The sequence below is a fragment of the Chiloscyllium punctatum genome, chromosome 8, assembly GCF_047496795.1.
Source record: "Chiloscyllium punctatum isolate Juve2018m chromosome 8, sChiPun1.3, whole genome shotgun sequence".
Lineage (NCBI taxonomy): Eukaryota > Metazoa > Chordata > Chondrichthyes > Orectolobiformes > Hemiscylliidae > Chiloscyllium > Chiloscyllium punctatum.
In genome coordinates, this window is record NC_092746.1 from 64,289,756 (window position 1) to 64,361,844 (window position 72,089).

At 40.1% G+C, this 72,089-nt stretch overlaps 1 protein-coding gene across 1 annotated transcript; it reads right to left on the reverse strand.

Annotated features, from left to right (window-relative positions):
• Nucleotides 1–3,340: 3,340 nt before the first annotated feature.
• On the reverse strand, nucleotides 3,341–33,419 carry LOC140480597 (retinol dehydrogenase 12). The gene is made up of 7 exons (XM_072575665.1): nucleotides 33,141–33,419; nucleotides 20,169–20,278; nucleotides 17,926–18,081; nucleotides 14,836–14,940; nucleotides 13,632–13,841; nucleotides 9,194–9,386; nucleotides 3,341–5,811 (listed from the first exon to the last, which is right to left on the reverse strand). The coding sequence occupies exons 1-7, from the start codon at nucleotides 33,152–33,154 to the stop codon at nucleotides 5,709–5,711; spliced, it is 891 nt and encodes a 296-aa protein (XP_072431766.1). The 5' UTR covers nucleotides 33,155–33,419; the 3' UTR covers nucleotides 3,341–5,708.
• Nucleotides 33,420–72,089: the final 38,670 nt, after the last annotated feature.

The following is a 72,089-nucleotide window of genomic DNA, read 5'->3' on the forward strand; positions in this document are numbered from 1 at the left end:
CTGTACAGAACAGAAGTCCTGAAGAAATGAAGGCTGGCCAGCTTTCCCTACCACTTTGACTTGGGAAAGGAGATGTGAGGGCATATTTCAATAAAGCCAGTGCTAATGAATGGACACCCACTGGCTATATATTTTGACCATAGGGGCAATATATTTAATTGGTCTGAAAATATTTGAATCAGCGGAATAAATTGAGGACATCCACGGACAAGAAAGAAAGGAAAACATCGGCATAACAATGCTATATCTGTACAAGATATTACAAACGAGTTTTCATAAATTTCTTTAAATTTTGGTAAAATAGCATAATGAAAAGGAGGATGTGTGGTTTGTTATCAGTCCAACTCAACATCATACCAATGTAGCTTGATTTCCCTAATGATTGCTGGACCAGGTCAAGTTGTATTAAAAATCATCAGTTCAACACTTGAACAGAAAGAATTCTTTTGTAGCTCAGGCCTCTGCCTCACCTCCAGTTAGATTAACAGAACCATATGTCCACCATAAGTAATATCCAAAAGCAGAAAAACTAATTAAATAAATCAGACTTGTGTAGAAAATTACATCACAAATCAATTTAAAGTTATTACTTGGGCACAAAATAATTCAGTCTTCTTATCCAACAAAACCAAAGACTCTGATTAAAAAACAATATTTGGTGTGATCCTTAATCCTGAACTATTCCTGAATCAAGAATAAACCCTTCAAAAGTTATTGCTATGCATCAATCTACACTTCCCACGAAGTGTGCAATCTTTGTGCAATCTGCAGCCTCATAGCTCGGCATATCCCCTACTCAGCCATTCAATCATCAAGCCAAGGCACCAACCCTGATTCAATAGAGAGCGCAGTATGGAATGCCAGGAGCAGAACGAAGCATACCAAAAGAAAAATGAGGTGTCAACCTGGTGAAGCTGTGAAATAGGGCCATTAGCATGTCAAAACAGCATAAGCAGCAAATGATATACAGAGCTAAGTGAGTCCACAATCAACAGATCAGATCTAAGCTCTGCAGTTCTACCACATCCAGTCATGAGTGGTGGAGGACATTTAAACAACTCAGTAGAGGAGGAAGCTCTATAAATCCTCAATGATAGGAGAGTCCAACAAATCAATGTAAAAGATAAGGCTAAAGAATTTTCAGCAATCTTCAGCCAGAAGTGCTGAGTGGATGATCCATCTTAGCCTCCTCCAATGGTCCCCAGTATCACTGACCATTGGATACTGGAATTGATTGACCCTGATTCAATCAATTCAATTTACTCTACTTGATTTCAAGAAATGGTTGGAGACACTAGATCCTGCAAATGCTATGTTTCCTGATGACCTTCTGACAAAAGTACTGAGGAATTGTGCTGCTGAGATTGCTTGCTCCCCTAGCCACGCTCTTCCAATACAGCTTCAACAATAGCATCTACCTCTACAATGCAGGAATTGCCCAAGTATGTGCTGTCCACAAAATGTGGGACAAATCCAACCTGGTCAATCAGTGTCTACTGTTGATCATTAGTAAGGTGACAGAACATGCCATCACTACAATCAAGTAGCAGCTGCTCAGCAATAACTTGCTCAATGACACCCAGTTTGGGTTCCACCAGGACCACTCAGCTCCTGACCTCATTGCAGTCTTAGTTCAAACATGGACAAAGGAGTTGAATTCCAGAGGTGAGGTGAGAGTGAAAGCCCTTGACATCAAGGCCACATTCAACCAATTGTGGCATCAAGGAGCCCTAGCAAAACTGGAATTAATGAGAATTGGAGTGGGGGGGGGAATTCTCCACTCATTGGAGTCATGGTTCAGTGGTTAGCACTGCTGCCTCATAGCACCAGTGACCCAAGTTTGATCCCACCCTCAGGCAACAGTCTGTGTGGAACTTCCACATTCTTCCCTTGTCTGCTTGGGGTTCCTCTAGGTTCTCCAGTTCCCTCCCACAGTCCAAGAAGATGCAGCCTCGATAGTTTGGCTGTGATAAGTTGCCCAAAGTGTCTTGGCATGTGTCAGTTAAGTGGATCAGCCATGGAAAAAAAAGGATTATAGGGATAGGGTAGGAAGTTGATTGTTGTGGGATGCTCTTCAGAGGGTCAGTGTGGACTCGATGGGCCAAATGGCCTGTTTTCACACTGTAAGGACCCTATGATTCTATACCTGACATGTAGGAAAGATGGTTGTTGGAGGTCAGTTATGTAATCTCCAGAACATCTCTGCAGGAGTTCCTCAGGGTAGAGTCCTAAGCGTAACCATCTTCAGCTGCTTCATCAATGACCTTTCTTCCATCATAAAGGTCAGAGTGGGATGTTCACCAATGATTGTACAATGTTCAGTGACTCCTCAGATACTGTTTAAATGTAGCAAGATATGAACAATATCCAGGCTTTGGCTCAAAGTGATAAGCATCATTTGCACCACAGAAATGCAAGGCAATGATCATCTTCAATAAGACACAATCTAACCACTGCCACTTGACATTTAATGGTGTTACCATCACTGAATCCCCCACGATCAATACAATTGACCAAACTCAAACTGGACTTGCTATATAAGCACAAGAGCAGGTCAGATGCTAGAAATCCTGCAGCAAGTAACTCATGATTCCCACAACCTATCCATCATTCATAAGACACAAGTCAGGGGTGTGATGGAATACGCCCCTCTCCCTTGGATGGCTTCAGCAGCACTCATGAAGCTTGACATCATCCAGGACTGGTGCCACATCCACAAGAATCCACTCTCTCCACTGCCAATGCTCAGTCACACAAGTGTGTACTACTCACAAGATGTACTGCAGAAATTCACCAAAGCTCTTTAGTCAGCACCTTCTAAACCCACGACCACTTCCACCCAGGCAGACAAGGGCAGAAGATACATAAGAACTCCTTCACGCAAGACCCCCTCCAAGTCATTCACCATCCTGACTTGGAAATATATCTCCGTTCCTTCACTGACACAGGGTCAAATTCCTGAAATTCCCTCCCTAATGGCATTGGAGGTCAACCTACAACCCATTGACGGCAATAGCTCAAGAAGGAAGCTCAGCACCACCTTCTCAAAAGCAAAAGGGGCATGCAATAAATGACCGGCAATGCCCACATTCAATGAGTGAATACAAAAAAATCTGTTCCATACCACACCCAATGTAAAAACATCATAAATTGTATGATGGCAAGAACTTCTCAAAAAAATGTTGAACAGTTTTTACAATGTTCTTACACTGGACTATGTAATTAGATGTCAGACTGTTGCTCTCAATTTTCAAGATTTCAAGTTCAGTAACTGAGTGAAGGTACAGATAATCACGTCAAGTCAAAAAACACAAAGAACTCAATGAAATTACATCAAAAGTTGAAAACAAATGTCCACTATTTATAATGTCAATTAGTATGTTACATTTCACAAGGCATTAATATTTTGTTTAAAACTACAAGATAGTTTAAACTTGTAAAACTTTGGGTCATTGCACTTAAAATAAATTTTCACTTCCTATGAAACACTGTAGTGTAAAAGAAAACATGATGAACAAAGTCAATCACAGCTACACGTCATCCTGAAAACCCAACATTTACTCAAAATTGGGTAATAACGATTCCTGATCCTAGGAAGTTGTCTATAGCCTGTTCTGATATAATGCGATGATTGTTCCTGTGCTATCCCACGTTATAAGAACATCATATAATAGCAGCACCATTTAAACCAATGGGACCAAAACCACCATGTAGCCAATACAGGGAAAGAAAGTTCACGTTTTACAAATAATGGTTTAAATTCTTCAATTTGCAATAAAGCAGAATGGACTGTATTGTTGGTCACTGTGATTATATCACTTCTTATTCTTCCTGCTTTTTCCCAGGCAGTTGGCTCTGGGGGTGGGGGGGGGGTGAGTCTCTTGTGAATATAAGGGCTGCTTGTTAGATTGTTTCTTTGTGCAGCAGCAGAAGTTGGAGCGGAAATAGAGAAGGTGATGCTGGGTTTAAGCAGCAGACTTTGATTCCAGTCAGACCCAATGATTTTTAATCTGTGACTGTCACAAGGGAGAGATTCCAGAGACATGGTGATTTTAAAAGAGCCTTGTCTAATCAGTATGCATTATACTGTTTTTGTAACACATTTCCACAGAGCCTTTTGTACAATTTTGCACCAAGGTTTTTTCAAAATAAAGCTTTGTTCTTGGAAATGGACAAGCTTGGGTACAACAAGACGGGCAGATATTATCAATCCTCAGTTGTCTGTTGAGTGCCTGAGAACGAGCCTCATGAACCATTGCCATCCTGTGCTAAAGGTACTTAGATGATGCCTTTGCTCCCCCCTAAGGAGTATCCTGATTGTTGGAGGTTGATACTGAATGCATAGAGATATTTATGTTGACAAACATAATTGGCATTTATATAAAATCCTATGTTTTAGAAGAATTTTGCAGATTATACCAGAAGTTTTGTCATTGAGAAGCATAAAGCTGATGATCAAGAGTTTTGTCAAAGAGGTCAGCTTGAAAGAAAACCTTAAGAGAAAGAGAATCAGAGAGTTTAAACGAGGGAATTGCAGAACTTATGGCCCAAGGTCTAAGTCACTAATATACCAGGAAGAAGAGGGTCCTTCCCAATGTGTGATGATCTCTGGTTTACACAGACTCTGATCCTGTGTGTTCTTATGTTATGTTAATTGCATAGCAACATTACTTGCTCCACAGCAATTTTCCTAGTTGAGAGATTTTTCTGACTTCTTTCCAGCTGCAGGGTCCAGAAGACCTTCAAACTGAAAACAGTGAGATTGTTTCAGGGGGCGAGTTTTTAATGAGAATCCATCCTTATACAGCTTCCCCCATTACACGTGCACTGTTATCAGTGAGAGATTCCGTGACTCTCGGGTTGGTGTTGTAACTTCACTGTGGATCTGAATCAGTGTCCATCCATTGTTCTGACTCACCTCTACCCTTCCTGATCACCTTTTGGCCACTGACTAAATTCTTCGGTTTCTAGTAATGTCTGTATTTTATGTCTTTTTAAATATTTCATTATTATGTCTGCCAAATGACTAAATGAGGTTTCCACCACTACCCAATGCTTGACCATGTGGCACAATCTTCATCTTGCCACTCCATCAGGAGTCATTTCTCCTGTCCACTTCTCTTCCAATTCAGAGCTTATGCTAACCATCAAATTCTTCACCATCCGTGTTTGCTGTGATTCATTTTGTACACCCTGGTCCATTAACTATTGTTATCGCTTCACGAATACTGGCTTGTTTGTGACCACAGCAGTCAAAATGGGCCTAAAGGCCTTTTGCTGTGCTATAGGCCTATGTTTAACCAAAATTCTCCAAGTTTCTTTCTTTAAGCAGTATAAAGCATGGAAAAAAGGCACAGGAGGAACAAGTATGAATTAACGCAAGTATTTTTCTACCAGATTAAATTTTATACAATATTTAAGACATAATGAAGTGAAATGCATAGTATTAAATACAATTGTAGTACATTCAAAAGTATAAAGCACAACCATTAAGACCAAATAAATGTAGTCCAAAGAATAGTGGAAATGCAAATCTAAATTATATAAAATATACATCATGAGAGAAAGGATGTTGAATCATTTCAAAGGGAAAACTGATATTGCAATTAATTATTCAGATTCAATTCATCGTCTGACAGGAACAACCCAGGAAAATGAATCTAAACATCATCCATATGACATGCTCTGATTGAAGATAAGGTGTCTTCTCACTGCCAATCAATTTCCAGCATCTGGCAGCTTACTTCCCACAATTTCTTGGCTTTTTCATCATCCTGGGCAGCTTGTGAGCAGTTTGCACGCTTACAATCCCTGGTTTGAAAAGGATTGAAAAAGAAGGTGTTTAAATTTTCTATTTAGTCATAACTGTGAAACCCCATTATCAACATATACCTCATATATCCATCCTAACAATCCCAATTTTCAAATGAAACAGATAACTTACTCCTAATTCTGTTAATCAATGGTGATGTTCAATTGATAAAAACACAAATTCTGATTGGGAACTAGGGAGAAAAAGCTCTTGCTTATTTCCTTACAGGATATTGTAATATTCAACTTGGCCTCTCATGTAAGGAACTTCACCATATAATAATGTGTACATGAGCATGTGTAGACCCTCAGAACAATAAAATACTTTAGGAGCAAGAGATAATGTGGGGAACTGTTGTACTGCAGCTGTAGGTTAGTGCAGAAAAAGGTACCAAGTTGCAGAACAAATAACTCAATTTGTTCTTTAAGTACACTTTCACACCCAGTTACAGTTAGTTGCATTTATCCAACTTGAAATGCTGGAGCCCTGCTCTCAACACCTATACTGACTTGCACACTTCAAAACAATATATATTGCTTCCACTGCTATGAAGTACAAGACAAGAACATAAATCAACTAATGGGGTTAAATACCTAATTCATTCCTGGTACTTGCATGCTGTAAATGTTATTTGTCACTTATAGTCCAGGTCTGAATGTTGTTCATATCTTGCTGCATGTTACACCAAAGAAACTGATTAGTGGGCCCTCTTGTGGCATGGTGGTAGTATCCCTGCCCAAGACAAGGGAGGCCCAGGTTCAAATCCCACCTGCTCCAGAGAGGTGCAACAACATTTCTGAACAGGTTGATTCGAAAAGTAGGTAAAATTAAAACAAAAATTAGTAGTCGTGAATGGTGCTATCCACCCTGTCTATACTTCATGATTTCCCCCTTTAACCATAGTCTTACTCATGAAAATAATCCTAATATATTCAACCTCCAATAGCTAGCGCCCTCCATACCAGACAACATCCTGGTGAACCTCCTCTGCACCCTCTCCAAAAGTATCCATATCCTTTTGGTAATGTGGCGACTAGAACTATACGCAGAATTCCAAATGTGGCTGAACCAAGTCCAATACAACTGTAACATGACCTGCTAACTCTTGGAGTCAATAACCCGTCCAATGAAGGAAAGCATCTCATATGCCTTCTTGACCACTTTATTGATCTGCATTGCCACCTTCAGGGAACAATGGATTTGAATACCCAGATCTCTCTCTGTCAATGTTCCCAGGGACTTTTCCATTTACTGTATAGTTCACTCCTGAAGTGGATCTTCCAAAATGCATCACCTCGCATTTGCAGGGTTTGCACTCCATCTGCCATTTCTCTTCCCAACTCTCCAACCTATCTATATTCTGCTGTATTCTCTGACAGTCCTCTTCACTTTCTGTTACTCCATCAATTTTGGTGTCATCTGCAAACTTACTAATCAGGCAACTGATACCTTCCTCCAAATCATATAGGGCCCTATCACAGATCCCTCTGGAACACCATTGTCATAGGTTTCCACTTTGAGGAACTCCCTTCCATACTACTCTGTCTCCTGTTGCCCAGCTAGTTCTCTATCCATCCAGCTAGAACACCCTGGACCCCCTGCAACTTCATCTTCTCAATCAGCCTCCAATGGGAGCCTTATCAAACACCTTACTAAAGTCCATGTATACGACATCTACAGCCCTTCCCCCATTGATCAACTTTGTCACCTCCTCAAAAGAATCTTATTAGGCTTGTAAGACAGGACCTTCCCAGCACAAAACAATGCTGCTCAATACTAATCAGCCCATTTTCTTCCAAACCGGAATAGATCCTATCCCTCAGTATCTTCTTCAACAGCTTCCCTACCAGTGACATCAGGCTCACCAGTCTAAGATTACCTGGAGTATCCCTGCTACCCTTCTTAAACAAGGGGACAACATTAGCAATTCTCCAGTCGTCCAGGATCTCACTGTGTTCAAGGATGCTGCAAAGATAGCTCTTAAAATCATAGCTATTTCCTCTCTTGCTTCCCTCAGTATTCTGAGTAGATTACCATCCAGACCTGGGGACTTTTCTACCTTAATGCCTTTTAGAATACCCAAAACTTTCTCCCTCCTTATGCCGATTTGACCTAGAGTACTCAAAGATCTATCCCCAACATCAACATCCGTTATGTCCCTCTCTTCAGAGAATACCAATGCAAAGTACTCTGACTCCATGCATAAGTTTTCTTTGTCCTTGAGTGGGCCAACCATTTCTGTAGTTACCCTCTTGCTCCTTATATGAAAAAAAGGCTTTGGGATTTTCCTTAACCATGTTTGCTAAAGATATCTCATGACTCTTTTTAAGCCCCCGTAAATCCTCATTTCAGATTGGTCCTATATTCCCAATATTCTTCCAAAACTTTGTCTGTCTTCAGTAGCCTGGACCTTATGTATGCATCCTTTTTCCTCTTAGCTAGTCTCATAATTTCACCTGTCATCCATGGCTCCCTAACCTTCCCATTTCGATCCCTCATTTTCACAGGAAAATCTCTTCTGAACTCAAATCAACCTCTCTTTAAAAGCCTCCCAAATATCAAATGTGGATTTACCTTCAAACAGCTGCTCCCAATTTACATTCTTCAGCTCCTGCCAAATTTTGCTATAATTGGCCTTCCCTCAATTTACTGCTCTCATCTTTGTCCATGAGTATTCTAAAACTTATGGAATTGTGATCAATATTCCCAAAGTAATCCCCTACTGAAACATTAACCACCTGGCAGGCTCATTTCCCAACACCAGATCCAGTCCATTGCCTTTCCGAGTTGGACTCTTTACATACTGCTCTAGGAAACCCTCCTGGATGCTCCTTACAAATTCTGCTCCATCTAGACTTCTAACACTAAGTGATTCCCAGTCAATGTTGGGAAAATTAAAATCTCCGGTTACCACCAACTTGCTGGTCGGACATCTTTCAATGATTTGTTTACATATTTGCACCTCTATCTCACGTTCGCTGTTCGGAAGCCTGTAGTACAGCCCCAACATTATTATCGCACCCTTCCTATTTCTCAACTTTGCCCATATTGCCTCACTGAGGGTCTTTTTGAATTTAGCATTGACAAAAGTGGATCCATTAGAAACTGGTGCAGGGATTCCAAGGCCCACCCACAACATTTAAAAAAGGTCCCCAGAGTTTTCACAACTTTGTAAAAATCTTGGCCTCTGCCCCACTTACCCAGCATCAGCCTTTTTAGCTGACCAATGCATCAAAATGTAAACCAACAGGAAATGTTTCTGTATGCATTCAGCAATGTCAGAACAACTTTCTTATGAAGTTCATACATAAATGAGTTAGAGGTATACTCCTTAAAAAAAGTGTTATTAGAATCACAGAATGTAATAGATATTGATTTTACGCGAAATACTGCCCAGTTTCTTCTTCCAGTTCTTCAGCCACAGCACAAAAGAGTGTCGTTTCTGCACCTTCTGATGGAGACTTGGTGAAAGGTCGTAGCATTGTCAGGCCAAACCGAACTGCAGGATTCAAATGCCTGCTTAGTTCGGTCCGCACCACTCCAGGATGTAAAGAAAATACCAAAACACCAGCACCTAGAAGAGAAAGTGAAATAAGTGGATTTCTTACAAGGGTGGAATCTCAGTTTCTGGAGATGGAAAGCTTGGAGGCTGGAAGGGCACTAAATTAGGCCAAGATAGCACACTCAAATCCTTCTGCCTTCTTGTTCCCGATGGCATTAACTTTAGCTGGGAAGGACCATGGTCAGCTTTTGGCTTTGCCAACAATGGAGACTGTCAAATAGTCCTTAACTGGCTACTTAAAAGCCTCACTGCATCAATACTGCATTAACCCTGCCACCAAATGCCTTTCAAAATAGACGCTTTTCCTCTCAAGAGTTTGGGGGGGGAACAATTAAAATTTTAGCTGCTTTGGATACATGATCCAAATAGCAGGGATAGGAGGAAAAATGGCATGAGTAGGGGTGGGGGTACGGGATGAGAGCAAAGGCCTCGTGGGCCGAACAGCTTCTAAAACAGTTGGAATAAATCCTGAACTGAAGCAGGGATACTAGCAAGGCCATCTCAGCCCCTGCCTTCCTCTACCTAGATCTACATCCAGTGTTGATAGGCTAACTCTATCCCCACCCCTCAGGACAAATACTGGATCCAATGAGTAAGCCCTTATAAGTAAGGTGGAGTGCCAGGTTTGGAACATTCCTAAACTGAAACTATCCTAACAGTTGGTAACCTCCTTATTCTTCCTACCAAGTGCAACATTACTTACATTATTGATTCATGCAATTTTCCTATTAAACACTGACGTACTTTTACCAGTTTAGGTAGCTGTTCTTAACAAATAAGTTTTGATATTCTGGTTTGTAGACAACATACTTGTTTTTGTTGCCTATTCAATTTCACATGTTTCACCTTAGTCCGGTGTCGACCAAAGAGTTCATTAAGATATTTTGAAAATTTAACATATTGAACCACTTGAAACATTAACTCTTTTGATCTCCAGAGATGCTTCCCAAAATTCTAAGATTTTCCATCATACTGCAATGGAAGGTTGTCAGAATTGGTCTTAACACACTGATTTTTGCTGCTCTCTGCAACTAGATAGCATCCTGGATATACATGGGCTCCAGAAGTTCAAGAAGTTAGCTCACTAGTGTTTTCTCAAAGAAAATTAGGAATGGACAATAAATACTGGCATAGCCAGTATGCCAACATCACATGAATGAACTTTTAAAAACAAAGTTTAAAAATAGCGTGTTGGAGTGATGTATTTGAATTTAAATAAGGGCAACTGTATTTGCTGTTCTCCAATCCTTTAACATCATTGTTCCGCGTAAAAAATTCAAACTTTAAATTTGTTGGAGAACTGAAGTGCAAATTTCTTCAGAGAGGCAGTGGGTGGATAGAACATAGCTTGACAGATTGAGAGTCAAGTACAACTGCTTGAGGAAAACAGGGTTGGTCACTGTTTTGATGTGGATAGCAAGGACGTAACCTATGGCCAGTGGAAAAGTAACTGGTTCTGAAGGAAAGCAAGTGAGCAGACAGTGAGTCTGAAGTTGTCATAGAGATGTACAGTACAGAAACAGACTCTTTGGTCATCACGTTAAGCCTGAGAAATTTGGAGTTCATTATGAATAAAATTTTGGTGAATTTGAAGGCACTAAATGGAGAAGGAATGCCAGTAATTACCAATATTAGGATAAAGGAAAAGCTGCTGTTGGTGCGTACGTACTCATGTGTGTGTGTGTGGAGGATGCACAGGCAGTGGCAGGAGCACACTATGCACTCAGAGTGGAGATTTTAAAATGTCAGAGAGTGGATCAGCATCACCACTATTGATCAAGCCCTAAAAGGGTACAATTACTAAACTGGATCTACGGCAGGACCAACCAGAAGGGAAGTCGACTTGTCCTTGTCCTTAGCAAGTCTGGCAGCATCCGAGGAGCAAGAAAATCTATGATTTAGGCAAAAGCCATTCATCAGGGATGCCATTTGAGCTTTTGCCCGAGACATCAATTTTTCTCGTCCTCGGATGCTGCCTGACCTGCTGTCCTTTTCCAGCATCTGTAGTCCTCACTTTCACCTTGTCCTTAGCAAACTAACCTGTCACAAATCTGCCCATCCATGACAAGATTGGTTGAGGTGAGCACCACATACAGTTCTTGTGGACACAAACTCTCATCATCACATTCAGAATATCTTCCACCATGTGGGAGAATACCTAAATTAGATTTTGACAAATCTAGTAATTTAAAACAGGATATCCATGAGAAGTTATGGGCCATCAGTTAAAGTGTATTCAATCATAATTTGTACATTCATTGCCCACGTATCTCCCACTCCACCATTACCATCAAGCCATAAGTCAACTCTGATACAAAGCATGGAGGAGTGTATGCCAGGAGCAGCATCGTGCATACCTGAAGCTAAGGTGTTAATCAAGTGGAATTACAGCATATGATCATTTGTGTACCAACTACAGAAGCAGCCTGCAATAGTCAGGGCTAAGTGATTGCACAACCAAAGGGTTCTGCAGTCCTGTCACATTCAGTCATGAATGATAGTGAACAATTAAACAACAGGAAGTGGAGTTCTTCGGTGTGGGGGATGGGCGGTCATTGAACTCAAAAAACTTTAATTCTGCATTCTCTCAGCAGATGCTACCAGACTGGTTACACTTGTCCAGTAATGTCTGCTTTTGTTTCATATTTCCAGCTTTTGCAATTCATTGTTTTATATTAGATGCATTTAGAAAAATCTGGCTAAGAGCTGCTAAAATATAAATCATGATCAAAATATCAAAATGCACTACATGGATGAGGAAAGAACATAAAAAGGGGGTGAAATGATGTTTAAATGGAACTCTGGCCTATCCCTATTGGAGGTGAGGGAGTTGTTTGGGCCAACACCAGGAAAGAAAACAAAAATGACCAAGAGGGAACATCAGAGAAAGGATTGTTGATTTTTCTCAACAATCATAAAGCTATTGTAGTAAAAGACTAAAAGCTTAACATTTAGAAGTTTGGGCATAGTCTTAAGCAGGTAGTCTTTGGCTGGAATAGAAGCAGATGGGTGTGTGATTAAGGGTGTAGAGCAGGGATCCAGAAACTGCGAGTCTAAGGGTGCTGCAAGTCCCAAGGTAGCCCTTTTCTTTCAAGTTTTTCCAAGATTTATCCACGATCTCAGTCCACCCTCCTTGATGCATTTCTGAGTACTACTGTCAACATGCAGACTCCACTCATGACTCTAACCTATTTAGAAACGCACAATGTAATAACTGATTCAGGTTCAGCCAACCCATAACTCAAACTACCTTTCTTAACATTATTCTCTCCCTTCTTTGTCCTGAATTATGTTCTTTAACTTGGGCACGATAGCATACTCTATACGTCAGGTTTTAAACAGCATCCTCATGATCCCAGACTACCAATTCCAGTAGAGATTATTAGAGCTACTCATATCATGCAAAACATGCCAATAAGGAGCATCTGGAGCTCAAACTTGGTGTTTCATAACTTTGCACACCAAATGAAGGTATTTAGGTTATCCTGACCCCCAGTTAAACATTGGTGCTCGGTGACTGACAAGCAGTATTCCAACATATCACACCACTCACTTCTTGTCAATGCCCGAGGAGTTCCTGTAACTCTATATTTTTAAATAAAAAGATTACTCTTCGTAATTGGCCCAAGAGAAAAGACAAAGTCAACACACTCTTCCCGAGCTGTGGGACAAGGGATAAGAATGTGCGTGAGTAGTTGAACCCACTCTTTTGCAGTGCAGAGTGATGGCAAAACAGCCATCCAGCCAACTGAGCGGATACACGAAGTGAAAAAAGAATGGAATATCAGATTTAAAATTGGAAAAGACAAACAAATTGGATTGGCAAGAGCTCAAATCAATTTACATAAGCTAATAGTACATGTTCTCATTTGCACACTGAATTGATGAGTTCCTCTAACCATAAATTCAATACTTGACACAATTATCAGCTCTTGATTTGAATTTGTTCTTTTTCTACTGCAGTATTCTTTAAATATGAAAAAACTGAATAATACTCAAGGGCAATTTATTGAAAAATACATGAAACAGAGCTTTTCTAAATGCAAAATAGTACAGGGAAAAAACAATTCAAATTACCAGAAAGTGAGAAATACTATTTTTCTCAAGTAGCCTTTTGAACTACTGGCAAGTAGTTGTAGACATCATTAAAAAAAGATCAATACAATTTTAAGAGACTCTTTTGTAACTAACCATGATGTTTTGAAAAAAAAAATCTATTTCCATTCACATATGTAATTTATTTCAGCTGGACTTTACCTTCAAGTTTTCGTGCCAGTTCCCTTGTAAACAGAATATTGGCGAGTTTGCTCTGTGCATAAGCTTTCATTGGACTGTAGTTCTTCTCGCTGTTTAAGTCGTCAAAGTTAATGCCTCCCATTGTGTGTGCGGTTGAGGAGACATTGATGATACGAGAAGGAGTGGACTGTTTTATTAAATCGATCAGTAAATAGGTTAACAAAAAGTGACCTGAAAAACATTAAAATTCATTAGTTTAAAAGACCATAGGAAGCTAATCTGCAAAATTCTCATAAGAGTTATTTATATTGCATCTTTAATATAATGAAACACCCCAAGAGACTTCAAAAGAGAATAATTGAAGACGTGACAGCAACCCATATATGATGAAAAATCTAGGTCAAAAGGATCATCTTTAAAAATGGAGAGAGAATAGAAAGGCAGATTGAGGATATTTCCAGTGTAGGACCATGACAGCTGTAGGCATGGCTACCAATGTTGGACTATTTAAATTGGGGGTGCACAAATGTAGGCGTTGAGGAATTGAGATAGCTCAGTGGGTCATGGTGCAGGGGTAAATTTCAGAAATAGTGACTTGTGAAGCCATGGAGTGATTTAAAAATAAGAATGAGAGTTTTAAAGTGGAGGTGTTATTCAACCAAAGGATCAATATTAGGTCAGCAAGTCCAGACATGATTAACTGGGGTCTTTCTGCAAGTACGGATGCCGACAAAGAAGTTTTGGACAAGAAGCCAAATATGCACCTGAATAGCCAAGATGTCACTAAGGCACAGATGAAGTTTTAAGCAACAGTGAGCTGAGGCAGGGCCAGATGTTATAACTTTGCATTGCTACTTGGAGCTTTCAGGGCCTTGTTTTGAAATCCCTCTCTATTTTGCTCTTCAGTCAAGTAATTCACCTAATTGCAATTGTAACAGATTTAAAACAAATGCCAAACCGCTAAACCTCTTTTCTACATTATTTAGGATTTACCACTATGAAGTGAAACCAAAATTTCATAAATCAGATTGTTTGAATAGGAAGCTTGTTTGGCAGAGAGGATTACACTACCTTTTAAAAAAAAAGCAAATCCGACTTAAAAAATAACTAAAATAAATGGAGGTAATTATATAAAGCAAGCAAAGTTTATAATAAAGACAACTGTTGCAAAAGAAGGGGACTTTAGAAGTTTTGCAGATTTTCTTAAAATTGCACTTAAACTCACCTAAATGATTGACCCCAAATTGTAGTTCAAATCCATCCACTGTTTTGGAATAAGGGCACATCATTACTCCAGCATTATTGATCAGAATGTTCAGGTGCTGGTATTCTGAGATAGGAAGAAGAACATCTAGTTAGAAGCCACTTTAATAGTTTTGTTACGACATGGGGTAAACCCCTCTGCTAATTTAAACCCAATACACACAAGCTCATCTTACACCATAATCTGTTGAACAAAAAACAAATTCAAATTCAGCCAATCTGTTTAAATTATGCTCCAAGATACCAAAATCCAATCAAAATTGAAATATAATATTTTGATGACATCAAAACCAATGAAACAATCTGATGGTTTGGGGTATAAAACCAGACATTTTGAACAGTTATGCAGATAACTGCCAAGCACCAAGAAGTATAGACTGATAGGTGAACAGCTCTCTGAAGGGTACCTGTTCATGAGAAAGACCGGTGAAGCAGATTACTGAAGAAGAGGTGACCCAGGAAAATACAGCAAAAAATTTACAAAGGAGAATTGACAACGCTGGCTGGTTTTGAAAGTAGAATTTTTTTGTAAATTTTAATTGGGGGCTTTTTTATTGGACGAGTATTGTAGAGTGGGAGGTAAAAGATAGGTTTAAGAGAAAGAAGTTGTAAATAGCTGTTGTTTTAATGTTCTCTGTTGGACTTAAAGAATAAAATTGTTAACTTTTTACTTTAAATAGTGACCTCTGAGATAACTCTTTGCCTCTCGAGCTCCACTCACTCTGGTTCAGTTCGATGATATCCTCGTTGAACATGGCCTCCACCTCCTTCTGGACCTGTCTGGCTTTGAAAGGATTAAGCTGATAGAGGTGTTGTTTTATCAGAACAGTATTCCCTATGTCTACTTCATGTACAATGGCATTTAGTCCTCCCCATCTGTCCTCATTCTGCAGTAACAAACCTTTCAACTGTGTTCTTTGATCCTGAGAGATAGTTCATTAACCTATCCCACTCCTCAAGGACCTCTTCAATTTTTAACATATATTGAAGCACATCAAAATCCACAACACCTGGGTTTGATTCCTCACTCTGCTGGGCAGTAACTAACACCTGTTTCTCAAGTTCTCTCTCTCTCGTATTATACGGTTTCAACATGTTCACGTGATATACACGATACTGCTTTTTTTTAAATCTGGCAACTTTACTAGATAGTTCAACTGACAACCTTTTTCTCAATTTGGTAGGGGCCACTAAACCTGAACACTTTGGTCCATTAACCCAAGGAAAGACAGATTGATACTGGAGGCAGTCCAAAGAAGATTAAGTGGGCAGATTCTAGGTATGGAGGGATTTCCCTATGAGGAGACACTAAGGCGATAATCCTATTTGATCAGTTATTATAACTCTAGGGGACATCTTACAGCACAGTGATAGTGTCGCTTACCTCAGACAGTAGCTCCAATCTTACACCAGGACCAGTTACGGAAGGTGCATTTACAATTGGCCACAGGTTAATTACCACATTGCAAATCCTTACAATATGCCTGCTGGCAAGTAGCAAGAGGGAGTTTATTTATAATCATTACAAAAGGCACTGCAATGCTTTTTCTAGAAGAATGAAATCAATCCAATAGAAGTCTTTGGCCCAGTCTTTGCAAACAAAGATGGAAGGCAGAAAGCACTTAACTTTCATTGAGAGGGTCTACCAATTGTTCAGTTGCTTGCAAAGTATAGACAAGCCAGAATCGGCATGTGGTGTTCCAAAATAAAAGGTCAATTCTAGTGAAATATGTCAAAACTTTACTATATACGATTACTAAACCTTTCTAGGAGTTTCAGCACCAAAATGGAAAGCTATCACAAACTAAAAAGTGATTTCCACCCCCACTTCCTGTCACACATTGCATAGATTTGTAAAACATAAACCTACTTGGTTAATATTGACAATTTTGAATCCAAAGCAAAACTCTGTCAAGGAGAGAAACCAAAGTATAAATGGTAAAATGGTAAAAATGGGCAGCATCTGTAAAGACAGTTAACCATTCTGAAGTTTTGACAATAGCTAATTGAGCTGAAACATTAAGTTTCTCTCCATAGATGCTGCTTGAGTTAGAGGTTTTGCCATTTCCTGCATTTTAAAAAAAAATTCATGGGATGTTGGCATCACCACCAGACCAGCATTTATTGCCCATCCCTAATTGCCAAAAGAGTAGTTAACAGTCATCCACATTTATGTAAGATACTAATCTGGTTAGTCCAGCATATTTTTCAACCAGTGGAACTCACAGAATTACCTCACTGTTGTCTTAATGAGGCCCAATCTATCACTGTAATAGGATGCACTGGCTGGTGAACCTCTCACTGGTGATTTCTATAGTCAGCCAGCAGGTGGAGCATGGACAAGACCGTCTACTCTCAGGTTGAACGTACACAGAGCCAGATCCAGAGTCATCTTGTAGGTTAAGGTGAAAAATTAGTTTACAGGTTTACTAACAAACCAGAGGAAGAGGCAATCAGACTAAACACCATCGGCTCCACCTTCCCTTTGATTGTTTACCCTCACTTTGCCCACCACTTACCCCACCCAAAGTGTGATTGCTTAAATCCAAAACCCCACTATGTGGAATCGAGTTGCCTGTATACCCATTATCGAAAAGTGTGGCACTGGAAATGCACAGTAGGTCAGGAAGCACCCAAGGAGCAGGATAGTTGATGTTTAAGGCATAAGCCCTTCTTTGGGAATCTCCTACTCCTCAGATGCTGCCGGACCTGCTGTGCTTTTCGGCTCTGATCTCCAGCATCCATAGTCCTCATTTTCTCCCATAATCACCCATTGACCAGGTCAGTGGGAAATTCAGCAACTTATTTAAAATGAGATCCTGCCATCAAGATCTGGAGGGCTTGTGTCCAATTATGGTCTGTACATACTTTTCCCACAAATACTGAGAAGTAAGATTACATGAGGGTAACATACCATCCAGAACATCAGAAACTATTAAGTTAATCCTAATTGGACAGGTTTGCAGCTTGCAACTTTTGGCTGGCGCTTTCACAAAATAGCACACTAAAATAAAATTAAAAAGTTATTACATTTTGAAATAAGAACACATACCTTCATTAATTTGTTTAGCAAATTCCTGAATAGATTTGGTGTCAGCTAAATCCAACTTCTTCACCACAATATAACTATTTCCAGTTTCCTCTGTTATTTCTTTAGCTGCAGCCTCACCTTTCTCGGTGTCTCGGCATGCCATGATAATCACGGCTCCTGTGTGTAAAAGTGACATGTAATAGAAAGGCAAAAAAGTGGAAAATGAACTACCAACGTGGAACTTCTACTCAGCACTACCACAGGTATCACATCCCAATTAAAATGTATTCTTGTTTGAACCAATGTTTTGTTAGGAAGTCAACAAAAAAAATATAACTCCCACCAGACCCTGCAAGCATGTAAACTTCAGCAGTATTCCCCTTCGTTATTGCTGTTAATGCTCTGTTTACTTTGAATCGTGCTCCAAAGCAGCTTCACGCCTGCTGAAAGCAACTCAAAGCAAATCAAATGGACCGTGTCACAGCATTCTAGCAACCACGACAATTCCCAAACCTCCATCTCCCAACACTGGCCCCAAGTCCTCACCTCCACTGGCCTTGCTCACCATCCTGCTCCTCCTCTGCCAATACTGATCACCATTGTCCAAACTTATGTCAAACCACAGCCAGCACTGTCTCAGTGCAGGGGCCTTAGTCAGTGTCAGAGTGTACAGCATAGGGAGGAGTACAGTGCCGGCTGAGGGGAAAGAAGGGACATCAGGTGACACAGCCATTGATAAACACGGAGGCTCAATTAACTGAAGACAAACCTCAAGGGATGTGTCTCCATTTTGTCACAATGAAGGGCTCGTGACTTTGCTAGAAGTGCCCTTCACCATAAGGCCTCCCGATTCACCTTGATGGATCGACACTTCAGCAGGATCAGGAAGGCTCTAAGGCCAGTTTTAAATGGGGTCAGTGACATGTTCACCTGCTCCGCTGCTGACCGGATGACCCAAGGCATTAAGTTAAAACAAATTCAGAAATCAAGAGATTACTGATGATTGACTGTTAAGGAAGGCACAAATAAACATGCTGCATAAGTCGTATTTAAAATAAAATGCATTCTTTAAATTTAATACTGATTTTCCTATTAGCACACCATATGAGGACCTCACAACCTTAGTTCAATGTACAGCACCGACAAAAGAAGAATGTTAAACTCAAAACATTATCTTTCCCTCTCGATAGACGATGCCAAACCTGCTGTGGTTCTCTAACAAAATACTGTGGATTTGAAATCAAACAAAGTGCTAATGTGGAAGGTTATGATTTGCCTGGGTATCAAATTTTTCACTGCTTGCAAACAATATTTTGGCTATATCAAAATTGTGCCCACCATCCCCTATTCTGTATAATAGGGGTACATCGGATAATCAAATTGCTGCACTATACAGGACAAAATAAGGAGAAGCCAGAAAGAAAAACAAATACACCAAATGAAAGCAGCTGTACTTGAGATAACAGGTTTAGAAATACAGTCATTAATTATTTATCCAGCATCATAATCAACTGTGGTGGTTGTTAAATGGTGTATTTCTTTTTTAATCATCTCACGTGGGAATGTGCGTTGATATTTTTATTCCCCAAACATTTGAGACAGCTTTGGAAATCCAAAATTTTCTTCTGATAAACACAGGTTAACAGAAGACACTGACCAGGTTTCTGTACTTAAAAAGAACCTCCTTAAAGAAGCATTAAATGTGTAATTCATTCACTAAATACATTACTGCATCAAATAGAGGATACTCTGTTCTAATATGAATGAGGAATTTTGTGGTTACTCATACAATATTCATAACCTCAACTGTCAGAATGACATAAGTGCTATGACATGGGCTACGGTAGAAATAAGTAAAACTTTTCAGTAGCTTACTATTTATATCAAGTAATGTTCAAATTTAGGTAAATGAATTTATTTTATATTCATTACTTTGTATCTGACTGAGTAATGCTAGTAAAGTTCGATCCAATCTTTCAAGATGGAAAATGGATGATTAGAAATCTACCTTCAGATACATTTTCAATTTCTAATTAGTGGGATCCTCCATGGTTCTTTTTTTTAAAAATAAACCCAAGTCTGGAATACTTCGCAAAACAAGTAAAATACCACATTGTTGTTATGTCACAATTAAAATCAAGAGTAAAGATTTTGAAAAGTAGCAGCTGGAAAATGTCGCATTTCGCCCGAGAAAACTCAATAAAACTGCTACCAATAAATTTCAAATCATTAAGCTGTAAACAAATTGTTAAATTACTTGTTACCTCTTCTTGCCAGGTCTCTTGCAGTCTCTTTGCCAATTCCAGTATTAGACCCAGTTATTAATATAGTCTGCCCATCCAGTCTCTTTGCTGACCATTTCTGCAATGGCTGACTGTTGAGAAATGAAAAATTCACATCAGAATATTAATCAGAGTTGATATTGATATTGATTTATTGTCACATGTACCAAGATACAGTGAAAAGCCTTTTTTGAGCAGTACAAGCAGACCATAGTAAGCAGGGAAGTACAGGTCAAAAGATTGAGGCATATAGGTTACATTGCATAGGCGTGTACAAGGAGAGATCAACATTAGCAAGATCAGCATTATTTGATGCTAGAGAGTCCATTCAGCAGTGCCAAGAAAAAGCTGTGCATGTGTTCAGGCTTCTGTATCTTCTGCCTGACGGAAAAAGGTTATAGGAGATCATTACTGGCATGCGATGGATCTTGAATAATGTTGGCAGCCTTTCCACAGCACTGAACCATGTAAGTGGAGACCATGGATATGGAAGGTTGGCTTCCGTGATAGTCTGGGCTTTACACACAAATTTCTGTTGTTTTGTATGATCCTGGGCAGAGCAGTTGCAGTACAAGGTACCCAAACAGTATACTTTCAATGGTGTATCTGTAAAGATTAGTGAAGGTCCCATGCCATATTTCATGAGCAACTTGAGGAAGAAGAGGTGTTGTTGTGCCTTCTTGACCATTGCATCTACATAGGAAGTCCAGAACAGGTTGTCTGTTATTGTCACTTCTTGACGCTCTCCACCCTCTCAGTCTCTGACATATGAGCTGAAGTCTCATTATCACAGATCTGGAATTGTAATGTATTTACTATTATCTCCCAAACTTCTGTAAAGTCCCTCAAATTCTGAGAATCTACACCACCACTGCTTTCGAGCCGACATGCCTATTCTCCATGGTTCTTAATAGTCCCTATCCCAACATAGGGATACCTCATCCCAGTCTATGTTCCTACCTACCAGGCCAAGTAGCTATGGAAAGACGTCAGCACCCATCCGAGATTTAATAACATCAAATTTTAAGTGATTATTACAAACTTGAATTTTTCAAGAAAATAAAGCTTCAATAAGAAATTATTACAATTAATGTTTTTTTAAAAATAACATAATGCCTTAAACCAGACATATTAGCTTAAGTGTTTAATCCTTTATAGAAAACCAATACTGGACTTGGTGCTATCAAACGGAAATGGCTGGCACCCAAATATGATAACAAAAGGTTGTGATATCAATCATGCAGCATTAATCTGGTAATAGCAACCTTCAGATTTATTTCTGCAGAGTGATTAGCACTGATTTTAATACTCCAGATATTTTTTTCCATTGATTTAACAGGATTGGAATTTTAACTGCCTTGTCATTTTTGATAATAATCCTTGTCAATTCCTTCTACTAGGTCCATTTGGCACTACTTCAGTTCCCTTTGACAGATCTGTTGATTTGACAGTTAATGAGTTTAAACTTGTTCCAGAAGATAACTACCTTTTCTAAAGGTATCCAAAGACCATAGCCCAAAAAAGAAGTACCCTGCCTGCTCCTACTGGGTTCAATCTCATGTTCTGGATACTCAGGTCACCAAAATTTGCAGGAGTGAAAGCAGCTACCAATTTCTACAGAAGGTACCTCAGTCAAACACACACGCATGAAACATGCCTCAATCCTATTCTCAACCCAGTTAAAAATGGGCATGAGATGGACTTGGCCACTTCCACCACGTTGGACATGATTCAGACCTTAGTTACCCACATTAAAATACCCCTTCCTTTTGTTCAGTGTCAATTTTCATCAAACACTCCCACGAAATGTCTCAAGTTATTTTCTGTGTTGATTAGAACACAAGTGATACATGAAATAGATTAGGTGGTCCCTCTGGTCTTGCTGTTCCATTCAACAAGACTTGGCTGATACCATTCTCTCAGTGCCTAGAAATATATTGATCTCGCATTTTGCGCATACTCGTCAGCTAAGCAACCACAGTATGGAATAGAGAATTCCAAGAAATTAAAAAGCACTGTAAAAGTAAAACTTTTGTCGTCAACCATGACACCACAATATTAGATTTTTAGTATCAAAAGTGAGATTAGTGTCTGATAATCAATGAATGAAATTGGATCACTTCCAGTTGCCAGCTCAATCAGTACACAGAGGAAAACAAAAACACTAGAAATTTTAAAACAACTGTTTTGATGGAGACTTTCCACCCAAAGTGTTAAGCTGCATTTTCAGATGCCTGAAGATCAGGTGTAATTTCCAGTTCCTCTCTTTTTAAATGAGTGCTGATTTAGAATCAGGTTTGATGCTCAACCCTACCTGGGCTGGAATGTGACACAGACAGTGGAAATGTTGTTGAAACTGTGTGCCAAATAATAGTGGGAGAAAGTGAGGACTGCACTTTTGTTCAGTGTCAAATAATAGTGCTCATTTCACATTAGAATTTAAAAATATCATTCTTAAAACCCACATTAGACATAGCATAGGAAAATTGAAGCCTCCTTCTACTCTTTGGAACTGTGTTTTCACTTCAGTAATCCATAAAAATTGCCTGATTCAAGACAACTAACCATTTTCGCACATTATCAACAAGCTATGAACAAGGATGCATAGTGATATTTGCCCCTTCTCCACTTCTGTCTCAAAGGCTGAGTGGGATGCAGATGGATATTAAAATCCACCCAACCTACTAATCAACAACTTATTTATGGTTCTAAAAAAGAATCACTAGACCCAAAAAGTTAACTCTGCTTTCTGTACATGTACGCTGCCAGATCTGCTGCCTTTCTCCAGCAATTTCTGTTTTTATTTCAGATTTCCAACATCTACAATTGTGTTCTATTTTGGCATTTGTTTCATGACTTCAACAAAACAAAAATGCCCCAAGATGCAGCACAGTGGTGTTAGAAAAAACAACAAAATAACAGGAGGGAAGGACTCCACACCAGATCAGACAACTCATGACAGTAAACAATTAACACACAAACCTGGTCGGAGAGTTTCCATAGTGACCATATCTAGTGACTCATTAGATTGTGAAGAGGTCATATGATCGCAAGCTAACTGGTCAAGCATTAGGTGTACAGTGTATTGGACAGTTGAGTAAGGACTAAATAGAAAGAGGAGAATTTGTGGTATCTCACTCCCTTGCTGTTCTGTAAGCACGTGCCCTGACCAGCCATACATAGCAAGCAATGCCTTCAATATAAACCACGCAGTTGCAAACTTCAGAGGAAAAGATAGAGACCATCCATCAAGACTTTAAATCTGTCTGCACAGAATCAAAGAAAACAAATCATACAACAGCCTGAAACCATGAAGAGGGACTATTTATGACTGACTTTCTTTTGCACACTCAAAACAATTTAACCTACCCTTTCTGCTTCTAACCTGTTTGTGTACATGCACAAAAGTCTCTAGGGTACATTTGTTGGTATTAGGAGACAATAAACATTATTTCACTTTCTTTTGAGACATACAAGATCAGTCTGTATGTGTTTCAGAGTCACAGTGCTTCATTAAATACCCATTAAATCTGACAAGCAATTCAAAAACAGACATCTCCTCCGGCCAATGGGGAGAGAGGGAAGCCACTCAGCCACTTCTGACCTGGCCTTAACAAACCATTTTCTGTGGAATTCACTACTCTATTCCATTGGTAACAAAGATCCAATTCAGATCCTTAATTGAGTTTGCCAAAGCAATATAATTCACTATATTTTCAGAAATGCTTGGAATGGATATATTAACATGCACTGGACAAAATCTTAAAGAAATTTGCCATTGGATAACCTTGCCTCTGACTCTACTTTCAAGAAAAATATAAACAGTCCTTCAACCACTTCATTGACCTGAGAGTTGAAGTATGGATCCTTCTTTCAGACTGGAAAGTATATAATGTCATCATTTGAATACTGACAATGGAATACATGGTTTGAAAGTTAGATGTTAATCTTTAATAGGTTTAGATACTTGTACAGCTCAAGAAGTACAGATCAGACTGGTGTGTGTTTGTTATCATTTGTATCATGATTTAAATTTTTTTGCACTGAAAAAAAAACACATTTTGCATGGTCAGAAAAAAGGACAAAAGTATTCCTAATATTGAATTGTAAAAAAAAAGTGGGAGGCTTTGTAGCTTTGTTAGAGTGATGTAACCTATGGGATTTATATGCGTAATTTTAATGTTTTTGTTATAAATTTGGATACCTAGTTTTGAACAGTGTAGAAAAGTGATCAAGAAGGATATAGTAAGTTAGGTCCTTAGGGTGAAGCGTTTGTGTTAGTTCCTGACTAGATAAAACCCACAGAGGTTTACTTAAAGAGGTATACTGAGAAGCTCAAGTTTATTACAGTTCCAGGAAGATGATATTTACAGTTCTAGGTTGAAATTACAACTGACTTAAGCCTTTTAAAAGGTGTCCAATAGAGTGTCAGTATTGTATAAGTAGTGCTTTGAAAACAGTACCGAGAGTAGTGCTTGGGTTCTGTAGAACAGCAGTTATGTTTCCTTTCAATTTATAAAAAAGGTATGCTTTGGGATTAATAGGATTATAATTTGACTGAGTTTAAGGTTTGAATTTATATCATAAATGGATAGCTTGTAATATTCTATTTTATCTTGATTATCTTTTTAATAAGCTTAGTTTTGTTAGAACGCAAAATCTGCAGCATTGAGTGCTAATGCTTCCACGACAGGTCATGTTATTAAAACTAAAACCAATAAAAACATGATTTACCAAACTAGGTTCCTGACTGGGATCTGACTATTCCGGTAATAACATCTGCTGGGATCATAATATCAGACAGAACAAATTTGAGTTGATAGTAGGAAGATATTACATTCCACTTAATGTACTGAAATGACAATCATGTGCAAATGAAAAATTACAGGAAAAGCAACTCTCCCCATGACAAATTGAATACCTCACGTGATACAGAGACATTCAAACCATATTATAGGAAGGATGGGATTGCACTGAAGGGGGTTGCAGAAGAGATTCATCAGGATGCTGCACAAGATTGAAAATTTAAGTTATGAGGAAAGGTTGGATAGGCTTGGATTGCTTTTGTTGGAAGAGAGAAGATTTGAAAGGCGATCTGATGGAGGTGTACAAGATTATGAAGGGTATGGACAGATTGGAGAAGGAGCAGGCATTCCCCTTATTTGAAGGGAAGTCAAAAGGGGACACAGGTTCAAGGTGAGGTGCTGGAGGTTTGGGGTGGGGGAGGTTGTGTGATTTAAAAACATTTTTACTCAGAATAGTAACAGTGTGGAATTTGCTGCCTGGGAGTGTATGGAGGTGGGTTGCATCATAACCTTTAAAAAAAAATCATAACATTCAAGGCTATGGGCCAGGTGCTGGTGTATGGGATTAGGTTGAAGGTCAGGTATTTCTCATTTGTCAGTGCAGAATTGATGGGCAGAAAGGCCTTTTTACTGTATGATTCTATGAAACCAGAAATCACCAGGTAAACCTTATAAAAAGGTAAAAGGTGACAACAATGGTTCAGAACCCTGAAGTACTTATAGTTACTTTTAATTCCAAAACGTGGTTTTAAGGGAGAACTGCTATAGAAAATCTATGAATTTAAATTCAATGACTATCTGAGAGGCCAATGGGATGTGTAATATAAATAGTCAGTGAAATGTCAAGCAGGGAGAGAAAAAAAAAGCTGACTATCTCAACAGTAAGCCACCTCTTGGCTGATTTTTATTCTCCCTTCAGGAAAAGGCAAGGACAGGGGTTAAAGGACAGGTTCAAATCGACGGATGTGAACTAGTGGGACCTAATTCTGTCATTTGTACCAGCTATGCTTGAACAGTAGCACACTGTAGAAGTCACAGTTGAAGAATGATTCCTAGTCACCCTATGTTACAAGTGAAGGAAGGCCTGCTCTCACAGAGAATGGAAGAACACTTTGAGGAGGATTTAGGACAAAGGAATCAAGAATAAAAACCAGAAATTTCAAAAATCAACATTTAACTAACAAGGTAAAAACAAGGACTGCAGATTAGAGCGGTGCTGGAAAAGCACAGCAGGTCAGGCAGCATCCGAGGAACAGAAAAAAAAATATCAACATTTCGGGCAAAGGCCCTTCATCAGGAATAGAGGCAGGGTGCCTGCAGAGTAGAGACATAAATGAGAGTGGATGGGGAGAAGGTAGCATAGAGTACAATAGGTGAATGGGGGCGGGGATGGAGGCAATAGGTCAGAGAGGAGGGTGGAGTGGATAGGTGGGAAGGAAGATAGGCGGGAAGGAAGATAGGCAGGTAGGACGGGTCATAGGGACAGTGCTGAGCTGGAAGGTTGGAGCTGGGGTGAGGTGGGGAAGGAGAAATGAGAAACTGATGAAATCCACATTGTTGCCATGGGGTTGAAGTGTTCTGAGACAGAAGATGAGGCATTCTTCCTCCAGGGGTCTGGTGCTGAGAGTGGTGATGGAGGCGGCCCAGGACCTGCATGTCCTCGGCTGAGTGGGAGGGGGATTCGAAATATTGGGCCACTGGGCGGTGGGGTTGATTGGTGCAGGTGTCCCGGAGATGTTCCCTAAAAGCGCTCTGGTAGGTGGCGTCCAGTCTCCTTAATGTGGAGGAGACCGCATCGGGAGCAACGGATACAATAAATGATATTGGTGGACGTGCAGGTAAAACTTTGATGAATGTGGAAGACTCCTTTGGGGCCTTGAATGGAGGTGAGGGAGGAGGTGTGGGCACAGGTTTTGCAATTCCTGCGGTGGCAGGAGAGGGTGCCAGGAAGGGAGGGTGGGTTGTTGGGGGGGGCGTGGACCTGACCAGGTAGTCACGGAGGGAACGGTCTTTGCAGAAGGCGGAAATGGGTGGGGAGGGAAATATGTCCCTGGTGGTGGGGTCCATTTGGAGGTGGTGGAAATGTTGTCGGATGATGTGGCTTATGCAAAGGTTGGTAGGGTGGTGGTGAGCACTGGAGGGTTCTGTCCTTTAACTAACAAGGTTGATCGACATTACCAGTAACTACCACTGCAATGGTCCCAACATTCAACTATCCACTCAAGATGAACAATTACAGAATAAAAGTTATTTTAAAGAGGGTAGCAGCAACTGGGTGTAGACGAAGTGGTTCAGCTTATATTCATTGGAGTTTAGAAGGATGAGAGTTAATCTCACAGATATCTAAACTTCCATCAGGGGTTAGTCAGGTTGTTCCCGATGACCTGGGATTCCAGAATCACAGTGTCACAGTCTAAGGATACAGAATATAGCCATTTAGGACGGAGATGATGAGGTATATGTCTTCACCCTGAGAATGGTGAATCTATGGGATTCTCTGCCATAGAAAGTGGTTGACGCCAAAAGTTTAATTGTTTTCAAGTAGGAGTTAGATATCGTTCTTAGGGCTAAAGCGATCTAAGGATATAAAAAAGGGGAAAAAAAAAGAGGATACAGGGCACTGGGCTAGATGATCAGCAATGATCATATTGAACGGCGAAGTAGGCTTGAAGCAGCAAATGGCCTACTCCTGCTCTCATTCTCTATGTCCAATGTTTAAATTTAGAGAATAATTCATATAACTCTTTAAACTTACTCTTCTTTCTATTCTCTATGTAGGTTGCATTACTAATTTTGATCACATTTAGTAGTGATTAAACTCACATTTAATTCAATTCAAGAAAGCCTAGTTTAAAATTCATTCAGGGGATATGGACGTCAATAGCTATTGTCCATCCCTATTGCCCAGAGGGCATTTAAGGGTCAATCACATTGAGAGTGTCTGGAGTCACATCTAGGCCAGACCAGGCAAGGATGACAGATCAAGAACATTAATGAACCAGATGAGTTTTTCAACAATTGACAATAGTTTTATGGTGACACTTCAATTTAAAAGAAAATCAGAAATTAAGTTACATTCAAAACTCTCCAGATTTAGCCAGACCTGCTGAATTTTGCGAGCACTTTGGTTTTTGTTTTAGATTCTGAGGCGTTTTGCTTTTATTTTAGTTAATCTGTGGAGAAGGAAATATATTGTGTGGTAAACATTGGCACTTGAGTCATTGTCTCCATCTAACTTACTTAAAGTCACCTAATATGACTCCTCCAGCTTCATTCTTTTTTATTTAATAAGACAGAACTAAGCATTTTTGAGTCCAGAAGAATATACAAAAGGTTACAGTGTGAGAAAGTTACATAATGAATTGGATTTTGAGAAAACAGCCAAGACTAAGGAGGAATAAACTTTGCAAATGAACATTAAGCTACTCAATGAACAAGTAAATTCACATTTTATTAAGTAACCTAACCTTCTTCCTCATATTGTGCATGTTTCAGAAGAGACAGACAAAAGAAACTCATACGTTGAAAATATTCGGGCTGACCTGTTCCACAGGGATCACCTGACTCCGAAGTGAATGTCACATCACAACAACAGAACTAAACACAAAACATGCAATTAATTTTATTTAGCTGCTTTGCAAATCGGGTAATATATAGGAAACTTCTCTCAACACTATGAAAAGATGACAACAACAAGAGAATAGGAAGTACTTTAACTGACACGACTGGTTTTCAGCCAACAAGGAGACATTCTATAAACAAGTTAAATGATTTCTACTGAGCTGTGGATTTAGCTAAGGTTTTGCTCATATCGGAATCAACTGTCAAGCAATGAACCTTTTGGCTTCGGCCAAAGAGAAAAACAGTCTTTAATTCAAAAATGTTACACCCTTTCAGAACTTGAAATATATTGTGCTGGTAAAATCCTATCACTAATGCACCTAAAATGTAAATTGTTCTGCAATTGTTCTAGTTATATTCCAAATCAACAATTTGTATTTGTATACCGCCTTTAACATAAAAAAAGCCTCCAAAACCTTTCAAGCTACAATTGAGACATAAGACAGATGACCAAAAAGTTGGTCAAAAAGTTTTAAAGAAGAACTTGAGGCAGAGGGGTTTAAGAAAGAATGCCAGTGCTTAAAGTTCTGTGGTGCTAGTGGCCGTACCTTTGAGCCAGGAGGCCTGGGTTCAAGTTCTATCTGACCCAGATGTGTGCTGTAGCAACTCTGAACAGGCTGATTAGAAAATATCTAGGACCACAGTAGCTGAAGACATGGAAAAATTAAAAGGATGTTAAGAGGCCAAAGGTGCAAGGACCACCAATAGCTTAGATGGTGAAAGGACAGAAGGAGATTATAAAGAGCCAGACAAGATAAAACAGATTTCCTAATGACATAACATAATCCAAACAAAAGGAGTTAAATTATTAATAGTCTAACAAAATAGATTAAATTTGTCTCAAGTGGTTTTAATATTCAAGTGGATCTCACTTATACTCAATAGCAGATGACATTAGCCAAATAAAGTTTCTCCTTGAGGAGAGAGATCACTGATTAAATCAATTCATCAGAAAGTCTGACTGAGGGTAAGGGGCCTTTTGTGGTGTTGTGGTAGTGCCCATAGTTCTGAGCCAGAAGGCCTGGGTTCAAGTCCCATTTGCTCCAGAGATATGGAATAACATTTCTAAACATTGGATTTAAAAAAAAAATCTACTTGACTCAGGATATTATATATGCAATATCTTGTACCCATACTGTAACATACTATCCTAATTAAGCTTCTACATGGTTACATTTTAAAAATGTATATCGTGTGATCTCAGAGAAACACTATTCTATGTAACTAAAATGGACTTAATACTTAAATGAGATTTTGATACAGAAATGCACTCAAGTTACCATTTGTTCATACAAGTAGTTCATCAAAAAGCTGAAAATAGTTAACATCATGTATTTAACCCCCAAGAAAAGGCATCAGAATGCAATACCTGAAGCTGTGGTATGTACAAGCTCAGGTTAATGACAACATTAGAAGGAGATGACAAATTATTACAGCAGGCATCTATGGTTCCTTCAGTTTACTTCTCAAGAATAATACTCTTCACTGGTTTAGGAACGATGGTTTTTCACTCTACTGAAAATATCAAATTATTTTGGAGCCAAAATGCTTTTCAAGGAGAGAAAAGATCAAAAATTATTGCTGCAATATATGATAAATTTATGCTGACTAACTGATCAAGTTTGGGAGCCTAATTAATTTATGATCTCAAATCAAGGTACAACACAAAGACAGCAGTACTTTTATTTCTCACCAAATGATAGTGCCAACTCTACAAAAACACATCATCTTCAATTCATGGCAAATTCAAGAGTAGAGAAGACAACAGAATTCATTGCGACCTTCAACATACCAGCTCAGCTTGAGCTGTGGAAGAATGGGGTGGCACGGTGGCACAGTGGTTAGCACTGCTGCCTCACAGCGCCAGAGACCTGGGTTCAATTCCCACCTCAGGCAACTGTCTGTGTGGAGTTTGCACGTTCTCCCCGTGTCTGCGTGGGTTTCCTCCGGGTGCTCCGGTTTCCTCCCACAGTCCAAAGATGTGCAGGTCAGGTGAATTGGCCATTCTAAATTGCCCGTAGTGTTAGGTTAGGGGTATGGGTGGGTTGCGCTTCGGCGGGTCGGTGTGGACTTGTTGGGCCGAAGGGCCTGTTTCCACACTGTAAGTAATCTAACAGACTTATTTTTGTGGAGCAGTATCACAAGTATGAGATTAAAAGGTTAAAGTTCACTGGGTAGCAACAACTGAAATCAAGACACTTTGTCAAGAAAGCATGTAGACAAAGATTAGACGTTGGTGGGAACACATAACCAAACCATATAACCAAGAGTCGAAAAGTGTGGCGCTGGAAAAGTACACCAAGTCGGGCAACATCCGAGGAACAGGAGAATCGACGTTTCAGGCATAAGCCCTTCATCAACATATTTTTCTGATGAAGGTCTTGCACACAAAATGTCAATTCTCCTGCTCCTCATATGCTGCCTGACCTACCATGTTTTTCCAACATCACACCTTTTGTTTCTGATCTCCAGCTCTGCAGTGCTCACTTTCTCCATATAACCAACACTTCAGAGTACCACCCGCCCCACATGGGGTCGAGTCTGCAAACAGGATCCTGGAATCATCAGCATCTCAGAATCCACTGAACCAGAGTGGATGCAAAATGACTCTTGACTCTGCAGGACCACATAATCAGAAAGAGATGTTCAACTCCCAAGGGCTATTTTTCCTGGAACTAAGGTTGAGTTTACACCTTCTAGAGGTTTTTAAAATCATGAGGCACTGGATAGGTTGAATAGCCAAGGTTTTTTTTTACCCAGGATAGGGGATCCAAAACTAGAGGGCATAGGTTTACAGTGAGAGTGGAAAGATTCAAAGGGGACCCAAGGGCAACATTTTCATGCAGATGGTGGTACGTGTACAGAATGAGCTGCCAGACAAAGTAGTGAAGGCTGGTACAATTACATTTAAAAGGAATCTGGATGGGTACATGAACAGAAAGGGTTGAGAGAGGATATGGTCCAAATGCTGGCAAATAGGACTAGATTAATTTAGGATATTTGGTCAACATGGATGAGTTGGACAGAAGGATCTATTTCACTGCTGTACATATCTAAGACACCATAAGTATCAGCTCTGTCTCAGCAGTAGCTTTCTAATCCTAGTTAAGGGACTGTAGGTTGAAGTCCCACTCCAGGACCAAAACATGCTGTCTGCAGTTTTTCCAGAGATAGGGGAAATGTGGTTGGGGATGTGGGATATAGGTAAATTAATGTTACTTCTGCAATTCTGCAATTATAATTTCTAATACAAAGTAAAATGAACTCACACCAGTGTGTAATTGTTTTAGCCAAGAGCTGAGTCAACAAGAATGGAAACGATGTGGAGGAAATATAGAATGGTTTTAGTATTAGCTAAAATTGTATGTCAGAATGAAATATGACAGCAAAACAATGGTAGACATTATGGGCAAGTAGATAAGATGTTGTGAGGGGATGAAGTTAAGCTAGATACACCTGTACAAATAGTAGATAAACATCTGTTTCCCACTTTTACAGAGACAGAGGAACAAACCCCAATTAAAAAGGGTCATTGGGATCAGAACAGCCTCGGGAAAGGCACAGATGGAGGGGGTAGATAATGATGAAGAAAGAATATGCCCAACAATGATCTATAGCAGGATGAGGTCAAACAGCCTTGTGAGGCCAGAAATAAGCATTTTGTCACAGACAAGGCCAGATAAGGCAAGAGATAAACAGGAGTAATGGGGCTGGTCTTAGGGAAGTGGAAGATGTAAGCAGGGGAGGAGCGATGTAAAACAAAAGAAATCAAATCATATAAATATTGTGTATGAATTAAATTTGGTGTGTGTACGTCCTCTGCCTTATAGACACTGGACATCACACCCACTTGCAAGTGTAAAATAAATGACACTACTGATTCAGATCTTGTCTCGGTTTCTCACAGTGATCAGAAGAACTGGTTGCTCCAGTACTACAGTGGACAGGCAGGAGGCTGGAAGAACACAGCAAGGCAGGCAGCATCATGAGGCGGAGAAGTTGACATTTCGGGTGTAATCCTTCTTCAAGAGACCTTCTTCTGCCGCCTAAAAAAAACTCTGATCAAGTACTACAGCATCCAAGAAGAAGCAAAAAGACCCTCAGGCAAACCAGCCAAAGCATCTGAAACAAACTAATTCTAATACAGTACTTAAATTCTGGAGAGATGGCTTAAATCCAGAAGTTGCCGTGATGCCAGCGAGTCTAACAGACATTTAAACGTGTAACTGCAATAAAACAAACGCAAACTTATGGAATATAAAAACTACAAGTCAGAACAGTGAAGAGAAAACGTTTCACAGAGGCTGTCACTATGGGAGAGAACTAGTGCGCAAGTGAAAAAAAGTTAGAAAGCCAAAACAGGTCAACGAAAATATATTATCCTTCAAGTTCTTCCTAAAATGTGCTCATCTAGTTCAAACCTAACTTCGATTTTGATCATTACTGGTGGTTCCTTTTTGAAAAGGTGAATTTGCCTCCATTATCAGCCTGAAGTTAAAGGAACGAAGTGAACAAAATCTTTATTTACCCCTTGCCACCCATGTTAACGGGATGAAGTCGGCGTACAGTAGCTGAGCAGTGGGTTCGAGATCCCGGAGATTGGCAGTAAACGTCCTGATTCTCCCCTCACTCAGTAAACACCAGCCACTCCTTCTCTCACTCACTCACTCACTGACTGACTTCTCACTATCACGGAAGCTAAGGAGAGTTTTAGCCTCATGACTCCCAACTCGCCAATCGCATCCTCCCATTAAGGCGGCTCCTTACTGTCGTTTTATTCGGAAGGAGGAAGGTCAGGGCGATTGCCTGTAGATTTCATTGTTTACACGTTTCTACCTGCGCAGTTCTCCAGAAGGTCGCTATATTTTTGTTTGATGTTTTCCACTCCGTGCCCGTGCTAGTTACTGAGATACATGAGTCATTAGACACGCAATACTCCTTTTGTTGTCATTGTCCGTTTGCCACATGAGCTACCTTTATTACAAAACGAGCTATGAGTTAACTATTTGCCCGTGAGCAGCGTTGGGGGAATTGACTGTTGAAAAGACATAAACAGTCTCCTTGGTCAACATGCTGCCCTGCAACTGGAAACATAAATAGAAATTGCTCAGAAACACAAGATGTCCGTCAGCATCAATGGAGAGAGAGCAGAGTTAAATGTTTCGAATCTGTTCAGAACTGGAGCAGTGGAAGCTACTCAGACAGGACAGACTGCATTCCAGTGCCTACTAGTCACCTCTTCGTGATGATGGGTTACCTTTGTGTGAAGTCAAAAAGTGTGGAGCTGGAAAAGCACAGCAGGTCAGGCAGCATCCAAAGGGCAGGAGTGTGTTTGGGCATAAGCCCTTCATCAGGAATGGGGCGGGTCAGCCCATCTCAGATTTGTAGCTCAGGTTGAGGTTCTGGCTGTAGGTTTGCTCGCAGAGCTGCAAGGTTTGTTTTTAGACATTTCATCACCATATTAAGTAACATCAGCAGTGAGTCTCTGGATGAAGTGCTGGTGCCATGGAGTGTGTTCTATTTATGTGTTTAGGTTTCCTCGAGTTGATAACATCATTTCCTGTTCTTTTTCACAGGGTGTGTAGATGGGATCCAAATAAATGTATTTGTTGATAGAGTTCCAATTGGTATGCCATGCTTCTAGGAATTCTCATGCATGTCTCTGTTTGGCTTGTCCTGGAATGGATGTGTTGTCCCAGTCGAAGTGGTGTTCTTCCTCTTCTCTAGTGAGAGGATCATGTCTTTTTGTGGCTTTCATGTCTTTAGTTGATGTTCATGTATCCTGGTGGCTAGTTTTCTGCCCGTTTGTCCAATATAGTGTTTGTTACAGTTTTTGCAAGGTATTTTGTAAACTACATTAGTTTTGCTTGTTATTGTGTTAACAATTAGCTTGTGGCTCGGATCGTAATCTTGAGATAATTCCCCTTTTGGTTCTGCTTTTCAGTTAGCCCCTAGCTGCTCATGTTCTCTCAGCAGAACCTCTTTCCTCTTTCTACCTATATCTTTGGAACCAGTGCGAACAATTAGATCTCACCACTCCCACTCTAAGTTTAGATTAGATTACTTACAGTGCAGAAACAGGCCCTTCGACCCGCCGAAGCGCAACCCACCCATTCCCCTACATTTACCCCTTTACCTAACACGATGGGCAATTTAGCATGGCCAATTCACCTGACCTGCACATCTTTGGACTGTGGGAGGAAACCGGAGCACCCGGAGGAAACCCACGCAGACATGAGGAGAATGTGCAAACTCCACACAGTCAGTCGCCTGAGTCAGGAATTGAATCCCGGTCTCTGGCGCTGTGAGGCAGTAGTGCTAACCACTGTGCCACCGTGCTGCCCTAACACTCAATGTGATTATTACTTCCCAGGAAATATGAGGCAGGAATCCTACTAATAATAACAAATCTTATTATTTGTTGATTACTTCCCTTTTGGTTCTGCTTTGTAATTTAGTCTCTAGCTGCTCACACTCCCTCAGCTGAACCTTTCCAACTCTTTCCGACTGCATCGTTGGTACCTACATGGACCAAGACAACAGGATCTGCCCCCTCCCTCTTTAAATTCCTCTGAAGCCCAGATGAGAAATCCTGGACTTGGGCACCAGGCAGGCAACACAGCCTTCAGGACTCTTGATTCTGGCCACAGAACAGTGTCTACTTCTCTGACTATACCATCCTCAATTACAACTACATTTCTCTTCTGACCCTCTATTCATTTTACTATTTGTCACCACTCTCTTGAATGGTTCCCTATACTATGGCACTATGGTCAGTTTTCTCATCCTCCTACAGCCTCTGCTCTCATCCACACAAAGAGCAAAAATCTCAAATCTGTTGGTGTTCAGGGGCTGAGGTTCCTTCAGCGCTGCCTCCTGGATGCCTCTACCTGCCTCTTTCGTAGTCACATCTTCCGGTTCCTGACTACCAACCGAATCAGAGTTAGTCATTCTAAGGGGTGTGACTGCTTCCTGAAACAGATAACTCTCTCCCTAATGTGCCGCTGTGTTCAAAGCTCAGACTCCAGCTCATCAACTCTGAACTGCAGTTCCTCAAGCAACCAACACTTACTGCATTATGAACCATGATGGGGTCCACGTCATGCAGTTTCAACATATTGCCTGGCCTTGTATCTCTCTTATTTACGTAGCTATTAATGTTTTAAAAAAATTTCCTACTGGTCTTTTCATTTGTAATCTGTAAATATATCTCATATTTACCTATCATCTTTCCATTGATGCTGCCAGACTTGTTGAGTTTCTCCAGCATTTTCTGATTTTGCTTCAAATGAGAAATCCAAGCTTGACAAACAAAACCAGAATTGAACGAAATGTTATATAATTGAGGTGCAACAACACACAAAAGGAGGACAAAAAGCCAGAACCATAGAGGTAAGAATAAGATGAATCTCACAATGGGTACATATGACAGATGTTAAACTGTACAAGTTAGAAACCAGCTGAAAAAGAAGGTTCAGTGTGGATGCAAAACCAAATAAAAGTAGCAAAGAATATTGTGGTCCCTTACATAAAAACAGAATCCAAAAGTCTTCTAAAGACATATAACAATAAAAAGGAGGATGGGCTAGGGAAGTGAGATTGGGAATGAGAAAAGGAGATTCATACAGGGAGGTAGAGGCCTGACTGACATGATAAACGAATACTTTGCAACTATCTTTATCAGGTAATGTGCTGACGAAGTTTTTGATTATGGACTTTATTTGTGAAATTTAAAAAAAAAACAGCAAGCATTAATGTTTTGAATCAGATATGACATTTTGTCAAAGAAGTCATTGAACATAAAATATTGACTCTGCTTCTCTCCACTAGACATGCTGAATTTTTCCAGCATTTTTTTTTCTCCGATCTCGCGCACCAACAGTAATTATGATACTAGATGGGGAAAAATTGATAAAGTGATAAAAGACTGGCTGGACTTCAATTTGATGTCTGCAGAACCCAGATTCCCAAATGTATCCAAGGGTGTTGGGCAGAATTAAAGGTGGAAATTGCAGTTACTGGCCAATATCTTCCAATCTTTCTCAGATACAGAAGTGATGCCAGTGAACTTTGACTAGAGAATTGGAGGTGTTACATTGCTATTTAACAAAGGCTGTAAGGATAATTCCAGTAACAAAAACTAGTCAATTTAAATATAGTGGTATGAAATATTTTAGAATTTTACCCTAGATTATAATTTAAGGCTCGCTTGGACAAAAATGGGTTAATTAAGGAAAACCTGCACAATTCTTTGAGAGCAGCTTGTATTTAACTAATTTCAGTATTTTGATCAGGTCACAGAGGCAATTGTTGAAACTGACATGGTTGATGTGGTGCAAATTCCAAAAGACATTTCATAACATACAATAACAGCAAAGTTGAAGCCCAATAGAAGGGACAGTGGCATCGGAGGGTCGATACAATACTGGTTAACTGACAGGGAGCAGAGAATGCTGATATATGGTTGCTTTTGCATTGGAGGATAAGAGACAAGAGTTTAGAGAATGTTTACTGGACTGATATGGAGTAAGTGAATTGCCTTAAGAAAGGCTAGGCTTGTATCTGCTGGAAAATTCAGAGGTGACTTAATTAAAACATACAAGATGCTGAGGGGACTTACCAAGTGCATGTTAAAAGGATGTTTCCTCTTTTGGGAGAATCGAGAACTAAGGGTCACGGTTTAAAAATACGAGAATGCCCACTTAAACCAGAGATGAGAAAGCATGTTTTTTTCTATAAGAGGATTGTGAGTCTTTAGAATTCCCTTCCTCAAAGGTAGTGTTGTTGAATCTTTAAATGTTTTTAAGGCAGAAGTAAATAGATTCTTAGTTACCAAGAGAATGAGAGATTGTCGCATATGTGCAAGCATGTAGGCCTGAGGTTAAAATAGGATCAACCATGATCTTATTGATTGGTGGAGCAGGCTCAGAGACATTTGTTCCTTATTCCTATGTCAGTATAGAGTGAATTCTACAAAAGATCGATATCAGAACTATTCTTGATCTATATCAATGACCGAGGCTCGGGTATTCAGGGTACAATTTCAAGTTCTTAAGTGACACAAAACTTGAAAGTAATGTGAACTGTGAGGAGGGAAGTGGTGAATTTCAAACAGACATAGACAGACCGCTGGAATGGGTGGACACATGGTGGATACATTTGATGCACAAAGATATAAACTGACATATTTCACTTGGAAGAATTTTGAAAGATGGTAAAAGATACAATTCTGTAGATCCGGAAATATGTGCACAGAAATTATTGAAGTGGCAACGCCTGTTATCTAAAACATTAGATAAGGGCTGCATGGCAACTCAGTGGTTGGCATTGCTATCTCATAACATCAGGGACCTGGGTTCAATTCCAGCCTCGGGCAACTGTCTGTGTTGAGTTTGCACATTTTTCCTGTGTCTGTGTGGGTTCTCTTTGGGTGCTCCATTTTCCTCCCACAGTCTAAAGATGTGCAGGTTAGGTGGATTGGCCATGCTAAATTTCCCATAGTGTCCAGGGATATCTTGGCTAGGTGGGTTAGCCATGGGAAACAGGAGATGAAAGGGTAGAGGGTTGGGTCTGGGTGGTATGCTGTTCGGAGGGACAGTGTGGAATTAATAGGCTGAATGGCCTGCTTCCACACTGTAGGGATTCTGTGATAAATATAAGCAGACAGTGAAAAGGGCTATGATGACATTTGTAAAAACTGGTCCCCCTCAGCTATATGTATTGTGTCCAATGCTTAGCACTACACTTTGTGAAGAATGGAGAAATGATTTTTTGAGAAGGATGGCTTGGAGAAGCTAGAATTGTTTTCATTAACAGAGAGACTTGTCATTAGCAGATTGACAGAGTTGTTCAACATCATGAGAAATCTGGAGAGAGTGGAGAGAGATTGTTTCCATTTGGCAGAATGATCGAGAACCAAAAGACATTGATTTAAAGTGATTGATGAAAGAACAATGAGCAACAAATCTTTAATGCAGTATTTGATTAGGATCTGGAATGGACTTCATGAGAATGTAATGGAAACAAATTCAATAGTAGCTTTCAAAAGGAAATTGGAAGAGAAAAGATTTGGAAGGCTTTGAGAAAAAGGCAAGAATGTACATAAGATGAGTTGTTCTCCTAACTCCTGTAATATAGTTAAAAATCACAACACCAGCTTATAGTCCAACAGGTTTGTTTGGAAGTACTAGCTTCCAGAGTGCTGCTCCTTTATAAGGTAACTTTGTCCACTCCAGTCCAACACCGGCACCTCCACATTCTGTAATATATTCACAGAGTGAGATAGCAATGTTTACATTACCAATGTAAATTTTCAAGCCAGGAAGTGAAGATGATATGAAAGGATTTAAACATGAGGATGGGAATATAAAATTTGGAGGGGGTTAAAGCCATTGTAGACTAGTGAGCTGCAAGACTTGACATTGAGGATGTGAACAGTGTGGTTCAGTCTGAGACAGTGGGTAAAGCTGAGAATGGAAGAGAAACAGAGATGGTTATAGGGACTGAAGAGGAGGAATAATATAGAGAGGTCAAATAATCAATAGTTATGATCTTTCCAACTTTGCAGAGAAGTATAGTAAAAACTAATCTTCTTTAACAATATTAAGAAAATTCATCTATGGGTTATTTTTAAATATGAACTAAAGTGTCTCAATTATATCTGAGTCCATCTATGGTGTACGCTTTTTAGATCAACTCCTGCTAACTCCAGAAAACCATTATATATTGGTTTAATATGCATGAAAGACCTATATGATCAAATAAAGCTGGTTCAGACTAGTGCTTCTTGCAGCAGTTGCAAATGTTGGAGGAAATTAATAATGAACTCCTATCTTCCCATCTTCTACTTGAAAGGAGTTCCGGTTATTTATAGAGTTATAACATTCTACAGCACAGAGACATGGCCTTCAGCCCAAACAGATCCATGCCAACCAATAATGTTCATCCACGCTAACCCCATTTCCCTGCACTTGGCCCATATCCTTCTAAATCTTTTCTATTTGTCCAAATGCCTTTTAAATGTTGATAGTCTGCCCACCCCAATCACTTCCACTGGCAGCTCATTCCATATACATAGCATCATTTGTGTAAAAAAAGTTTCCCTCAGATTCCCTTTTATTCTTTCCCCTCTCACTTTAAACTGATACCCTCACGTCCTTGATTCTACTGGGAAAAAGACTGAGTGCATTCACCCTATCTATGCCTCTCATGATCTTATACACTCTATAAGATCTCCCCTCAGTCTTCTATGCTCTAAAGAAAAAAAAGGTCTTAGCTTATCCAACCTCTCCCTATAATTCAGACCATTGACTCCTAGCAACATTTGTAAATGACTTCTGGACTCTTTCCAGTTTAAAATATCCTTCCTACAGCAAGGTGAGCAAAACCGAACACAATTCTCCAGGTGCGGCCTCACCAACCATCCTGTACAATTGCAACATGCTTCCCAATTTATGGCTAAGGAGGGCTTCTACAGGTATTGATCTTGTTATTCCCTCTCCCATTGTTGCTGCTCACCAGAGGTGCCAAGTAACGATCCATGCACCTGGTGAAGACTGAATCCAGACAAGTGTAGCACCAAGTGAATGGCATGCAAGATAGGTGAACAGACATTCAAGTAGTTGGTAATTACCTGCTGAGCTGTAAAAGAGTACAGTCCCAGAAGTAGTTCTGTGAGCACCAATATTTAATGTTTGAAGGTTTCCTAGCCTGTCAACTTACTGATAATATGTGCCCCATTGGTCCTTTGAGATGGAGCTCGTGCTCCAGGAGTTTGCAAACATGAATTTGACAGAATGCAGAGAGTTCAGCAATCCTGTGTGTTAATTGTTACAACCAGAATGCAGGTTAATTAACTGGGGACACAATATAATGATTTTGCCAACAGCAGCATGGGGTTTCCTGCTTGACGACAATTGCCCAGATCAATCTGAAACTTAACAAGATCATGTTCGATCAACCCAACGACATTTTTTGGGCCTTCCATCTATACCAGAATTTTCTTCCTCTAGGCAGTTAAAATTCTGCCATGTTTCTATATTTTATCACAAGACATTGTTTTAATGCTAGACGATAAAAGATATTCAAGCTCCATAACAGACTAAAAGAAAAGAAAATATTGCATTTATAGAAGACTTGACCTTTCATGGCCACTAGATATCCAAAGTTAATATCAAAGAATGAAGTGTAGCTGGTTACTTTTGTAACGTAGGAAACACCACAGCCAGGTTGTACATTACAAGCTCCCACATGGCACAATGTGATAACAGTCAGATAATCCATATTTGTGCTGTTGCTTGAGGAGGAATAAATATTAGCAACAGCTCCAGGGATAACTCTCTCTAGTCTTGTTCAAATTAGTGACATGGGATTTTTTCTGTCTGATTGAGGGCAGTTTGGGCCTTGGTTTAATATCTCATCCAAAAGAGATGTCCAATGTTTTGTCAATATTGTAGTGGAACATCAGCCTTAATGTTTTTGTTCAAGTCCTGGAATAGGATTTGACTCTGGGAAGAAAGGTATGCAGGGCTGTAGCTTTAATGGCCCATAGAATTATTCAACAGTTTTAATAATGGACAAAGCTTTTTTCTGTAATGTCCATTTCTCTCAAACTTATGACCATAGAATTATGTGATGGAAATGGAACACTGGGAATAAACATGGAACATAACTACTTCCAGATTGTTAAGACATTAGCAAATGGAAGTTAGAGTTCAAAACACTTCAGCATTTGTCTTTGTGGCATTTTGATCATCACAGCAGATATAAATTAGATAGGGAATAGCTGATGCTTCAAGCTAATTAACCTGAAACATGTTAAAATCAAAGGCTGAACAGGGATATTCAGATATTTATCTCTGTAAATACTGATAGCAATCCAAGTATTAATCACAAGCGTAAACTATGCACAACAAATTAACCATGTACCATTACAAAACACTTCAGCAGAATTTAAATTACACAGCAACATGATTAGTGAAATTAATTTTCAGGCAAGTCAGTGAAATGTGATACAAGATGACAGTGTTAATGAGCTCTATCAGATACAGAGCAATCTGAATTCCATCAGAAAGAGAATGAAAATTAAGATAAAATTTCTCTTCAGGAAATTGATCTGTAGTTTTCTTTTGATGCCTTCAATGCAGCAATCTTCAACATGTAAATGTCTGCCTTTTCCAAGATTTGCTGCTGGCATTGAAACAAGAAGTTAAAGGTAACAGAGTTCTCAAGCATAAGTGTCACTGTTTAAAAATGCACCACACTAGATAACATGTTTGGTCACAAAATACTCTTGTAAATGTCTTGCAACATTTATACAACCATGAAAAGTGATTTCTTACCTCTAATGGCCTGGAGAGTTAGCTACATGTGGATTTCCTGAGTCAGCTCGTTTTCAGATTTGGAGTAAAAACATTGGAGTCAAACCCAGCCTTGGGTTGGTGCACATGTCTCTTCAGGCTACCTCTGTTAACTAAGGCACATTGGTTTAGGACAGGAGGCACATAAAAGCCACTGGCTTTCAAGTTAGCCCAACAGAGAATTGGTGAGACAGCTGTTTTTAAAATTTATTTGTCATGGAATGAAGACAATGGCAGCGTTTGTTGCCAATCTGATCTTTAATTGCCTTGGAGCAAAACTATTCTCTAAGGCAACCAAAGAGTAATTAAGAGTCAATTGCTGTGCATCTGGAATCACATATACACCAAACCAGGTAAAGACAGCAATAGTCTGTCCTTAAAGAGCATTCATGAATGAAATTTTTGGAACCAACAAGTTTCAAGATCATTATTACTGATGATTAGCTTTCAGTTCCAAATTTTAATTGATTGAATTTAAATTCCACCTGCTGCTTTGCTGGGATATATACCCATGTTCTTAAGGGCAGGCTTGAGGGGCTGAATGGCCTACTTTTATTCCTGGTTCTTATGTACAGCATTAGCCTGGACCTTTGGATTACTAGTTCAGTGAATTACAATGAGTCATCATCTGCCCCAACAATTGGTAGGGATCAAAGATTGTGCGTGTGGATGTGAAGAAAAATTCTGATTTGCCTGCAAAGCCTCTCACTTAATTTAAATGGGGTGGTGTAATGGATGGTTGGCAAAAGATAAATCGTTGGAAATACAGCTTGGTTCAGATGAAGGAGAATTTTCTTTTCAGCAATTGTCAAAGGGCCTTCACATTCTTTCTTTCATTTTTGACTGCCTTCACAATGTTGATTGGGTGATTATCGTGGAGCCCAGGTGGGCAGTGGTAACAGAGTCAGTGCTGCACAAAACCTTTATCATTACTTGTAAAGGACTATAATCATTTTATGTCAGGCACAGAATCAGCAAACCAATCTGAATTCACAAAACTAAAAATATTTCTTGTCAGTCCCAGCCATAAATAAATGAGTGCTTCAACAGAATCAATAGAAATAAGGATTAGTTTTGCCATGGATCACAGCCAATCCTATTCAAGGAAATTTAGGTGTGGGATCTGTGACATTTATTTGCATGAGATTTACATCCTCGCATTTCTTCAGCTAAAGTCAGGCCCCAGACATTGGGATAGTGTGCATACAATTCATTTTGAACAGGATCATAAACACTATCATCAGACCTCACATAGTTCTTTTCAAGGGGTATAAATTGAGAGATTCCTAAATTCCCATATCCAGATTTTAACAGAGGTAATTTTAATCCAACTCAACTGGCTGAAAAGCAGGAGGGTGGTAAAACAGCATTGCAATCAATCCCCTCAAATTCCTACTCAAAGCACCATCTTAAAAATTCTCCCCTTCTATTGTTGGCATCACGTCCCTTTAAGCACTTTTGCATTAATTGTGAATAATTTGTCACATGTCCTGATCTTTCACAATGCTTTCAGACTCAGATTGACTATTTCTTCCATGTATAAAATGTGAGAAAAGTTTGAACCCCTCCTTTATAAACTAATTTACAAACTCACGAACATTTTTGGCAATCATTTGCTGAGTGGCACTCGAATGGTAAAATGATTTCTGTAGATCAACATGGTGCAAGGGTAGAAAAGTCAGAAGATATTATTTTTGATTTGAGGACAGTGATATAATGATGCAATTAATATGGATTATATATTGCACCATGTGTTTGCAAATGATAAAAGTTTGCCTGACACTTTCTCAAGAAGATAATTGCATCATTAACTTGGAATGAATTTAATATCAGTAATATTTATTCTGTGACTAGGATATGACCTTTGCAAAAGAGCCTCAGTTCTGATCATTCCTCAAACTAAGGCTGTTGGGAAAATTGCCTTTTGCCTCTATCCACACAGAGGTGTATTGAGTACCCGACCTATTTTACATATCCTCCCTGTGGAAAACAAACCCGAGAGTACAATTGATATCAGTCCGTACAATCCTATAACACAAAAGGAGTGAACACTCATTCAACAGCACCTTGCAAACTGCCTTCAACCTCCAACACATTGAAGCACAAGGACAGCAGGCACATGAGAATACCACTGCCAGCAAGTTTCCCTCCATGTCACACACATTGCTGATTTGAATACATAGCATTGTTCCTTCACTGTCACAAAGTTCTGGCAAAATGGTGAATGTATCTACATCAGATTGACTTTAACTATTCAACAAGGTAGTTCATCATTACTTTTTCAATGGTAATTCAGGATGGGCAACAAATAGAGGCCTAGGAAATGATGCCCATATCACATGATAAAATAAATAGTAGTAACTAATCCTCTTGGAAAGAGCTGTCCTGTTTAATTCCACACTTCCTGGAACCCTGCAATTTAGTCATTTTCAAGTACATGTCCAATTGGTTTTTGAAAATTCCTGTGAAAACTACTTCCATCACCCTTTCAGGATGTGCATTTCAGATCTTAACACCTTACTCTCTGAAGGTATTTCTCCTAACTTTCTAGTATTTCTGTCAATTACTTTATATGTATGATCCCTGGCTACTCTCGGTCTCCAGTGCAAACAGCTTCTCTCTACTTTCTCAATTAAAATCCTTCATAATTTTCAATTTCCCCATTAAGTCTCCCTTCCCTTTCTCAGCTATAATGAGAACTATCCCAATGATCTCAACAAACGACTTAGAAAGTTAGCATTGAAAAGTGAAATGATCTAGTTCCTACCTAGGAACATAAGAATAGGAATAAATGAACATTGGATATTTTAAGATTGGGCAATAACTGCTAGTCCAGTCAGCAAAGTAGCCCACATCCCTGAATGAATAAATAAGGGAGCATTCATTTAAAACAGATGTGAAGGAATTTCATCTTTTGGAGGGCAGTGAAAAATGTCTGGAATTCTCTACCCTAGGGAGCTGTCCAGGTCAGATCACTGAAAGTATCTAAAGAGGAGGTACATTTGTAAGAGGAAGTAAATTTATAACATCGAGGAGAAGAGGGCTATGTCGAGCTGGTGTGAAAATGGAGTTGAAAGAGGACAGATCAGTCATAAGCTCCTGAATAGTCAGGCAGTTCTGAGAACCTAAATATCCAACTCCTCCTCCTTTATCTCATGTTTAGACACATTTTCGTGTTGTATACAATCACAATAACAATGACACCATGTATGACTGTGATCATGACAGACCATCCCTTCCTGCTTTTTGACCTCTCTGTTGACTTTGACAGGATGAACCATGTTATTCTTCTCTAACGTCTTCTGTGGTACAGCTCCATGGAAATACCATTGGATCAATTTTCGTATCCAATCATAATCAGAGGACTTCCAGCAATTTTGTTTTCACACTGGTGCTATTACTAATGAAGTTCCTGAAAGATATACCTATGGATCCTACTTTTTTAACATTGACATGGCTTCCCACCCCAATGATTCCTATTCATATACGCATCCAGATGTCTTTTAAATGTTGCAATTGTACCAGCCTCTACCACTTCCTCTGGCAGCTCATTCCATACAGGCACCACCCTCTGCGTAAAAAAGTTGCCCCTCAAGTCCCTTTTATATCTTTCCCCTCTTACCCTTAACCTATGCCCTCTAGTTGTGGACTCACCACCCCAGGAAAAAAGACCTTTTTTTAGTCACCATTTCCATCCCCGTCATGATTTTCTAAACCTCTATAAGATCACCCCTTAGACTCCAATGCTCCAGGGTAAACAGTCCCAGCCTATTCAGCCTCTCCCTATAGTTCAAACCCTCCAACCCTGGCAACATCCTTGTAAATCTTTTCTGAATCCTTTCAAGTTTCACACCATCTTTCCTATAGCAGGGAGACCAGAATTGAACATAGTATTGTAAAAGTGGCCTAACCAGTATCCTGTACAGCCACAACATGACCTCCCAACTCCTACGTTCAATGGACTGACCAATAAAGGAAAGCATATCAAACACCTTCTTCACTATCCTGTCCATGTTCAAATCCATTTTCAAGGAACTACGAACCTGCACTCCAAGGTCTCTTCGTTCAGCAATACTCCCCAGGATCTTACCATTAAGTGTATAAGTCCTGCCCTGATTTGTCTTTCTAAAATGTACCACCTCACATTTATCTAGATTAAACTCCATTTGCCACTCCTCAGCCCATTGCACATTTAATCCAAGTCCCATTGAACTCCGAGGTAACCTTCTTCACTGTCCACTACACCGCCAATTTTGGTGTTATCTACAAACTTACTAAGCATACCGCCTATGTTCACATCCAAATCATTTATACAAATGACAAAAAGGAGTGGATCCAGCACTGATCCTTGCAGCACTGCTGGTCACACGCGTCCAGTCTGAAAAGCAACCCTTCACCACCACCCTCTGTCTTCTACCTTTGAGCTAGTTCTGTATCCAAATGGCTAACGTGCCCTGTATAACTTGTGATCTAGCTTTGCTAACCAGTCTAGCATGGCAAGCCTTGTCAAACCTCTTACTGAAGTCCATACAGATCATGTCCACCATTCTGACCTCATCAATCCTCTTCATTACTTCTTCAAGAAACTCAATCAAGTTAGTGAGACATGATTTCCCACACACAAAGCCATGTTGACTATCCCTAACTAGTCCTTGCCTTTCCCATTACATGTAAACTCTGTCCCTCAGGAATTCCTCTAATGTCTTGCCCACCACTGGTTCTAAGCTCACCGGTCTATAGTTCCCTGGCTTTTCCTTACCACCTTTCTTAAATACTGTCACCACGTTTGCCAACCTCCAGTCTTCTGGCACCTCACCCACGGCTATCAATAATACAAATAATTAAGAAGGTGAAGTCATCATATTCATCCTCTGTCATAATCAGCATGTACTTCCTAGCTAATGTTTCATGATGATTTAAATTTCTTGTGACATTGGTGGCCTGTTTGACTTTGAGCTGAGCTTCCACCCATACACGTCTCCATCACAATGAGTTCCTACATTCACCTTTGTAACATCCTCATTTTACTGCCTCTAACTCAGCTCACCTGTTAATCAAGCCCTTGTCCATGCCATTGTCACCTTCGTATTTGCCCTAACTGAAGTGAAATCCACCATCAATCACTGACATTACTTTGTCCTAACCTCTGCTGCCTGTATTCGATCTGTATTCGCTAATAATTTACGATGGCTTGCAGCTCTCCAACTCCTTAAAATTAAACTTTTCATCCTTGTACTTAAATTACTTTTTGGTTTTGCTCCTTCTGACATATATCATATTCCTCAGCTTTGCAATCTGCTAAGAACTCTGGGTTCCTCCAGTTGTTGTCTTTGTTTCTCCTCCATCTCCTTTATTAACTGTTGCAATTGCAACTTTAGTCATCTAGAACTTACTCTCTGAATGATCTCCCTATATTTCTACATCTTTCCAACATTGAAGTAGCTGTAGCTGCATCACAATGATATGGACAGAAGTCACATGACACCAGGTTATAGTTCAACAGGTTTATTTGAAATCACAAATACTGTTCCTTTGTTGGGTGAAGTTAAGAAAAGTGCACAGTTACAGTATTTACAGGCAGAGGTAAAAATAAATCATACAAATAGTGTGAATGGAGTATCGACTGACTGAATAATAAATCCCTGTGTGAGATCAAAAATGTGAGATGGTGTGAGTAAAGTGTCAACAGCCAAACAGCAAGTGAGGGGATGACCTACAATCCAATTAATTGAGCCAGAGAGATAATTACAAAAAATTAACAATAAGGTGGCACTGGAGATAAACTAAATGACTGGAATAGCCAAACTTTAAACAGACCATTGCTCGCAGCAAACTACCCAGCTTTCGGGAGAACAGCAACCACAACACCACACAACCCTGCCATGGCAGCCTCTGCAAGACCTATCAGATCATCGACAAGGATACTACCATCAAACATGGGAATACTACCACCACGAACACGAACACAGTATGACTCATACTGGATTAGTGGTGCTGGAAGAGCACAGCAGTTCAGGCAGCATCCAACAAGCAGTGAAATCGACGTTTCGGGCAAAAGCCCTTCATCAGGAATAAAGGCAGTGAGCCTGAAGCATGGAGAGATAAGCTAGAGGAGGGTGGGGGTGGGGAGAGAGTAGCATAGAGTACAATGGGTGAGTGGGGGAGGGGATGAAGGTGATAGGTCAAGGAGGAGAGTGTGGAGTGGATCGGTGGAAAAGAAGATAGGCAGGTCGGACAAGTCAAGGAGACAGTAACTGAGCTGGAAGTTTGAAACTAGGATGAGGTGGGGGAAGGGGAAATGAGGAAGCTGTTGAAGTCCACATTGATGCCCTGGGGTTGAAGTGTTCCCGCCTCGGAACACTCTCTCCCCACCCCCACCCTCCTCTAGCTTATCTCTCCATGCTTCAGGCTCACTGCCTTTATTCCTGATGAAGGGCTTTTGCCCGAAACGTCGATTTCACTGCTCGTTGGATGCTGCCTGAGCTGCTGTGCTCTTCCAGCACCACTAATCCAGTATTTGGTTTTCAGCATCTGCAGTCATTGTTTTTACCTCGTATGACTCAGCCAATGTTGTCTGTCTCATGTTGCAGGCAAAGATGCCCCGAGTCATGGTGTATTGGTGAGACCATGCAGATGCTACTGCAACGGATGAATGGACACTGCACAACAATGGCCAGACAGGGATGTTCCCTCCCAGACAGGGAACACCTCAGTGGTCAAGGGCATGCAGCCTCCGATCTTTGGGTAAGCATTCTCCAAGGCGACCTTTGGGATACAGAACAATGCAGAATCGCCGAGCAGAAACTGATAGCCAAGTTCTGTACCAAAGAAGAGAGCCTCAACCATGATCTTGGGTTCATGTTGCATTACATGTAGCCCCACCACACTTCTGTATTTGTAAAATTTTCCTTTCTGTCCTGTTTTGATACCAACACTGTGATAACTTGCTATGATCACCCTACTTTAATTAGTTTGTACAGTTTGGATTCCTCATTACTTTGCTTAGACTTTTAGTATGCAAGTCTTATACCCATCACGTAATTCCATGGTTGGTCTCCAACACCACCTTATCTCTAATTTTTTGTAATTATCTGAATTAATTAGATTATAGTCATCCTTTCACTTGCTATTCAGCTGTTGTCACAAAGTTAGTCCCTTGTTTTCTAAAAGCTGTTCCTTGACTCAAGGAGACTCTGTCCTTGATATTTTTCAGAGGGGCAATAAACCAGGCCGGACTGCAATCATTTTGGTTTGATACAGAGATGAAAAGGACTTTGAAAGGCCTTTTGTTTATAGGTTAACAGATGAGACTTCAGGCCAAAGTGGCCATGTTTTAGAAGTGACCTGTATAAAGAGAGGGGAGTGGTTAGCTCTTTAGCTGGGTAAAAACAAGGACTGCAGATGCTGGAAACCAGACTCTAGATTAGATTGGTGCTGGAAAAGCACAGCAGGTCAAGCAATATCCGAGGAGCAGGAAAATCGATGTTTCGGGCAAAAGCCCTTCATCTTTAGCTGGACTAAGCTGAGCTGTTTTTAGTTCAGTCTGAACTGGGACATTCAACAGGGAGCTGTGTGGAAACTCTCTCTCTTTTCTGCCCTTCAACCTGTAAGCATGTGTTCCATTTATACTGGGTTTTTGGGCGACGCGGTAGCTCAGTGGTTGGTATTGCTGCCTCACAGCACCAGGGCCCTTGTTCAATTCCAGCCTCGGGTGACTGTCTGTCTGTGTGGAGTTTGCACATTCTCCCTGTGTCTGCATGGGATTCCTCCGGGTGCTTCGGTTTCGTCCCATGGTCCAAAGATGTGCAGATCAGGTGAATTGGCCGTACTAAATTGCTCATAGTGTTAGGTGCATTAGTCAGAGGAAAATGGATCTGGATGGGTTACTCTTCGGAGGGTCGGTGTGGACTTGTTGGGCTGAAGAGCCTGTTTCCACACTGTAGGGAATCTAATAAAAATGAAGGGAGTTTGCTGATTTGGGACTGTTGTGTGTATATGGAACAGCATAATTAAGTCTACCTGGATAGGTTGACTTCTGTAGGGGTTTTTTTATTCTATTCTTTGTGTTTCATTCTGTGATTTTGTGAATAAATTTTTATTGTCTGTTTTAAAATCTAGTCGTCACCCTAGCTAACTTACACTGGGTAATTTTCACTGTCCACTTACTGAAACAAATTGCAAGGTTAGGTCTAGGCTGCCTGCTTAAGAATGTATTGAGTAATCTGGTTTAGTCCATAACACCAGTAACACTTTCCTCACACCGTCTGACACTTTTGATCAACTGCAGAGATGTATTATTCAACTTGTCAGCACTCAATTCACACCATTTGTCTGATTTTTTTATCTCCTTGCCCATTGATCTCACTCCCTATAAATTCTGTGCCTTTGTGCTTTCCTTCATACCTGATGAAGGAGCAGTGCTCCTAAAGCTTGTTATTGTACAATGGTCAACATTTTTTCTTTGTTTATCAAGTATTTGATGTCTTATATATTAGCACTACATATATGTAAAGTCAAAAGTTTAGTTTAAATAAGGAATTCTCAAGTTAGTCACATTTAGATTATGGGTCAGGTAAGCTTATCTTTGGACAAACTAAGATATTCGTCTCACAATTCTGGGCTTCACTACTGGAACTATTTAAGCATCTTGTACCATTCCTCAATTAGAGGACTTGATTTTTTTTTTCCCTGGCATTTTCCCCATTACTATTTCCAGTGCCTGGACAATGAAGCTTGGATGTGTGTGGATGTTCTGCAGAAACTGGAAACAGATGGGAAAGCAAAAGGCCTGTTTGTTCACAGAATGACTGCAGCTATTCATCAGTGCACACATGAAAACAGCAGCTGTAAAGTTCACAGAATGACTTCAGTGATGTAGTGCTTGTTCTGAATTCAGATTGGTGGTTTTGTTTCACTTGATTTTTTTCAGCTGAATGGAATCCATTAAAATGAAAGCAATTTTGCATAAGATGCATGCTCTGGATTCTTTTTGCGATCTCAACATATTATTTCTCTAAATACAGACAAAGTTGCTGGCTTTTGTGCTGATGAAAACCATGAGAGTAATATTAATCCCAAAAAGCAAGTGCACTTGGATGGGATGTTCGAATGTCAATCCCAAACTCAACCTGCGCTCAAACCCATCTATTTCTCTGAATGTACCCACACACATCCCACTAATCAACAATACCAGCACCTCATCACTCCATTGATCACTGATCTTGCAATCATGGAACACCACTCCTCTACATGATAACATACACTCCCACTCAGCCAACCAGTTATCACCAATACCCCTCATGATCACCAACCACCAACCTCTACGATGATCAATGCTTTTTCAACACCCTCCAGCCACCCATCCCCTCCAATCTCTGGCTCTGATCTCTCCCTGTCCTGTTACCCAAAATACCACAACTCTACCTCAAGGAGGTACCTCAATAGGAGATTGACCTATTATTGGGCTGTTGCGCCTCCTTGAGTCATAGAGAAGTTCAGATCCAGCACTTAGGTTAGCTTTCGAACAAAAATAAAACACTCGTAGTGTGATGTTCAAACAAAAGACATTCCAAAAATCTCAACCAGAGCTCTCCTCCTACTTGGAAGTCCTGCCTCATAAATATCAGGCCAAGAATTCAAATAAAACAGGCAATTTAAACATAGCCATGATACAATTTGTTACCCTGTGACTTTATTTCTGGAATGGAAAGATGAGGGGCTGGAAATAGATGATATACGTTTTGGGTTTGGGGGGTTATAATTTGTGCTTGATCCTACCCTTAGAGGTACTAGTGAGAAATACACAAAGTGTATACAAGCACCTTGTATGAATTTGTGACATAAACTCATCTTTCCACTGCTGAAGCAGGCAGCCAAGTTGTAATATTTCAAGGCAGTGTGGTCCAGGCTATGTGCTCTTCCTAAAGAGAGCTCTGGATAAAAGGGAAAATGGATTAAAGGATTGCTGGCTGCAGCATAAATTCTTGCAAAAGTGAACAGCTGGAAGGACAGACGGATTCTGGAATATGGAAGTGGCAAGGATGTTTGCAACTCTTGAGTGCTATGGAGGCATTGTATTGCTGTATCATAGTTCTGATTGTGACAGGTTGTGTAACCTTTTTTGTAACATCTAATGTATCGGCTAACACACCTTCATCCTGCTATCTGGTAAGATAAGCAAGGTGCTGATGATGTGATCTTAGGATTCCTGAATTCTACCACAATCCTGTTCTCTGACACCAGCTTTTCCCTTCTGAAATCCTGCTTTCAGACACACTGACACAATCAGCAGCTCAGGTACAGGCACATACCATGGAAGCTTGTAGACAGGATCAGCGTGTGGTGAGGGATATATGTTGCTTTGCTTGTCAGCTCACCAAAGGTGAAGGTGGCAGGCAAGACCTCGTTACAGGACTCAGAGGAAGATCTTGATGGGACAGCATCCAGAACAATGCCGAATGGGCGCGCACACAGAAATATTGCTACATCATCTTGCAAAAAGACTGAGTCCTGTCACTGCCAAGGAGTGTGTGGAAGTCCAGCTCCAACTTGTCAGATGGGATTGCGAATAACTGGTTCTCTTCCCTCTGCTGTATTTTCCCATCACCTTGCAGAACCAGAGGCACTGAAATAGCAGTTTCCATTTCTATGGCAGCCTTTTTATGGATAGGTCAAGTACTCTCCTGCTAACCTGCTCTGGTAAAACTCCAAAGGCAAATTCAAGAGCTCACCAGAACATCCTCAGTAACACTCGGGGATATTTTCAGACACTTTGCAAAATAAAATTTTCCAAAGATTACTCTACTGACAATTTGGAAGCCTGTCCTTTTGAATACTGCTGAGCACACCTTGCATCAGCACCCTTCCTTCTTCATTACTAAACAATGCAGGCTGGACCTGCCCATGCATTGTCTGAACATGAGGTCTTCTCGTCACATCACAATTGGACTGTGTGGCATTAGGATGGCATCAATTCCTCTGGCATACACACAAAACACACCTCTGTATGTCTGCATGCTCCAGCGCCCTGGGAAATGGTGGATGGCAATAGAAACTGTCACACTATTGAATTTCTCAGACTAGGCACCTTCAGTGGTTCGAATACTACCATGGAATTTATGTTTAACTCCAGAATACCAGAATGTTGAGATAACATTCTTCTCTCCAACAGATGGAGGTGTCACATGAATTAATTCTGGCAGTGCCAACCCTATTCCTAATGTATGCAAATCTGCAGTCAAAAATTGCTCATTACTTTGACACTAATTGTTGCTACATTGGCAGGCACAATTGCTATTGCAAATGGAAATGTAATTGTAGTGCTTGCCTGAGTTTGGAACAAACCTACAATGTGAAGCAAAGAACTTGTTGTTTCGATGCATGATTGAGGTGTAATCTGTTAGTCTGAGAGGTAATGTTGACACTGGATAGAAAGATTTTAAAATATTCCATTTTCTAACATAGATCTTTCTGACTTTAATAAGTAAATTCATTCACTCATAAGTGTATAAATAGCCTGCAGCAAGTTCTATTATATTACAATCAACGTTTTGTTTGCATTCAATCTACACTGATGATCATCGACAATGTCGAACACTCTTGATGTTCACTCTTGGGAGGACAGCTGAGTGTCCTGTTCATATGGGACCAAAAGCTAGGCAATTGTCATCAGACCTCGAGCAGTAGAGTGCACATTTGAAGTCATTCAATAAGTGTCTTATAATTAGACATGATTTTTTCAATCAGAAAAATCGTTCTGTATGTTAATTGGGCAGCTGCTCCAGCATCACTGTTGTTATCCTTACCTTCTGCAACTGAGAACAAGTTGCTATCCTTTTCCAAATATTTTACCTACCTGGCTCATTCACTCAGACACTCACATACACACACAGATATGCACTTTGAAGTTTCATTGTTCAACTTAAACTTACTTCTTTAAGTAATGGCTTTCTCTCAAAAATATGTGTTTCATTTTTGCACCTTTCAATATGGCTGACATCAATGCTGGCAAACTGAGCAGGATCTCATTTAATGCATTGACTGTTAGTATAAAAGATTTGCCAAATAATAGTTGAAGATGAACAGCAAGGTCTCTCTCCTTTGCACTGTTAATACATCTGTATTTCTGCAGCTCAGAATAGTGCCACTCATGACCGCATACTTACTTCAGACCTTATTCATTATTGTGTCCTATGGATGGATGATGCTAAAGTAAGGGCATTTTAGTTTTGCAAGTGCACAAATCAGACTTCACTTGACAATAGTACAGATATTGTTTACCTGAAAACAGTCAAGTTATTAAATGCGGTGAATATTCAGAGATATGAAGGCTGTACTTTTTCCAGAGGTCTGGCCAGAAACCTTGAAATGTCAAACAATTTCTTGTTTTATTCATTTATGGGATGAGGGCGTCATTGACTAGATCAGCATTTATTGTTCAGAGGGCATTTGAGAATCAACCACATTGCGATGTGTGTAGAATCACATGTAGGCCAGACCAGGTAAAGATGGTAGTTTCCGTCCCTAATAGGTTTTTTTGACAATCAATTCCAGATTTTTAAAAATGGAATTCAAACTCCACTATCTCCCCTGGCAGGATTCAAACTGAAGTTCTCAGAGCATTAGCTAGGTCTCTGGATTAAATTCCAGCAATAATACCATGAGGCCATCACCTCCTTAATGTAGATGTCCTGATGAATTTATAGGCAATAATTCTTTTTTTTTTGTGTTATTGTTAGTATTTAGTCATACTAAATACTAAGTAAGACAGGCACATCTACAGAATGGAGCAGAGGGAGATCAGCAGAGGTTGTGGATTGTAAGTTTGAAGCTTGTGTGACTGGAAGGTCAGGTGCAGATTGTGGAGGTCAGGTTACAGAGATCGGGAGAGGAAGACTGATTGCAGGGAGGAAAGGTGGTTTGTTTGAGAGACTAGGAAGAAGCACTTCTGCATCTTTTGGTCACAAGCAGAAAAGGGCAGGAAAGTGAACACGAGGAACGCTGGATCAGCCATTTTCCTATTGAATGGCAGAGTAGGCTCAATGGGCTAAACAGCCTACTCCTTTCCTATATCTTATAGTCTTCATCAGTGCCAGAAAATCACTTTCTGGCTGCATTTGGCCCTTTTTGTTCCTGTTCACCTGTTGGGATTCTATTGTCTTTGTGTGTTCATATCAATGTTTCCAGACAGTAGTGTAGTCTGGTTTACTTTGGTCTGATGTCTGATCTGTTCTAACTCTACTTGTGCTGTGATATTTAGACTCAATGATTTACATCTTTGAGACAACATTGCAAGGTTGCTCCCGGGTCCTGTAAACTTTATGGAATACAATTTGCAAGATTCTGACTTCAAAACAACAGAGGAAGAATGCCCATTATATGCATTCAAGATGATCAAAGTCTGCATTTTGTTTTAATGATGCCTCACTTGAGGTACTACTGGTTCTTTTTGAAACAGAGATATATATATATGCTCCACAACAATGAGAGGCTGAAATTAATAAAATGCAAAGAAACTGGTGGTTGTAAGTAGGCAGCAGGAACATTGTATTTTGCTCTTGTATTCTGAAAAACAAATGGTTTAAAGACCTAAACAATTCAGGAAAGTTGAACAGAGTTGTGTATGTACCTACCTGTTATTGCGCACATTACCCCACCTCCCTCACTCTACTTTGTTAAACCTACTCCCAAACATTACTCTTCACATCTATCACCTGCCCTTCCCATTCCTCACTTCACCATCCATCCATCTATCAATAACATTCACTCTCATCTTTCTGTGATATCACGTTCATTCCTAATAGTTATCTTTACCAAATGCACTCCATCCAATGAGTGAATGCATGACAGCATTCTTTTCCATGTTGCATGATGTAGAACAGAATGCTAGGAAAGGAAGAGAACCAAAGAGATTCTTCAGAATTCGCAAAGCTCATAACTAACTGCAGAGGAGGAGGAGCTGGTGCTCAGTGGTGTTTTGGCAACTCTGGCATTTGGGGCTGGAGAGCAGGTGGCACAACTAGAGTTCAGTAATCTATTAGTCACTGTGTTGACCTAATTTCAGAACAAGTGAAATGTAATCAATCTCTTGGTGATAAGTCATTACATTACCATATTCTTGCCATCAACTCGTTCAGATACTCACAATTATAGGTCCAGTCAGAAAAATAGTTAGGTTTTCACCTGATGATACATAGTTTATATAGCATAAAACCAGATAGTATTGGCAGAGTACTCTTTGGAAAGTCTGCATTGAAGGACACAATCCTCTCAAAGCTCTGCTCAGGTGGACATAGCTGCTTAAAGTCAGAAATCATGAGGATAAACATGTAGCAGCAGTAGAGAATGTATGATGTACTAACACATCTTACAAACACTCTGACTATCAGAGAAAATAAAGAGTCTGGTTTAAGCATGAGTGGAATGTTGGTATAGGACTTTGTGCTGCTACCTGCTTACATTGCGGCAGTAGGCACCTTCATGGAATATCTAAATTGGCAATCATATGCACACCTTGTCCATGGTCTTGCACATTCTGGATGCTAGCATGTCTTCTACCTTAAGATGGATGAGGAGAGTACACAAGCAGGAGATAATAAAGAACACAGCAAGCCAGGCAGCTTCAGGAGGTGGCGAAGTTGACATACCTTAAGTTGGATGACAGATACTATTGCCATGTCCTTATAGGCCACAGTGATCTGCAGTAAAGTGTTTGAGAGTCCGAGCTGTAAAGTGTGGCTGAGCTGTGAAGGGGGTAATGGCAAAAGTGATGTGGAAGTGAAAATTCAAAATGTCATAGTGGTACCACCCTCTTAGTTGGGCACCATATATGCAGCTTTGTGTCCCATCACTGCAGTTGGAACAGTCTCTGGTGGGGCCACTGAAATGAAAGGTCATTGCCACAAACTTCTCAGCATTACAACAAGATCCTGTGCAGCCTGCTTCTACGTGATTGAACCCAGAACAGGCTGACTCAGACGTCATACTGCTATCAACTGAAACAAAGCTGCCAGGTCAAAGGTGGCTGGGATTAAAGAGCAACTGGATAAAACAGTCAAGTGAATTATGAGATTTTACCCTTTTAATAAAAATACAATTGAGGGAACTGATAAAGCCTTGAGCTTGTGCTCACACAGTGGGAGGGAGAAGCAAAGAAACATTTTTCTTACTGTCATAGGGGAAGAACTGCAATCTGCTGGAAAGAAGAAAATTTAAGTTGTCTTAGCTCAAAGGAAAGATCAGTTTTCAAAAAAGCAAACAAATGAAATTATGTACAGAGATTGGAGAGGCCGGGGTCAGAGAAGAGAATCCATAAAGGCTATGTCAGGAGTAGGAAAGCTCCCTTAATGATGAAGGGAGTTTCCTGTTTGGGTTGTTTTTTTTTAGATTAGATTACGTTACAGTATGTCGACTTCAGCCCAACAAGTCTACACCGACCCACCGAAGCGCAACCCACCCATACCCCTACATTTACCCCTTACCTAACACTACGGGCAATTTAGCATGGCCAATTCACCTAAACCGGACCAACTTCTTTGGACTGTGGGAGGAAACCGGAGCACCCGGAGGAAACCCACGCAGACACGGGGAGAACGTGCAAACTCCACACAGTCAGTCGCCTGAGGTGGGGATTGAACCCGGGTCTCTGATGCTATGAGGCAGCAGTGCTAGCCACTGTGCCACCGTGCCACCCACCGTGAGCCAGGCAGCACTGTGGGTAATCTGTCTAGTCCTACCACTTGGAAAATTGTTTATAATTGGACTCAAATAAGGCTAAGGCGATCAATTATGAGCCAATTTCACATGAAGTTGTGCCTTACACCAAGTTTGGTCTTGGGAGGCACATTTTGGCTAAATATCAGGTTCCTAGTGCCCCATGGGAAATTGACCTTTCTTCAGAATTGATGTTGCCAGACAAGAGAGGAGTGACTGTCCTGCAAAAAAGATTTTTTTGCATCCATCACAGAGAACAGATGCAATTTTTGCTTGAAGCCTCATCGGAAATTCAGCAATTTTGACTGCACCCGTCTCTTAGTACTGCACTGGTGTATTAGCTGAGATTTTATGCTCAGATCTGTGGAATGAGCCTTGAACCTTCAACTGGCTGACTGAGAGTATGCTAAGATCGACTGAGCAAAGTTTAGCAGGACAAAGGTGTTGAAATGATCAGCCAGAAGATAACACACTTCATTCAGCCGGACAAAGGTGACTGGAAGTAAAGAGCAGCTGGATGGAGCTATCAGCTGAACCAATAGGTTTTAACCATTTTAAACGGATGTAGTCAAGGGAAGTGATACGTCCTGAACAGGTGATTTGGTGTTTGGCAGATAAGAGAGGCAGAAAAATAACTGAGTACACATCTTAGCATTTTTATCAAACAGAAGGAGATTGCAAATCTGGAGGAAAGCAAAATAAAATGAGAAAAAGTTATATTAAATTTAAAATGAAATGAAGTTAGTTAAGTTAAATGAAAAGAAATTTTAAGTGAAGTGATCAAAATCATGAACAGTTTTGATCGAACAAATAAAGGGGGACTTTCTTGAGTGACAGTAGGGTTGGTAACTAAAGGATATAGGTTTAAGGTGATTGGCAAAAGAAAACAAGACAAAATCAAGAAGCCATTGTTTACTCATCAATTTGTAGTAAACTGGAATACACTAACTGCCTGAATGGCAGTAGGTACAAAAGCAGCAAGTGAATAAGGGCAAAGTACAGTGGATATTGATATCTGAAACAAACTCAGAATGCTGGAGAAACTCAAATGCTGGAAAAACATCATCTGAGATGAGAAAAACAGTTGACTTTTTTTGCTTGGTATGACCCATCAGAAAAGAAAGACAAGTTATATTCAGAAGAGAAGTGGATAAATTCTTGATGGAAAATGACAAACAGCACAATGAGTAATGAGAAGAGAAAAAGAGTTATTTGTTTGTTCCAGTAAATAGATTCCACAGATTCAACGGGCTGAATGGTCTCTTCCTGCATTGTGTCATTCCATTACTCTTCGTTCTATAATGCTGACAGAATAGTAAATTGTTTTATAGTGTCATCCAGTGGTCAAAGTCTGCCACTGTAAGCAGTTCTTAGAATTTTCCAGCAGCATTTTACTTGAAAAATCCTGATAAACAAGTACTCAGGCAAGCATCTTACAACGTGTCATGTGTATGTGTATATTTAATGTTGCACAGAACACAGGACATTTTGACAGGATTTTAAAATGCAAATAAGTTATCAAATGTTTATCGATAGATTGTACGATAATCCAGCATGATTAGGGATCTAATTTAAGTGCTAGTCACACCATGAGTAAAAACAATACTGACACAACTGTTGCCATTAAGGGGTTTTCCAATATGCTCTAGTATTTCAGTTATAATAATGTTTTGTTCACACATCTCATTGCTTTAACTCCCAGCTGTGTCACTCAGGCAGAATATCATAACAAATTGAAATCAATTGCTTAAAATCAGTTTAACAAATGTGCCATGAAGTGTTGGCTCTTGTGAGTGGTAGCTATTAATTTTCATGTTGCATATTGTACTAGTTTGGAACACATTGTTTAAAGAAATGTTTTCATCCCATGGGTTATTAATGAACAATGTTTCAGCAGGCTACATGTTGGTCATTTTCCAAATGAGCATAAGAATGAGGAGCAGGCCTTTGGGCACTGCCAGCACCAATATTCAAGAAACTCATTGCTGATCTGATTGTGGCCTCAACTCCACATTCCTGCCTGAACCCCAAAATCCTTGATTTCCTTGTTGGTCAAACATGGAAGAATGAAGGACCTTGGTCTTTAATCTCTAAGATATTGGAATTAGGAAATAATTTTATCTGCCACGATAATTTCAAAAATGGGGCTGTAATCATGGATATTGGTAAGGGAGGGATTTTGAGCAAGATTTTAAAAGCACGTTGAAAACTGGCAAGGCAAATTGTTAGGGCACATGATGTGAGTGAACAATACAGCAAAGAAATGGGTCCTTCATCCCACAATGGTGTTAGCAAGGAAAACAATGGTGTGGAATTGTGGAGTGGTGAGGTTACAAAATGCTTTAAGTGAGGAGCTAACTAAGAAAAAGTTAGAGAAATCATGACGTGAAGTCATAAAAGTATGAATGAGGAGCTCAATGGAACAAATAGGAGGAAGAGGGAGGTATGACAAGATAGGTGAAATGTTGCAAAATGGAAGAAATTATTGTGTTGTGATGTTTGCAAGGCAAAATTTGAACTCAAGATTCAGTCATGGATTTATACTCTGAAACTTCAGACTTTCTGTAAGTTAAGTTTGATGAATTTGATGAAGTCAGGGTCAGAATGATATATCCTCTTGCACAAGCCAAAATAAATAGAAATATTGGCTTATTCATACCTTAGCTGAAAATGTGTTGCTGGAAAAGTGCAGCAGGTCAGGCAGCATCCAAGGAACAGGAGAATTGACGTTTCGGGCATAAGCCCTTCAGAAGGGCTTATGCCCGAAATGTCGATTCTCCTGTTCCTTGGATGCTGCCTGACCTGCTGCGCTTTTCCAGCAACACATTTTCAGCTCTGATCTCCAGCATCTGCTGTCCTCACTTTCTCCTCCTTATTCATACCTTAGTATTAATTGACAATTGGCGAATATAGCAACAGTATTGTGACTGATGAAGAGACAGTATTGTTGCTTAATGTGGAAGCTATGTTGTTTCTGGATGATATTCTCAACATGTAGCACATAAACATTGAGGTTGAGGTGAATTGGGGTGAGGACCTGGAGTACAAGCATTGTCTTACAACACAGCATGAGGAGCTATTTCAGCCGATGTACATGATTCTTCTTTTTCAAAAAGCATTAGAAAAGAACAAATTGCCATCACATATGTGGACTGGAAAGGAAGAGCAAGGCTGCCAAGTTACACATAATACAATCTGTTTTGTTTAAGTATATTGATTGAGGGATAATTATTGAAGTGAATACCAAGATAAAATATATTCACAGGAGAGACTAGACTCAGTTTAACATAGCATTCAGAAGGTGGAATCACTGATAGTACTTCAAATGCTGCTCTGTAATATAAATCTGATTGTATAAGCTGGCTGCAGGAATATGAGTTGTGTCCAGACCTTTCTGATGAGAGTGTTAACACTGACATTAGAACACTAGGAACAGGAGTAAGCCATTCATTCTTTCTCATTGATTCTTTCTCTTTAACTGGAATGAATGTTTGCCGAATGTTATGAGCAATGTTCCCTCTATGCCACGGACCTGCATGTGTGCATAGACGCTCTGAGGATCCATGGACCACAGTCGCTGTCAGTTGCACACAAAACTCAGAAGAAAATAAAATTAGTAGGAACACTGATGAAATAGCTGCTTCAATGTCTGCTACTGCTTGTCTGCTAATCTTTCTCTTAGTCTGTTTTTCCAGCCCATGTTAAGACAACTTTCCTTCATAGCTCGGTAATTGATCTTATTTAAGTTGAGGCCCCTGGCCTGAGCTGAATTTGAAATTGTATCAATTTGCGATTGCTAACCCCTACAGAATCCTTAACTATGAGATTTCTGATTAATCTTACTTCATTACATATTACTAGACCTAGAATAGACTGTTCCCCATCAGGTTGTGCAATGTACTGCTCTAAGAAATGATCCCTAATACATTGTATAAATTTGTCACCTGTTAGCCTTCTCCATTAGATTTGTCTGGTCAATATGCAGAGTACAATCACTTATGATGTTGGTAGTGACCTTGTCATAAGCCTCCATTACTTCCGGATTATACTTTGCCTTACAGTTCAGCAACTCTTCAAGGAGGCAATGGTATATTAGTAATGCCACTGGAATCTGAACTGCGTGACTCTATGATTATTATGTAGAGCAACAGGTCAATGTTCTGGAGGCATGGATTCAAATCTTTCCACAATTTCAATCCTTAAAGAAATCTAGAATAAAGATCTAGACCAATGTAACCACTGTTGATTGTCATAAAAACCCATCTGGTTCAATTAATGTCCTTTAAGGAAGGAAATCAGTCTGGCCTGCATGTGACCCAATCCCCAGCAATGGTAGAACATAGAACATAGAACATAGAACAATACAGCACAGAACAGGCCCTTCGGCCCACGATGTTGTGCCGAACTTCTATCCTAGATTAAGCACCCATCCATGTACCTATCCAAATGCCGCTTAAAGGTCGCCAATGAATCTGACTCGACCACTCCCTCGGGCAGCGCATTCCATGCCCCCACCACTCTCTGGGTAAAGAACCCACCCCTGACATCTCCCCTATACCTTCCACCCTTCACCTTAAATTTATGTCCCCTTGTAACACTCTGTTGTACCCGGGGAAAAAGTTTCTGACTGTCTACTCTATCTATTCCTCTGATCATCTTATAAACCTCTATCAAGTCACCCCTCATCCTTCGCCGTTCCAACGAGAAAAGGCCGAGAACTCTCAACCTATCCTCGTACGACCTACTCTCCATTCCAGGCAACATCCTGGTAAATCTTCTCTGCACCCTCTCCAAAGCTTCCACATCTTTCCTAAAGTGAGGCGACCAGAACTGCACACAGTACTCCAAATGTGGCCTAACCAAAGTCCTGTACAGCTGCAACATCACCTCACGACTCTTGAATTCAATCCCTCTGCTAATGAACGATAATACTCCATAGGCCTTCTTACAAACTCTATCCACCTGAGTGGCAACCTTCAAAGATCTATGTACATAGACCCCAAGATCCCTCTGTTCCTCCACCTGACCAAGAACCCTACCATTAACCCTGTATTCCGCATTCTTATTTGTTCTTCCAAAATGGACAACCTCACACTTGGCAGGGTTGAACTCCATCTGCCACTCCTCAGCCCAGCTCTGCATCATATCTAAGTCCCTCTGCAGCCGACAACAGCCCTCCTCACTGTCCACAACTCCACCTATCTTTGTATCATCTGCAAATTTACTGACCCACCCTTCGACTCCCTCATCTAAGTCATTAATAAAAATTACAAACAGCAGAGGACCCAGAACTGATCCCTGCGGAACTCCACTTGTAACTGGACTCCATGCTGAATATTTACCATCTACCACCACTCTCTGACTTCGACCGGTTAGCCAGTTTTCTATCCAATTGGCCAAATTTCCCTCTATCCCATGCCTCCTGACTTTCCGCATAAGCCTACCATGGGGAACCTTATCAAATGCCTTACTAAAATCCATGTACAGCCTTACTAAAATCCATGTAGTTGACTCTTGACTACTCTCTGAGCAATTAGAGATGGACAATAAATACTGGTTTAGCCAGCAACGCCCATGTCCCATGATTCCCACGCATGACTTATTTTCTTTGTTATTCATTATTTCCTGTAATGTTGATTCCATGTCACAGTCTATTGCATCTATATCGCTATTCACCACTGCACGGATATCTTCCTTCATAAAGAACATTAACCCACCTCCTTTTCCTTTTCACCAATTCTCCCAAAATATTGAATACTCTTGAATATTGGATTCCCAGTCCTGGTCACCCTGTGTCTTTACAATAGTTGTCAAATCATATCCATTTATTTTTATTTGTGTAATCAACTTGTTTGTCTTCTTAGAAATGCTATGTGAATTCAGATAAAATTCAAATACTGCTGTGGCATTTTACCATTAATACTTATTCAGGTACTAATTTCTGCTGCATTCTTTTGGTTATATTTTCTGCCTGCTTCCCATCATATGTGGATTATCTTTTGTCCTCTTCACCACCCAGCACCTCTGCTCTCCCATTCCTTTTTGATTTGTTTAAAACTTGCGTCCAATTGAATTTGTCCCCCAAATAATTTGTTTGTGGTCATCTTGAGGAGGACCTGCTAGAGGAAGATTGTGTGTTCAGTACTCAATCTTCCTTTGCAATGGTACAGTGAAACCTGCAGTTCTGTGAGTCTTCATGACTCTCTTCCTCCCTCAGCCAGCAACAAAATTAAATTTCTGGCTTCTGTGTAGTTGTAGGTATCTAAGTTGTGTAACCCAATTGTTCAAATAATGGAAGCTCCCTCTGTTCCTTCATACTCCAAAAATGTCATTCTGTACTAAACGTCCATGAAGGGCACAATCCTGAGTTAAGTGCTCAGACCAAGCACCAAGCAAGTTTTGGAGTCTATAGGAACAGTAGCATTGAAAAAAAATATTTTCAAAATATTTGCTCAATTGTATTTTGAAGACTACTTGGCACTATAACCTCTTTTAGTAAGCTGTTTCAACAGGCAATCAAACACTTGGTAAAATACCTCTCCACATCCTACCAAAATCTATCTTTTCTCAGAAAAAAAGTGTACAAGCTCAATTATCACTTTTAAATCTAAGCTGACTATGACTTACTTAAAGTTTATGATTTGCCTTCTCATGCTCACAAATCACAACAGAGGAAAGAGTTTATAATTATAGCTTTGTGTAAGTTATAATGGAGTTGCAGTGAAATGTATCAAAAGGTATATGCAGAGTACAGAAATTATAATGAAATGCACTGAATATAATTTACAATTTGTGATAGAGTGCATTAAAATTCTAATGGACTATATCAAAGTAGGGAAGAGAAAGCAGCATTATTGCATATAAATATAAAAAGGTAATTAGAAGAGGGAATTGCATTGGATAGTTTGTGAATAAGTAATAGAAAGAGTAGATAAAGGTAATGCTGTAGAATATTTCGATTTTCAAGAAGGTCTTTAAGAAGGTAACATATAGTACACTCATTACTAAGGTCACAGCACACTGAACCAAGGTGAAAACAGCACAAGTAAGTATCAAAATGCCTAAAAAATATAAGTCAGAGAATTGGGGATAAGGCAAATTCTTTAAAAATGGAAAGTAGTTTGGCACAATGGTGCGGACCGAAGGGCCTGTTTCTGTGCTGTACATTTCTAGGTTCTACATTCTAAGCAATGTTTTACAAGGATCAATGTTGTGGCGATAGGAGTTCACTATTTGCATAACTACCTTTTGTTCAGGAATCAGAAATACAATTTCAAACTTTAGGAAAAACATCAAAATAGAGTATATAATAAAAACTGAACAAGACTGCAGCAAAGGCCTACAGATTGCAGTCAGTGAGTGGGCCCAGTACGGACTTGAATCAGTCGGCATCTCTAAAAGATAGAGTAGGCTTGTCTCTCTGTTGGCTGAACTTCTTACTTTTCTTTTTACTTCTTTTCTCATGCTTTTTTCTTTTTACAAGTTTTTAAAAAACTTTTTCTCTGCTAACATACCTTCTGGAGAGATACAGTAGTGGCGGCTGTATCGGGCTCATTGAATTTGGCTGTCAGCTAGAAGCCCAGTGTGAGGCAGGGCCGGGGGCCTGACCCAGAACTCTCAGCGAGTTCTCAAAGGCCAATGTGCAGACCGAAGGTGAGACTAGGGAATGGCGTATGGACCAAAGGACAGGCCAAGGCCTGGTGCTGATAGTGCCTGGATCGGGACTTTGTCAGTCTGTAAACCCAGGAGCAATCCTTTCCTGATGAAGAGCTTTTGCCCAAAACATCGATTTTCCTGCTGTTCGGGTGCTGCCTGACCTGCTGTGCTTTTCCAGCATTACTCTAATCTTGACTCTAATCTCCAGCATCTGCAGTACCCACTTTCACCTAATTCCAGGAGTGTTCCCAACTCTGCAAATGAGGTTTCCTGGACATTTGCAGCAACAACAACAATATTGAACCAATAAGAGGAAGATACATCAAACCAGATGAGATCAAGCCCTTTAAAGAAGGTGGTCCCAGCATGGCTAAGCACTGAAGAAAGACTGCAATGGTTGACCTTTTAGGTTTATTTCTTTATTTTTCGAATAATACTAAGAAGTATTGACTTTTTAAACTTTTTTATGTTATACTAAGAGTGACTGTAATATTTAACTTTTAAATTTGTTCCTTATTTCTTTCTACCTTGTTTTTAAGTTTTTGGACCTAAGATGACATTGTATGCGCTGAAAACTTTTCGCTGTACTCCTATACTTTGTACCAGCGTACATGTGACAATAAAGTCTAAATCTAAAATCTAAATCATTATGAAAGAAATGATGCAACAACGTCTCAGAACCATACATGTAAAGTTAATCACAGAAATCAGGAAATAGCTGTCCAATTTATCCCTGTTCTTTATATCACTCATAGGTCAGCAAGAATTCCATCATACAAAATTGTGAAGTTGCTCAATTAATAACTAGATACTTACTAAACATGTCAGAAAAGGTATGGCTTGTATATTCAGGTGTGACAGAACATTTAATCATATGATAAATCTTACCTTTTGCCAAGTAACCCCTGCAGCACCAAAAAAATTACTTTTGAAAATGGGGAGTCTCATTCATTGAGTCATACAACATGGAAACAGACTGTTCAGCCCAACCCATCCACACCAAATAGACATCCCAATCTGGACCTAGTCCCATTTGCCAGCATTTGGCCCATATCCCTCTAAACCCTTCCTGTTCATGTATGCATCCAGATGCCTTTTAAATGTTGTAATTGTACCAGCCTCCATCACTTCCTCTGGCAGCTCATTCCATACATGCACTAATCTCTGAGTAAAAAAGTTCTTCTTAGGTCCTTTCTAAATCTTTACTCTTTTACCTTAAATCTATGCCTCCAGTTTTGGACTCCGCCACCCTAGGAAAAAGACCTTGGCTATTCACCCTACCCATGCCCTTTATTATTTTATAAACCTCTATATGTTCATCCCTCAGCTTCCAACACTCTAGTAAAAAATACACCAGTCTATTCAGCTTCTCTATGACTCAACACCTCCAGTCCTGACAACATTCTTGTAAATCTTTTCTACATTCTCTCAAGTTAACAACATCTTTCCTATAGAAGTGTAACCAGAATTGTATACAGTATTGTAAAAGTGGCCCCACTAATGTCCTGTACAGTATGATGTCCCAACCCCTAGACTCAGTGTTCTGGACCAATGCAGGCTATTGTGCTAAATACCTTCTTCAGCTGCTGTGTACTTGCGACTCCACTTTCAAGGAACTATGAATCTACATCCCTAGGTCTCTTTGTTCAGCAACACTCCCCAAGGCCATACCATTAACCTGTAAAGTCCTGCTGTGGTTTGCCTGACCTAAATGCAACACATCACATTTATCAAACTCCATCTGCCACTCTTTGGCCCAAAGGCCCATCTGATCAAGGTCCAGTTGTATTCTGAGATAATCTTCATAGTCCACTGCACCACCTATTTTGGTGTCATCTGCAAACTTACTAACTATTCCTCCAAACTCACATCCGTATCATTTATATAAATGATGAAAATTCCTTCAGTTTTAAATTCTTGTGGGATATTGAAAAAGTAACAGTTATTGCTCCTTACTTTTGATTATTTTACCTATTCTTTAATTCCATCTGTCTTTGCCCCATTTTTTTGCTTCCTGTACTCTGACTCTGAACTAAATATTTGCACTTGTACTTTGTGGTTTAGTCTATGCTTGTGGAATGTTTACATTCACAGTGGGGAAAGCTGGCAAGCATTGGAAACTCTGAAGTTTCAGCTGTATCTTTGTCAGTTGCTTTGCAATGCAGCCGTAACATTTGCACCTGACTTTCATGGAGTGCGGGCATCATTGGGCAAGGTGAGCATTGGTTGCCCATCTCTAACTACCTTTGAACCAAATGTCTTGCTAGATGATTTCAGAAGGGCTGTGATAGTGTTTCTATCTCTGAACCAGGAGGAGTGGATTCAAGGCCCAACTTGTGTGCATAAGTGTGCATCTTATATAAGTGTGCATCTCTGAACAGATTGATTATAAAATATTTAGATCATTTCAGAGGGCAGTTAAGAGTCAACCACATTAATATGGGTCTGGCATTACATGGATGTTTCCTTCCCTAAAGGTCATTGTGAGCCATAGATTTTTACAACAGTTGATGTTGGTGCTATAGTTACCATTAATGAGACTAGTTTTTATTTTCAGATTTAGTGAATTGAATTTAAATTCTACCAGCTTCCTTGAACTCATGTCCACAGAACATTGACTTTGGCTTGTGAATTAAAAGTCCAATGATGCTACTGCAGCTTCATCATCTTTAAAATTATGGAAGTCTTTGATAGCATAGACATAGAGAATGTGCTGCCACTCAAAGGGAGACCAAAACTAGAAACCTTTGGTGTAATATATTAATTATTAAACCCAATAAGAAATTCAGATAGCTTTACAAAATGTGAAGATCATTCCTACAAGGAATAATTGAGGGAAATAAGTTGGAGGTATATAAGATGCAGTAGATAAACATATAAGGGCTGTAGTAATGAAAGATATGTTTAAATGGTGAAATGAAAAAGGTGGGAGGACATTTATTGGATGTGGACTGGTTTAGGTGAATAGCGTATTTCAGGACTGTACAAACTAAATAATTGTATGTTATTGCAATGGAGAAAATCAAAGTTCTAATGGAGCATAGCATGGTTTTAATGAAGTAAATCAAAGTTCCAATGGAGTAAATCAAAGTTATAATAGAATATATCAAGTTCTAATGGAGCATGTCAAAGTATAATGGAGTATGTCAAGTTTTAGTAAATTATATATCCTTCATTCTAGAAATTTTAAAAATCTTATTTCAAGGGTATCGATTGATATGTTATGTAAACAATTGGATATGAAGCACTGGGATTTGTTAGAAATAGATAATACCATACGATATACATTCTCTCACAAGCTGAACCCATATGATTGAATTACAGGAACTATTTGAACATATGGATTTATACAATATTTCATCAACATTTGAAAAGAGACTGAATCTATGATGTTGCTTTGAAAGTATTTTCAATGCAACTATAAATATGTGATGGAATTAACTCATTTAAAGCACACAGATGTAATTTACCCATGGAAATATTGATTTTTCAATATCAGTTTGTCATGTACCCTGTTGCAATGGCAGCCTTTCCCACTAAGTCCAACTTTGCCTTTACCCTTCAGAGAGTGTGCAGAGTGCTAGCACACTACCACCATGAGTTTGGGATATCTCTCCTGAATTATGCCCTCTCTCCTACAAGCTGAAAAGATACAGATGAATGAGGAGTCTTCCATCCTTCACCTATTCCAGCATGTCATCCATAAGATATTGCTAATGACTCAGGGGTACAACACATGTGCATGCTACTGTATACAGAGTTAGAGACCCAAGACTCGATAGCCACTCACCTTTACAAACTTGATTAGATCTGTGAAGTGCTTTCTACACTTCATCCACGACCATGTTCTTTCATGCCCTCTTCATCTGGTGAATTAACCATGGGAAATGCAGGGTTACAGGGGATAGGGTAGGGAGGTGGTTCTGGGTGGGATACTCATCAGAAAGTCAGTGTGGACTTGATGGGCCAAATGGCCTGCTTCCACACTGTCGGCATTCTCTGATTCAATGATTCTATTTACGATTCCCCATATTACAACAAATCCCTCAGTGAGGTTCCCCAATTTTTTGTGGTCCTAGATGACAGAAGTTACAGAATGATGCTTGGATTAATATCTGAGTTGACCATGACAAACGGATAGTAGGACATTGCAGCCATTACGTTGAATGGTAATGGTCGGGTTGATATTAGTGATTGATCAGTGATTTCACAATCCTTGGTTTTGCAGGTTAATTTAAATTCTTTTGCCTTGGTTCCTTTTGATTGCAGTTGACTGTTAGCACTCAGAGTGAGAGTTTGTAGTTTTTGTTTTCTTCAGCTGCAGTGCAGGAGTGTTTAATGTTGGTTTCCATGCTGTGATCTGTAAAACCCTGCTCTTTGATCAAACATTTTATTTTCCATCCTAATCTGATTTTTTCTCTATGTACATTTATTTGATTGTGTTACTACAAAGCACCTAAGGATATCTGACTGTGTTAAAAGTACTTTATCCATGCTTTTGCCATCATGGTATGTCAGTTGGAAGTGGGTTAAAAGTCATGATTAAAATATATGGAACAACTAACTATGATTTTAATAATTTTCTCTTTCACAAACTCATACTACTTTCTGTGGTCTGGAACTTAAGTCTTTGGGGCTGTTGTTACCACATTAGCAAATTCTGCCCACTGCGTGGCTTAATCCAATTCCAGAAATTTTTTTTATTCATTCATCTAGCGTTTATTGTCCCTCCCTAACTGCCAAAAGTCAATCACATTGCAATGGGTCTGGAGTCACATGTAGACCAGACCAGGTAAAGATGGCAGTTTCCTTCCCTAAAGGACATTAGTGAACCAGATGGTTTGTTCCTGACACTCGACAATGAATTCACGGTCACCTTGAGGCTCTTAATTCCAGATTGGTTTTTAAGGCTAAAGAAAGGAAAGAAACTAGATGGGACACCCAGCATTGGCTGAGGTACCCAAGCTAACAGTGACAAACACAGCTCTGGACCCTGCAAAATCTTGCTTGTTAGTATCTGGGGTTTTGTGCCAAAATTGGAAGTGTTGTCTCACCGACTAGTCAAGCAATAGACTGGCGAAATCATTCATAAACGTGGAATCATTATTGCATTTAATATCCCAGACGCCACCATCATCATCTCTATCCCACCAGTGGAACTGACCCAACAAAAGAGGAGGCACAGTGGTATACAATCAGGACACAGTTCCCTTGGGAGTCCTCAAAATTGACTAGGAGGAAGTGAGGACTGCAGATGCTGGAAATCAGAGTCGAGAGTGTGTGGCGCTGGAAAAGCACTGCAGGTCAGGCAGCATCCGAGGAGAAGAAGAATTGACATTTCGGGCATAAGCCCTTCATCAGGAATGAGGCTTGTGGGCTGGGGGGCTGAGAGATAAATGGGAGGGGGGTGAGGCTGGAGATAAGATAGCTGGGAATACAATAGGTAGATGAAGGTGGTGGAGAAGGTGATAGGTCAGAGAGGAGGGTGGAGTGAATAGATGGGAAAGACAATGGATAGGTCAAGTGGGGGGTGCCAATTTGGATGCTTGGGATTGGGATGAGGTGGAGGACGGGAAATGGGGACACTTAGTGAAATCCACATTAATCCTGTGTGGTTGCTGGGTCCCAAGGCAGAAGATGAGGCGTTCTTCCTCCAGTCACCGGGTGGTGATGGAGGAGGCCCAGGACCTGCATGCCCTTAACACTTCAACTCCCTGTCCCACTCCACCAAGGTCCCAAGGCAGAAGATGAAGTGTTTTTTCCAGGTGTCGGGTGGTTAGGGTTTGGCAATGAACCCGGCTCAGGATCTGCATGTCCTTTGTGGAGTGGGACAAGGAGTTGAAGTGTTAAGGGCATGCAGGTCCTGGAACTCCTCCATCGCCAATCCCTAACCACCCGACTCCTGGAGAAAAAATGCTTCATCTTCCGCCTTGGGACCCAGTAACCACATGGGATTCATGTGGATTTCACCAGTTTCCCCACTTCCCCTCCTCTCACCTTATCCCTGTCCCAAGCCTCCAACTCAGCACTGCCCTCTTGTTCATCATCTTTCCCATCTATCTGCTCCACCGTCCTCTCTGACCTATCACCTTCGCCCCAACCTTCATCTACCTATTGCATTCCCAGCTACCTTCCCCTGAAGCCTCACCCCCCCCCCCCCTTCCCATTTATCTCTCAGCCCCCTGGTCCATAAGCCTCATTCCTTAACACTATGGGCAATTTAGCATGACCAGTTCACCTAACCTGCACATATTTAAATTGTGGGAGGAAACTGGAGCACCTGGAGGAAACTCACACAGACACGGGGAGAATGCGCAAACTCCACACAGACAGTCACCCAAGGTTGGAATCGAACTTGGGTCCTTGGTGCTATGAGGCAGCAGTGCTAACCACTGAGCCACTGTACCATCCCTTGGTTGGTGAGAGAACCACAAGATGGAATATTCTATTTCACCTCATCTTCCCCAATCTGCTAGTCAGAGATATGTTCATCTATGACAATAGAGTGGGGGATGTGCAGAGCCATGAGGCAGCAGGATTGTATCCAAGCACAATCTACAGCCTTATGGCCTGGCATATCCTGTACTCATCCACAGCTACTAAGCCAAGGGATTAACCCTGGTTCAATGAAGAATGCAGGATGGCAGGCCAGGAGCAGCAACAGCGACCATGCATTTGACCATCTCATTGGCACACAAGTAATCCTGTCTAGTGGCATCACTAGACAGTACTACTTGCGTGTCAATCAGCAT

What these genes read in the sequence shown, in the direction of transcription:
- LOC140480597 (XM_072575665.1), bottom strand. An exon ending in AAGAGACCTGGCAAGAAGAG is followed by an intron (nt 18,082 to 20,168) that starts GTAACAAGTAAT and finishes TTTTACACACAG; the next exon opens with GAGCCGTGATTATCATGGCA. An exon ending in ACTGGCACGAAAACTTGAAG is followed by an intron (nt 9,387 to 13,631) that starts GTAAAGTCCAGC and finishes TTTCTCTTCTAG; the next exon opens with GTGCTGGTGTTTTGGTATTT.